At 45.3% G+C, this 71,890-nt stretch overlaps 2 protein-coding genes across 3 annotated transcripts; one reads left to right on the top strand and one right to left on the bottom strand.

The window, feature by feature from the left end:
* The first annotated feature begins 18,104 nt into the window (after positions 1 to 18,104).
* On the top strand, positions 18,105 to 20,834 carry islr2 (immunoglobulin superfamily containing leucine-rich repeat 2). The gene is given in 3 exon segments (XM_078532290.1): positions 18,105 to 18,969; positions 18,972 to 19,174; positions 19,176 to 20,834. Coding segments are annotated over 3 exon segments (1,944 nt in total). The 3' UTR covers positions 20,052 to 20,834.
* Positions 20,835 to 26,525: 5,691 nt separating this feature from the next.
* Positions 26,526 to 70,268, bottom strand: stra6 (signaling receptor and transporter of retinol STRA6). 2 transcript variants are annotated; one of them, XM_078532289.1, is made up of 18 exons: positions 70,019 to 70,268; positions 60,994 to 61,306; positions 60,824 to 60,887; positions 59,402 to 59,487; positions 56,103 to 56,242; positions 54,482 to 54,648; positions 50,844 to 50,969; positions 48,642 to 48,709; positions 48,039 to 48,115; positions 45,971 to 46,032; positions 42,640 to 42,802; positions 41,180 to 41,255; positions 40,585 to 40,718; positions 37,171 to 37,288; positions 35,110 to 35,211; positions 32,460 to 32,623; positions 30,696 to 30,833; positions 26,526 to 29,283 (listed from the first exon to the last, which is right to left on the bottom strand). In XM_078532289.1, the coding sequence occupies exons 2-18, from the start codon at positions 61,095 to 61,097 to the stop codon at positions 29,066 to 29,068; spliced, it is 2,007 nt and encodes a 668-aa protein (XP_078388415.1). In that variant the 5' UTR covers positions 61,098 to 61,306; positions 70,019 to 70,268; the 3' UTR covers positions 26,526 to 29,065. The 2 variants fall into 2 exon arrangements, with proteins under 2 accessions (XP_078388415.1, XP_078388414.1); XM_078532288.1 differs by lacking the exon at positions 70,019 to 70,268 and adding an exon at positions 69,592 to 69,693.
* Between the last annotated feature and the right edge of the window lie 1,622 nt (positions 70,269 to 71,890).

Raw genomic sequence — 71,890 nt, 5'->3', positions numbered from 1 at the left:
TTACTACTGAAGTTTATCTTTTTTGCCATTTGTCTCCTTTTAAACATTTGGGGTTAATGAAGACCCAAAGCTAAAATTTCTCACCATTTCTCACCATGCAGGTGGATCAAATAGGCTCCTTCTGTGCAGTAAATCTTTCTGTGTTTCTGTGTCACCTTTTCAGCTGCTTCTAACCAGGGCGATATCACAAGCCGGGTTCAAAATATAGTTCAGTATCAGCGCAACTAGCGAAAACTCTAATTACGATGAGTCAGTCATTGCATGTTTAAGTTGGTCATTGATAATTAGCCATAGGCCTGAATTTTGCACTCAGCAGACAGGAGAGCAGACGGAAACTGCACCCCTCCCACCCCAATCGGCCTCCAAACACGATTTTACGCTGGCTGGTCAATTGACAGCCAGCCAGGGTGAAACGCACCCGGAGAAAGGCTCAGCACAGGAAGAGGGTGGGCACCAACATCACTGCGGGTGTTGGTGCTTCCACTGAGCTCCCCTGGAGCCAGACAGATGCTTCAGGGAGCTGCAGACCTCCGAATAATGAAAGAAAGCCCCAAAAACTGCTGCGATAAATGCCCATGCAGCAGAGTCCAGCACCTGAAAGCTGACCTGACTTAAAAAAAAAGGTCCCCAGATATTTCTTTTCATTTTAAATCCTAACAGTGGTTTCATCCCGCCCTTGGATGAGGTTTCATCGAACGTGTGAAGCCCGGCTGGCCGATTGGCCCATCTGCCGACCGTAAGGTTGGACGGGCCAATAAAAATTGCTTACAACTGGGCTGTTAATGAGCTTGATTGTCGGCGGGCACTCTTTCAGCCTCTGTGCACGCCCGCTGAGTGAAATATCGCGCGAGTGCGCGAAGACGCTGGGAGCATCGCCTGACATCATCTCACGTATTTTAGGCCCGTTCAGGCTGGGCGCGTATCCACCTACGGGAGGTAAATTTCTGGCCATAGTCCACATCACCTCTCTCCATTAATGAGACCCAGTTGGTTCTATAGCTTGAGAAGCACCACCACTCCACATCAAGCAAGGGGCCAGCCAAGGAGGCAGGTCCCCATGAACCTACCACAGTTGGTATAGGGATTGAACCCGCGCTGTTGGCAACATTCTGCATCACACTCTAGTTATTTAGCCAACTGAGCTAAATATTTAAGTTAGCTGCCATTAATTTGCAAGAAAACCCAATGTAGGGATTTTTCAAGATTCTTATAAAGCTGTGTGAGACTAGATTCATCTCATGTTGGAATCACACTCTTTATTGGTTTGTTCTGGGGGTGTGGGTGATGATTACATTTATTGTTCACCTCTAGTTAAATTGAGAATCTGGCTTGTCACCTTGGGAAGCTGGTGGCAAACCTCCTTCTTGATCTTTGTTAACGATTGTCTTACAACCGAGGCAATAAAGAATTAGACATGTGCTACTGGACTGGGGTTACAGTGGAACAACGCATTGGAGCTACATTAATGATGAATGGTTGCCAGAAGTTCATGTTTGATGTTCTTGTATTAGTAAGTTGCTGACCTCAGTTGTTCCATCAAAATGAGATGCAGCACGATTTGAGGTACACTTTGCTCTCGGTTTCCTGGGAATGTTACCACAGAGAGAGTGGGAATCATAAATGTAAGGGATTGAGGGAAAGTGTTGAGGTAATTAATTGCACATGGGATTGGGATCTGGGTCAGAAGGACTTGTGTTTCTGTAGTGCCTTTCATGATCACTGGACACCCCAAAGCGCTTTACAGCCAATGAAGTATTTTTTTGACATGCAGTCACTGTTGTAATGTAGCAGCCAATTTGCACACAGTAAGCTCCCAAAAACAGTAATGTGATAACAGCCAGATAACCTGTTTTCATGATGTTGATTGAGGGATAACTATTGGCCAGAGCACTGGGGAGAACTCCCCTGCTCTTCTCCAAACTAGTGCAATGGAATCTTTGACACCCACTTGAGAGAGCAGAAGGGGGCCTCAGTTTAACACCTTATCCAAAAGATGGCATGTCTGACAGTGCAGCATTCCCTCAGTACAAAACTGGAATGTTAGCCCAGATTCCTATGCTCAAGTCTCAGAGTGACACGTGAACCCACAAACGTCTGTCTCAGAGGTGATAGTACTACGTACTGAGCCACAACTAACAGGGCTGCCTAGTGTAAAAGCAATAGGCCACACTACTGGATGATCAGCCATGAGTGTCCTAAGGGACTTAAAATTTTTTAGCAGCTTCAAGTCCAGCCCACGATGGTGAGCTAAAAGTCATGAGTTTTAGGTCAGGTAATTTTCACCAGTCTCAATCTCTCGATCCCGTGAACCACCAACTTAAATCTGCCTCTAATTTGGCACTAACTGGCACTTAATTGGCATTGCATTCACAAAGAATGTTAAATGGTACATTCTTTCTTATTAATATCCTGGGCAGCCGTGTTTCTGGCACTTGTGGAAACCATATTTCTACATTACAGCAGTGACTACATTTCAGAAAAACGCCATTGGCTGTGAAGTGTTTTGGGACATCCTGAGGTTGTGAAAGGTGTTGTGTCAATAGATTACATAGAATATAGCCCTGAATCAGGCCATTTGTCCCAATAGCATAGTTGGTACTTATGCTCCACATGAGCCTCCTCCTACCTGCTTCATCTAATCCAACCAGCATATCCTCTGAGTCCCTTTCTCCATATGTTTCTCTAGCTTCACCTTAAATACATCTCAGCTCTTTGCCTCAATGACTCCTTGTAGTAGCAAGCTCCATGTTCTCACTACTCTGGGTAAAGAAGTTTCTCCTCAATTCCCTATTGGTGGCTATCTTCCCTTTATGGTTCCTTACGCTCTCCCTAAAAGTGGAAACAGCTTTTCTAATGTCTACACTAACAAAGCATTTCTGAATCCTCAGCGCAAGTCCCTTTATTATTTAAAAGACTCCAAACCAACCTGTTGAGAAATCTACACAACTAGGATTTCCATTTGCCCAATATGGTACATATGCTCTTTTCCTATAGCGATAGATCTCATTTTCTTAAGTCCAGAGAACATTGGTTGGCAGTGCCAATGTTCAGGGGCTTCCAATGAGTTTAACCAGCTAAGGCCATGCAACTTACCAGTGATGAAGCATTGGTAAGCGTCCTACTGCTTGTCAAACTAGAACCACCCGATACAATGGAGCACCAGCGTGCAGGTTTGACTGGAGCTGAAGAGGAAGAACTCCAACTCCCAGTGATAGCTGTATCCTCCATTCTAAGTTAGGATGTTTGCTGAATCTGCCAGAGTGTTCTGAAGTACTGTGGGCTCTGTCCTTAAGAGTTGTTGCTCCTTTGCCTATGGATATGTTGAAAGGCCTATTGGCAGATTCACGGTTACAATAGTGCCCATTGTACCTTGGTTGCATTCTGGTTTCACTCTATTTAGCAGTGTTAATTGTATGTTAATTGTATGCAAGTGGTGGCAATTAATTGGAGATTCACTTGTGCTGCTGGGAAGGTCTTGCAGCTCAGTGTGATGTGCCTCTGCCTCTGAGTCAGAAACTTTGGGTTCAAGACCCACTCCAGGACCTGTTGGCCATGAAGGAGCATTCCTAGCACAGTGCAACAGGCTGACAATCCTTCAAACACTTCCCCTAAAGTGGGAAAAAAAAACAGGTGCGTGAAGATACCAAACAATCTTGAGCCCCTGCTGAAAATCTTAAAAAGGTGATGCTCGGCCCTAAGGGCACTCAGGGTGGCTCAGGTGCGTGGAGCACTCATGTCTGAGCTGACTCAATTTGGACAGAATTTCACATCAGTGCCAGACCCCGAATCCTCCCTCAGGAGCCTTGGCTCCACGACCTGAGCTGTCTCTCGGAAATCCATTCCATTCTGTATGGAAGGGTTTCCTGCACATCACCCACTTTGTCGGCCGTCTGGACACGCCGTGGCATTCTGTCCTACTGTCCGGAGGAGGCGGGGGGGTTGCCAAGTCGGAGGCTCTCTATGCGAGAGTTTTCCCTCGTACATTGGGGATTTGGTGTGGAGAGTGTTGCGTGTGCAGTCCCGTGCAATAGCGTTTGAGTCAATTCATGGACTCCCAGGCTGCCTGTCCTTTCTGCAGCTTGAAAGAGTCCATGTTTCATATTGATACAGGATGTGTCGTTTCACAGGTGGATGTCCATTTGCTGAATCAGGCAACAGAAGACATTCTGTGAATCACAGCTGTTTTATTCCTAAGCAACAGTCTAGTACAAATACCAGTTTCCACTCTTCCCTCCTGGATCCTTTCCCTGTCCAGAAGAAAGAAAATCCCAACTGGGGAAAAACCCAGCTCTTAATTACAGGCTTCAGTGAGCATCACTGGCTCTCAATTCACACTGAAGCTTGTCCTGGTTTACACTGACAGGGCCCTGCCTTTCTAACATTGTCAGTGTGACAGTGCCGCCTCTCTTCCATTATCTGAAAGGGCCGCTTCTCAGTCGCTGGCTGCATTTCAGTCCCAAAATGTGACCTTTGGCCACCTGGTGTGGAGCCAGAGAAGAGCGGGGCAGACTGGGAGACCTCCTCATGGGACTGCTCCAGGGCCTGGCCAAGGTGGCCATCAACAGGTCCTGGCAGCGAGTGGTCATTCAACCTAACAGCCCTGCTTCTCCTTCGCAGCTAGGTCTGCACCGGGGTGTCCCTGGAAAGGGAGCACGTGGTGTCCCCTGGTACATTTCAGGCCTTCCATGACCGATGGGCAGCAGGGGGACTGGAATGCATCATCACCCCCAGGATATATAGTTTTAATCTGATTAGCTAACTTTCCTTTAAAACTTTATGGTGTTTGTTTTGTTATAGAACATCAATGGTGCTCCTTTCAGGACAGGCACTCTTTATCGGTAACCTTCTGTTTGGATCAAAAGAGATATAAATACATTCAGACTGCAACTGTGGTTGTTGGGTTAGGAGGTAATTGCTTGTAATCTGCAACTGTGTAAATAAATGTTTATCAAAGGAACAGATTGAAACTGTGACTGTTGAGTGGGGGGGTATTTGCTTGTAATGTCTATCTCTGCAAATAAATGCTGATAAAAATGTATAAAGATTGTCCACAGGATTTCTGGATTATTACAAATAGGACAATGTTATTTAATACAGATCAAGAATCAGATTACTTAGTCTGCATCAACAGATTGAATCTAGTTGCATGCCATCTTAATCTCACCACGACCTCAAAGGAAACGTATTTAGCCCCTTCCTCCTCCCTAATAAGGATAGTCATTGTGCCTGAGGTATGTTGGGGCAGGACAGAGGGAGGTTAATTTTATTCACAACCTGGTAGCGACTTATGTTGACACTGGTTGTCTGAATTGGAAAAAATTATCCATTTTGTTAGGAAATAGAGATAGTTTAAGTAAGTTATATTTGTATTTGTGGGTGTTAGGAATGAGTTTTAGCTTTAAAGTTTAAGTTTGATTTGTATTTCTGTATTTGTGTGTTAAGAAAGGTCAAGTTGAGTTTTATTTTCACTTTACAAAGTGCCTGTAATTATAATGAGAGTTTACGACTGTAAGAGAAGTTAAACAAAGAAATAAAAGTTAGGATCTATCAAGCTAGGTTCCACCCAGGGATCAGGCTTGTCCAGTGGTAACCTCAGCTGAGGATCATAACAAAGTGGGGGGCTCTTGCAGGATTTGAAATGTGGGCATCGGTTGATTGGACGCGGAATAATAATTGGTTCAGGATTATCGGTTATAAGGTGGATTTGGAAATCCTTGAACATTGGTGGGGTCTGTGAATCCTTATAAAATGAGTACGTGGAGGTAAAGAGGTACTGGAGATAGGAATTGGAGTTGCTGTGAGGTATTTTATACTAGTTGGAATTCGAAATGGCTTTGGAGGTTGCTAAGGTATTTTTACAGATGGAGGATTTAACCTTGACTGGTTTACAGAAATTAACTCAGAGTAAGCTAATGGAATTGGCGGATAAGTTGGAGTTAGAGGTACCCAAAGGGGCGAGGAAAGCAGGCATAGTTGAAATATTAGAGCAGCAATTGAAACTGGAAGCGATAGCAGAGAGACCACGTTCTCTAGGGGGTGAGTCAATTGAGTCAGCTAAGATCCAGTTGCAAATGAAGCAACTTGAACGAGCAAAGGAACTGAGAACAACTTGAATTAGAGGCAAAGGGAAAAAGAAAAGGAAAGGGCAGAAAAAGAAAAAGAAAGGGCGTTTCAAAAGGGGCAAGCAGAGAGAGAAAGGAAGCTGGAATTGGAATTTGAGGCAAGGGGGAAGGATAAAGAAAGAGCGGCAAGAGAATGAGAGAAGGAATGAAAAAGGGAATACCAGCTTAGAAGGCTGGAAGTTAAAGAAAAAGAGGCCCCAGAGGTTGAGGAAAGTTCTGATGATGAATAAACCTTCAACCCAAAACCTAGTGGTGAGATGTTTAAGTTTGTGCAAGCTCTCCCAAAGTTTGAGGAAAGGGATGTAGAGGCATCCTTTATTTCATTTGAAAAGGTACCTTGGCAAATGAAGTGGCCAAAAGAAATCTGGACATTGTTCTTACAGAGTAGGTTGGTCGGTAGAGCTCATGAGGTTTATACTTCACTTTCAGAAGAGGTATTGGTGGATTATGATGCAGCGTAAAAGGCAATTCTGTGTGCATATGAGTTAGTCCCTGAAGCATACAGTCAGAAATTTCGTAACATAAGGAAACAGCCTAGTCAGACCTATATTGAGTTTGAGAGGGTAAAGCAAAGTAATTTTGACCATTGGATAAGGGCGTTAAAGGTAGAGACAAGGTAAGAAGCTTTTAGAGAAATAAATCTCTTAGAAGAATTTAAAGATTCACTTTCTCTTGTAGTTAGAACCCGCATTGAAGACCGGAAGGTTAAAACAGCTAGGCAGGCAGCGGAGATGGCTGACAATTATGAACTGGTCCGTAAATTGAAACCCTTTTATCATCATCCTCTTAAACCCAAGAAAAATAAAAGATGGGAAGGTGAAAGGAAGGTAAATAGCCAAGGAAGAGAAGGGACCATTGGGAATTCCCAGGAAATTTCTCCTCAGACCAGAAAGGAAGGTGCTGAGGGTGGAAGTCACTTTCAAAAGCCTAAGTGTTTTCATTGTAACAAGGTGGGACATGTTAGGGCAGATTGCTGGAGATTAAGTGATAGACCTATTGCAGTAGTAGGAATGCCAAAGGAATCCTCGGGAAAGGTAGCATCAGAAAAGGAAATGGTTGTTAAAACTGTAGCAGTGGTAACAGGTGAAATGTGTTCCCTCAGAACATACAGGAAAGGGGGATATGGTTCAGGATAGTCCAAAGAATTCTTCTTTGATTATTGGTGAAGGAAGTCAGGTTATTAGAGGGTCTGGATGTTTTGCCTCAAAGGGAGAAGTATTCCCATATTCCTCCAACCAAACAAGGAAACGGATTAAAATTTTGAGAGATACAGGGGCATATCAATCATTGATGGTGGCTGATGATACAATCTGTATTCCAGGCAGTCTTATGAAAGAAAAAGTATTGATAAGAGGTATTAATAGAGTTTATGAACCTGTTTCTTTGTGTAACGTTGACTTACAAAGTCACTTTGTAAATGGAATTGTTACAGTGGGAATTATTCCTAAATCACCTATTGAAGGGGTAGATTTTATTCTGGGTAATGATTTGGCTAGTGGAGCCAGTAATGTGCCAATGACTGTATTGCAGCAGATGGTTGATCATATTGATCTTAACCAACTTCAAGAAATGACGGTGGCCAAAAATGAATCACTTATTGCCGATAACATGAAATTGAAGGAAAACCTAATTAATGTAGAAAACTAATTTTCATGCATGAAAGAGAAGTTTGCTAATGAAAGAAGAGAATTGTTGAGATCAATTGAGAATCAGTCACTGAAAGTAGAATACTTGACTGAGGACTTGAAGTATCTAAATGATAAACTTGTAGAAGCAAATTTAACAAAGGTCAATCTTCAGTTAAAGCTTGGTGAACTTCAAGCATCAGTAGTTGCTATGAGAAATCATGGAAAATTACTTGATCAGGAAAAGGAATTGTTGGTAAAGCAGAATAATTGGTTAAATGCAGAATTAAAAACCAAAACTAATGAACTGTTAGAACTTGGTTGTGGCAAGAGCAATGAGATTCTCGAACATCAATGCAAACTGGAGAAGATGAAAGAGAAGATGTGTTGATATGGAGTGTCACAGTTCCAAAGTTGTTCCTGTGAATAAAAACTCTTTACTGAATTGTGGTCCAGTTGAGCAAAGAAATGATCCAAGTAAAATTACTGATACATCAGCCTCAGTAATGGACAATATGAAAACAACTAAAGTGCCCGCAGAATTGGAAATCAAGAAATCCCAACAAAAAGGACTGAAAGCGCAAAATGATCTCGAAAAGTCAATGAGCAGAGACACTGATTTACGAGTGATTGCCAGTGTTAATACATAAGATAAAGCAGTTGGAATCCAGGCAAGTGGACAGTTTGCGAAATGCCATACAAAACCTGGAAAAGAGTGGAATAACATAGTTCATGGATTATGCAAAAGAATTGAAAGGTTGGAACGAACTATGAAACTCCACAGGGAAAATATATATTGCTCAAAGAGAAGTGGAAAAGACCTGTTCGAAATGAGATTGCGAGAAACAACAAAAAAGTTTAAAGATCAAACCAAGCAGGAATACGAAACCCTTTTGTATGGACATAAGAAGCATCTCAATAACATCCTTTAAATGGCAAAAAGAGGTTTTGACCAGAGAAGAAATGAGATGCTAATGCACAAAAGTGCCATTTTGACTTTGTTAAATGGAAATGAGAATTTACCACATTTGAGTTCAGAAAATGAGCTCGGGGATGGAATTATGCATACAGTTAACAAGAAGGATGATTGGGCTGTGGAATGAAACATTCTTTGCTGAGTTAAAGACTGGGAATAAGAGGAAAAAGAAATATAAGGATTGAATTATGATAATACTATGATATACAAATTCTGCTAATCTTATTGCATTGATTGACTTTGTTTTGCTTAAATCTTTGTAATTGTACGATATAACAGGTAATTGTGATGAGATGCGAAATATATTGGTATAGTAAGTATTAAGCTATTGTTAGAGGTTTATGATGTTAAGTTTGTGTGAGGTGGATGTAAGGCCATTGTAAAGAAACCTTCACTGTTGTGAATCTATCTTTCCTCCAAAGGGGAAGCTATTAGGAAATATAATTTAAATAAGTTATATTTGTATGAGGAATGAGTTTTAGGTTTAAAGTTTAAGTTTGATTTGTATTTCTGTATTTGTGTGTTGAGAAAGGGTCAAGTTGAGTTTTAGTTTCACTTTAAAAGGTGCCTGCACTTCTAATGAGAGTTTACGACTATAAGAGAAGTTAAACAAACAAATGGAAGTTACCATCTATCAAGCTGGGTTTCACCATGGGATCAGGCTTGCCCAGTGATAACCTCACCTGGGGATCATAATAATTTCCCAGGACTTGGATTCCTCACCTTGATCAGTACGAATACATGGATACGGATTGAGCAGGGGGTTGGGGGGTGGGGGGGGGGGGTGGAAACACACACACAAAATGCCTTTAAATAAATAAAATAAATTGCAAATTAAATATGCTTATAAAGAGTCCAGGGATGCATTGATAGTTTTTTTTTAGCAGATCATGCCTGAACTGAAGGGTGATGAAAATTGAGAATATTAAAAAAGCTTGTAGGCAGACATGTCTACAATAGTAAAAGATGAAATAGCTGTATCTGAACTGTATGTGATGTAGTCCCAGCAGAAATGACTAAACACCCATTGCAATAGGAGTGTGACAGTAATTGAAGCACAGCTTCACATGTCTGAAGATAGAAAGTGTGTAAACATAATTTCATTTTTTGCTAGTGACAGCAAGTTCAAAGTATTTCCCTGAAGTTGGCAACAACAAAAAATACACAAGCAGAGACAAATCATATAAGCCTACCCTTGTGTTCTTCTGATGCATAAATGCTGATCCTGTCTCTTTGCATCTTTCAAAACCTTTCAAAACCCACCTCTTTGCAGGGGAGGCAGTGGCATAGTGGTATTATCACTGGACTAGAGACCCAGGGTAATTCTCTAGGGATCTGGTGTTTGAATCCCACCACAGCAGATAGTGAAATTTGAGTTCAGTAAAAAAATCTGGAATTGAGAGTTTGATAATGACCACAAAACCATTGCTGATTGTCATAAAGACCCATCTAATTCACTAATGCCATCCTTACCTGGTCTGGACAACATGGTTGACTCTTGTGAGCCAAAGACATCCCATGATTGAATAAAAAATAACATCTGCAGGACTGTGTGGAAAGGGGAGGAGAATGGGACTAATTGGATTGCCCTTTGAAAGAGCTGGGCACTTGAACGATGGGCTGAGTGGCCTCCTTCTGTGTATTGTATCATTCTAATTTTTTTTGGGTAATGTAGGTATAGCTGAAACATTGTCACTAAATGATAACCGAATGATAACTGATCACTAAATGGTAGCTGAATTTTACTTCAAATTACAAGGGGAAAAACTCAAAAGCGTTTGAAAAGAAATCACAGCGAACGGACGGCAATGGGTTTGTGGTTCACGACGATCAGAACCGTTCGCTTGGAAGCTGCAAAACTGAAAATGTTAGAACTGGATCAAAAACAGAAAAATCTGCCGGCACAGGGTTCTCGCAAGGAGAAACGATGTAATAATAGTTCAGACGTGCAACCGTTAATGAGATTTGAAAATGAGGGTGAAATGAAAAAAGCACTTAAGTGTGATCAAAATGAGACAAGTGGAATTGATAGGAAACTGTACAGAACATTTCACTTCCCTTTCCCATTTTCACAAAGTGAAGGGCACCGAAAAGGGGAACAAAACCCTTACTTAGGAATTATTTGGGGAACTGATTTGGCTGTAATTTTCTTTTTTTTGTCGCGGTTTATTTTTAAATCTCAACGCTGGGGTTTGAGAACACATTTTAAAGTTTTAGATTCCTCCCAAGAGGTTTGGTTAGTGTATCTCCTCCCAAGGGGTTTGGTTAGTGTATCTCTTGTGCCGTCCTTTCATGTGGCATTTTAACGCGGTCCTGAAGCGGCTGATTTGAAACAAGTCAGAATTGAGTTAAAGTGAGGGACAAAGAGGTTTCGTTGGAGACACTGACCACCAAGGAAGACGAGGTTGAAATTGCAATGATGGTAAGAAATAGTTGCGGGACATCCTTTCCGTATTAACAGGGGTACGAGATCAGCTGTGGCTCAGTTCATAGCACCCTCGCCTTTGAATCAGAGGGTTGTGGGTTCGTGTCCCACTCCCGGAAACCAAGAACTGTGATTGTACTCGAAAGAGTTGCAATCTGTGACTGTTGATAACTCGAATGAGTATCATCATATTTATTTTAAACGGTTAAAATAGCGGGCAGGGGAATTCCACATACCGGTCTTTGTCATGTCACACAGCCTCTGCTGCTGTTTTATTTTCATTTCCTACCCTGGTACCGCCATTCAGTTAAAAAAAAACAAACAAAGGGTGTTTCGATTTCTGGGATAAAGTTTGATTTACGCTGCATGTTCCAAGCTGTTGCACCAATACCCACAGCTTCCTTGAACATGACACCAAGGCGGGCTAGATCGCCAGGATCTGATAGCAATATTCTCCCAGCGAATGCAGACGGGGCTTCGAATCCCACCGTTAACCTAAACTGGAACCACCATTTTTACTGGATCGAAAGTCATCAAATTCAGGGTAGGTTGAGTAATGGGTTGAGTCAAGGAATAAAGGTTGAGGCATATAAAAGGCTCTTGTCGTTAACGGAGGATTCCGTTGGCTTGTGAGGTCAGACAGATTTCAAGATTGTCCGTGTAAAGCCCAATTAACCCCAAGAATTTCTAAAAAAAAATATAAAGCACCGTATCCAAACAAGACCAGGCATCATTTTAAACGCGGATTCAGCTGCGAATTCGTTCCGAACTTGAGCTCAGCCGCAGCAACACCTTGCAGTCAATCTCAATGCAAAGATTCAAAAAAATATCCGAACACAACCGACAGCAGACACATGTATTTTGTGAATTTAATAAAATCCACATTTTCTGTTTGATCCTAACTGAGAATATTATTTCCATGGAGTCTCACTCTCGATTTATCTCCACAAAGTTTTTAACATAGAATGTATCGAAACAAAAGCCGAGAATTCCCCAACAGTGACACAACCTAGTATTATAACTGCACTCAGAATGGCTCATCTGTTGTATGTGACACGCTTTGAAGTGTTAAACGCTTCTGTAAGCATAACTGATTATTTTCTCTGAGCACGACTAAGATTTACGACCATATATTGTGTAACTTTGAATGAAGTGTTCAAATATCTCGGAGGGAAGATGGGGAGAATGAGAGCCAGATTTGAACTCAGTCTGAACTGGAGCCAGATTTGAACTCAGTTTGGGTGTGGTCCATGCATAACAGATCACACAGCGCCAGGTGAGGCCGAGATACTGAGCGTTGAGATGGTTCAACATACTGAGATCTCGTCCGGTTGAATCTTTTCGAATTTATCTCACCCCCCCACCCCCCCACACACACCCCACCCCACCCGCTGCATATTTGCCAAGTGCACGGTGCGGTATAACTCTTGGCGAGGCGCTTGCCCTAACACGGTATCGTGTCCATCACTGGCATTGTGTGGAGAGGGAGCGGCGGGATGGGTCACCAGAGTTTCTGCAGGAAATCAGACACTGTCGGTGTGTCTGAGGTGGTGGGTGGGGTTAATTGGGGGAGAGAGAACATTTTGACCCCGTTAAACCGAACCTGAACACTGTATCCCGCTCTAGTATTACAAATATTTTGTGCTGACATATGACCAAATTATCCTATATATACATACATATATATGTTGCGGATAATACATAAATACATATAAAAATTCTATAGCATAATATATATTTCTGTTAATTCATATATTATTTAGACATCTATCTCTCTCTCGCTATGTCTATCTGTCTGTCTCATTGTGTCTGTCTGTCTCTCTCTATTTGTCTGTCTCTATCAATCTGTCTGTCTCTCTATCTATCTGTCTCTTGTTCTGTCTATCTGTTTGTCTCTCTCTATCTATTTGTCTGCCCGTCTGTCTCTCATTCTGTCTGCCTGTCTCTCTATCTGTCTATCTATCTATTTGTCCGTCTGTCTGTCCCTCTGTCTCTCATCCTGTCTATCTTTCTGTGTCTCTATTTGTCTGTCTATTTGTCTGTCTGTCTATCCCTCTGCCTCTCACTCTGCCTATTTGTCTGCCTCTATCTATTTCTGTCTGTCTGTCTGTCTATCTATCTGTCTGTCTCTCATTCTGTCCATCTGTCTGTCTGTCTATCTATTTGTCTGTCTGTCTCTCTATCTATCTGTCTGCCTCTCTATCTGTCTATCCATCCATCCATCCCAATAAGTTGATGTGGACTCCATCTATCACATACACACCGAGTGTGAGATTCCAGGTGCGGTCTGGATCCCCTGTCTTCACGCTTCAGGTGCGGTTGGGCCGGTTCTGCCCGGGTTTGTCCTCAACCCCGCTCCCCACTCCCAAGCACCGGGCTCCCTCTGTCCTTACACATCCCAGTCTCAGCGCCCAGACCGGGACTCTGCTGTCCCGAATGCTCCTTTCCATTCCTGCAGGGGAAAAAAAAAACGTTACAAATAGATTTTACAAATGGTGTTTTGATCTTAAATACATAAGGGACAGATTAGAGGGTCTGGCTAAGACTGGTGACTGTGTCTGTCTATAATTAAAAGTGGGAGTTCTGTTTATCTATCCCAGGGATGGTGGTTTGCCTCTTCCTCTTTCTTTCTCTCTCTCTCACACACACTCTTTCTCTCTCTCTCTCTCACTTTCTCTCTCTCTCACACACACACTCTTTCTCTCTCTCTCCCCCCACCCCCCTTCATTCTTCAGGCTGTCACTCCAAAGAGGAGGCGCAGTACCTGGGAGAGGCTGCGCGCCGCCGGGGCTGGCGGGGGCGCGCTTTTGGAGATTCAAGCCAAAACTGACAGCTCAGGCAACGGGCGTGCTTGCATCAGGAGTGCACCCCCCCCTCCCCAACATTACCCAACCCCAACCTCCCAAAGAAACCAAACCTGCCGTGTAAAAATGCCTATTGGACTCGACGCCCCCCTTGGAAGAGCCGAGCCCGAGACCTAACGCCACAATCTGCGCCCGGAGGGAGCCTCCGCCGCCGTCTCGCCACGTTTACCCCGAAGTGTGTAAATGACAGGGCTCAAATTCCGACGGCACTCGGGCGTGTTTTGACCGACAGAAGCGATCAAATTCCTTCGTCAAACGGTAAGGGATGTGAAATCTATTCCTATTTCAGCCACCTTTTGGATTGTGAAACCGACTCACATTTAGATGCAACAGACATTTCGACAACCTTAAGGATTAAAACACAGTTTCTAACATGAACAACAATGTTCCTATTATCAGAAATAGATCGAAGGTGAAATGTCAGTCGGGCATCAGCGGTGTGAATAACAATTTAATTGCGTCTCCAGCCCATATTTGATCTATTCTCAAAATACAATTTTACAGGACAAAATATTCCTCAGATCGGTGCTCTGGTGAGATGTCCGTTTGTGAAAGGCACATACACGTTGATTATCCTTTAATTAATATTTCATGACACACATAACTCCCACCCCTCAAACAGAAAGCCCCAGTAACGAAATCTCGTGATTATGAAAGGAAATTGATTTAAAGCCGGCGATTGACGAGTCAGAAATGATTCATAAATCCCCCGCTTTAAACGCCAAACGACATTTTTCGATTGCAATCATCCTGAACGCGATACAAGAATCCTTTGATTTACAGACGGGCGCTTCTAATTTGATACAGTGTCAATCTCACACTGATAACACTCCTGTTACCCCATCCTACACGATAGGCTGAATTGTTTGAAATCATATTGTTAGTTAGAAACACAAGCCTCAGTTCCGAAATTCAGTATTTCATAGTTAAAAATGCAAACTGGGGGAATAATCCCAAATATGGACTATGGCTAGAGACGGATTTTACTTCACGACAGAAATTATTTCACAGGTTCTCTTGCTCTTTCGCCCCAATCTTGTACGATGCAGCAGAGTCAATTTAATATTACCCTTTCTAAAATTCCAAACTTTATAACTTGCCAGGATGTTTTTGTCTAATGTGCATTTGGGAAGTTGATGTTGACGGTTGGAGGACAATTTAAAAAGCCGCTGATCCTCCTATATCTATCTCTCTCCTCCCCCAGCCCCCATTCCGGCCAGAGACTGGACATGGCAAATCTCAAAATAAACCAGGGCCACGTTTGAGTCTTAACTCGTCAAATTGCAATCGCTTCCAGTCGGCGGCTTGAATCAGCCCCGGAACAATAAGAATCACCTGTATTTTTGTACACATCAGCGTCAAAATTTGCTTTTTAAGTAACTCTCTCCTCCCCGAGCCTTGATTTTTAAGATCAATCCCAGCAAGCGGAATAAATCCCGTTATTTTAATTGATTGCTTACGGCGTATTTATTACCATCTCTCCCTCTCTCTAAAAAGGACAGGGATTCCTGCACATTTGGAAGTGTGTGTTTGTGTGTGCTGGGGAGGGGACACGAACAGGGTGTTGAGATGCGGGTCGTGTGTGCTTTAATTGGATGTCATGGTGTATTATTGCCGGGCTAATGAGAAGCCGCCTGGGAGCCGGCTTCCTGAATCCTGTGGACAGAGGGGTTGGGAAGACTTTGAGGGGGCGCGTCCCGTGTTGTTGAAAGGTTTTAGAGAGGGTAAATAAGGAGAAACTGTTTCCGCTGTCAGAACGGTCGGGAACCAGAGGGCACGAGTTTCAGGTAATTGGTGAAAAGGAGAGGGAGGGGCAGGGAGAAGGAGGGAGAGGGAGAGGGAGAAGGAGGGGGAGAGGGAGTTAGATGTTCTTTTGAAGACACCGAGTTGTGACCTGAAATGCAGTTTCACCTTCAAAAGCGATCTGGATAAAACTGGAAGGTGAAATATTTGCAGGGCTGTGAGGAGGAGGGGGAGAGAGGGGGGAGGGAGGAGGAGGACAGAGGAGGAGGAGGAGAGAGGGAGGAGGAGGAGAGGGGGAGGGAGGAGGAGGAGAGGGGGAGGGAGGAGGAGGAGAGGGGGAGGGAGGAGGAGGAGGAGAGAGGGAGGGGAGGAGGAGAGAGGGAGGAGGAGGAGAGAGGGGGCGAGAGGAGGAGGAGGGGAGGGAGGAGGAGAGGAGGAGGAGGAGAGAGGGAGGAGGAGGAGGAGAGAGGGAGGAGGAGGAGAGAGGGGGCGAGAGGAGGAGGAGGGGAGGAAGGAGGAGAGGGAAGGAGGAGGAGAGAGGGAGGAGGAGAGAGGGAGGAGGAGGGGAGGAAGGTGGGAGGAGAGAGGGGGAGGGAGGAGGAGGAGGAGGGGAGGAAGGTGGAGGAGAGAGGGGGAGGAGGAGGAGAGAGGGGAGGAGGAGGAGGAGAGAGGGGGAGGGAGGAGGAGGAGAGAGGGGGATGGAGGAGAGAGGAGGGGAGAGGGAGGAGGAGGAGAGAGGGGGAGGGAGGAGGAGGAGAGAGGGGGAGGGAGGAGGAGAGAGGGGGAGGGAGGCAGAGGAGAAGAGAGGGAGAGGGAGGCGGAGGAGGAGAGAGGGGGAGGGAGGAGGAGGAGAGAGAGGGGAGGGAGGAGGAGGAGGAGAGAGGAGGAGGAAGGAGGAGGAGAGAGGGGGAGGGAGGAGGAGGAGGAGAGAGGAGGAGGAAGGAGGAGGAGAGAGGGGGAGGGAGGAGGAGGAGAGAGGGGGAGGGAGGAGGAGAGAGGGAGAGGGAGGCGGAGGAGGAGAGAGGGGGAGGGAGGAGGAGGAGGAGAGAGAGGAGGAAGGAGGAGGAGAGGGGGGGAGGGACTGAGTGCGACTAACCGGATAGCTCTTTCAAAGAGAGGGTACAGGCACGATGGGCCGAGTGGACTCCTTTAAAAAAAAATTCTTTCACGGGGATGTGGGTGTCTCTGGCTGGGCCCAGCATTTATTGCCCTTGAGAAGGTGGTGGTGGTGGTGGTGAGCTGCCCTCTTGAACCGCTGCCCTTGTGCTAGCTCTCCCGGTGGCATTGCCGTGGTACTGGGGGTGGGGGGGAGAGGGGGAGGGGGGTGGAGGGGGGGAGGTGGAGGGGAGAAGGGGGGGAGGGGGAGGGGGGTGGAGGGGGGAGGTGGAGGGGAGAAGGGGGGAGAGGGGGGTGGAGGGGGAGGGGGGAGTAGGGGGGTGAGGGGGAGGTGGGGGTGAGGGGTGGAGGGGAAAGGTGGGGGGAGTGGAGGGGGGAAGTGGGGGTGAGGGGGGAGGTGGGTGTGAGGGGGTGGAGGGGAAAGGTGGGGGGAGTGGAGGGGGGAAGTGGGGGTGAGGGGGGAGGTGGGTGTGAGGGGGTGGAGGGGGAGGGAGGGGGGAGTGGGGGGGAGGGGGCAGTGGAATGGGGGGTGGAGGGGGGAAGGGGTAGGGGGGTGGAATTGGGTGGAGGGTGGGGGGTGGAATGGGGGTGGAATGGGGGGATGGGGAGGGGGGTGGAATGGGGGTGGAATGGGGGGATGGGGAGGGGGGTGGAATGGGGGTGGGGGGTGGAATTGGGTGGGGGGGAGGGGGGTGGAATGGGGGGATGGGGAGGGGGGTGGAATGGGGGGGGGGGTGGAATTGGGTGGGGGGGCAGGGGGTGGAATGGGGGGAGGGGTGGAATGGGGGGATGGGGAGGGGGGTGGAATTGGGTGGGGGGGAGGGGGTGGAATGGGGGGAGGGGGAGGGGGTGGAATGGGGGGATGGGGGAGGGGGGTGGAATGGGGGGGGGGTGGAATTGGGTGGGGGGGAGGGGGTGGAATGGGGGGATGGGGAGGGGGTGGAATGGGGGGGGGTGGAATGGGGGGAGGGGGAGGGGGGTGGAATGGGGGGATGGGGGAGGGGGTGGAATGGGGGGGGTGGAATGGGGGGAGGGGGAGGGGGGTGGAATGGGGGGGATGGGGAGGGGGGTGGAATTGGGTGGAGGGTGGTGGGGTGGAATTGGGTGGGGGGGGAGGGGGTGGAATGGCTGTGTGGCTCTGCCAGGCTCTGTGTGTTTGCCCAATGCTGGAATGTGAGGAATAAGCTGGTGTAACCGGTCTGTGCGTTTCCCTTTCTCCTCAGAGGGGCCGAGATGGTGACTAAGCTGCTGTACCTGAGCGCCTGCTGCCTGGCTGCTGCCCGGGTGGCTCGGGGTTGCCCCATGCCCTGCGTGTGCCAGGACAAGTACTCGCACCAGTTCGCCGACTGCGCCTACAAGAACCTGGCCGCCGTGCCCCGGGGGCTACCGCCCAACGTGACCACCCTCAGCCTGTCGGCCAACAAGATCCAGGCGCTGCGGCGAGACTCCTTCTCCGGGACGGTGCAGGTGACCTCCCTGTGGCTGGCGCACAACGAGATCGGCCGGCTGGAGGCGGGGTGCCTGGCCTCTCTGCAGCAGCTCAAGAACCTGGACCTGAGCCACAACCGGATGGTGGAGTTTCCCTGGGGGGACCTGAGGAACCTGACGGCGCTGCAGCTCCTCAAGATGAACAACAACCTGATGGTCGACCTGCCCGGGGACGCCTTCGACCACCTGAGGGACCTGCGCTCCCTGCGCATCAACAGCAACCGGTTCCACACCCTGTACGAGGGCACCTTCGACTCGCTGGGCTCCCTGTCCCACCTCCAGATCTACAGCAACCCCTTCTCCTGCGGCTGCCGCCTAGAGTGGCTCAGGGGCTGGATCCTCCAGGCTCTCATCTCCATCCCGGAGAGGCAGGACATCGTCTGCTGGGAGCCCCCGGGGCTGAAGGGGACCCCGGTGGTGGAGCTGCCCGACTTGCGCTGCAGGGCTCCGGGGGTTTCTCTCCTCTCCCAGCCCAGCAACCCCCGGGCCGAGTTCCCCGAGGGTTCCAGCCTGGCTTTGCACTGCAACGCCAGCGGGAACCCCCCGCCCCAGCTCCGCTGGAAGATCCGCACGGCCGGCAGGGGAGGTGGAGATGGAGCTGGACCACCCCAAGCAGAGGCGGGGGCCGCTATGTGCTCCTCAAGAACGGCACCCTGGTCATCCCCAGTTTGTCCAAGGCTCAGGAGGGTCGCTACACCTGCCTGGCCAGCAACCCCATGGGAAGCAACGACTCCTCCCTCAATGTGCTGGTGACTCCCTCCCCGAAGCACGACCCCGGTTACAGCAAGGGTCCCCGTCCTGAGCCCCGGCCCCCAGGGGAAGCCCGACCTGACCATGGCCAAGAACAGCGTCCTCAAGCCAGAGGGGAAAGAGCGGTCAGCGGTCGCCCCCACCACCACCGCCGTCCTCCTCCTCCCGGCCGAGGGAGCCACCTCGGCCACACCCGCCGCCCAGGACTGCGCCCAGAAGGAGGGCAGCCACTACATCTCCAACCACGCCTTCAACCAGAGCTCCCAGATGAAGCAACACACCTTCGACTTCGGGGTGATCGCCCTGGACGTGAGGGAGACCGACGCCAGGGTCCAGTTGACCCCATTCCAGAAACCCGCCCGCCACAACCTGCAGATGCTGTACCTGTGCATTGAGGAGGGGGGCAAGGAGGCTGCAGTGGTCCAGTGGTCAACCATTGAAAGCGGCGTCAACTCCTACCGCTTCCAGGGCTTAACCCCGGGCTCCAATTACACCCTGTGCCTCACCTACACCGGGCCAGACTGCCAGGTCCAGGTGGTCTTCACAACCAAGAGGAAGATCCCATCCTTGCTGATAATGATCGTGGTCAGTTGCTTCCTCCTGGGCTTGGCCACCATCCCTCTGCTGGGAGCAACCTGCTGCCACCTCATGTACAAGTACCGGGGCAAGACCTACAAGCTCATCATGAAGACCCAAGTCCCCGGGGAGCTGGGCAAGAACGAGCCCAGCATCTTCGAGGCCAGCGCTTCGTTCCCGGGCTCCGACAAGCTGTACCAAGCCAGCGAACCGGGGGACGAGAGCGCGGCCGCCGACTCCCAGAGCAAAGCCAACCAGGAGGAGTTCGAGGCGGGTTCCGAGTACAGCGACCGGCTGCCCCTGGGCGCAGAGGCTGTCAACATCACCCAGGAAATTAACGGCAACTACAGGCGGCCGGTGCGCTGATTCCCGGCCGGCGGGAGGAGGAAAATCGCGCACTAAACCTTCGAACAAGCCCACCAGACCTGTGGACCTCCCCAGGCGCCGTAACCCCATCATCCCAGGATTTTTGTTATTGATACTTGACAGAAATGACTTCCTGGCATTCCTAAAAGAGAGAGAGAGAGAGACCAATCTAGGCATCCACAGGGAATCTCCCATTCTGCCCACTGGGACCAAAAATGCAATCGAGACCAGCTTTGGAGAAAGCTGCAGAAATATTGTCAAGATATATTGGTGCTTTATCAGTTAAAAAAAACCCATCGCATTGTCTCTCCTTTTGTAGAGTCCCCCCTCCCCGCCCCTGTGCAACATGTCTGTCACCCAGTGCACTGCAAACCTCTCTCCACTCCCCACAGTTTATCTAGTGAACGTGTTTATGTGTTTTCTCTCGGTGTTAACTACAAGTGCAATGTTGTTAAGTTACATTTCACCAGCAGATTCTGCACCTCGCTGCCAGAGCTGAAGCTGTGTTCGTGTTAAGAGATTAGTCCGTTCTATAATGCCGGTGATGTTTTTTTTTAACCTGTGCGCACAAAAGGGTGCATTAGGTGTTAAGAAGGAGGGGGTCGGAGGGATTCTCCGCTGCCTCTGTTGAGCGATCTCGTTGTGGGGTCTGGTGTGTGTGTGTGTGTATGGTGTCTGCTTTAACCTCCAACCAACCCCCGCTCCTCTCCGCCCTTTTTGATATTCATCTGTCTCTGTATTCAATAAAAAGGGGAAAAAATAAATAAACTCATAGCAAAGTGCAGATCCAATTCTTGTTCGCAATCGGTCCCAATTCTTCACCATTGACAGGAGATCCACTTCGCTGGTATGATCATGTCCAATTCACTCCGTCACTGATGGCTGTGCATTCAGCTGCCTGGGCCCTTCCCAGGACTTTCCATCTCCCCGGGTGATCCCCCACCCCCCACTGTAGCCCCCACGCAAGGACCGGGGGGTCCGGAAATTCAAACTTCCGATGGACCCCTGCACTAGGAACCAACCCCATACTCGGAAACTGCCTGTGTTCTGACTCTCTCGTAGCAGAATCGTTACCAGAAAAAGTTAGAAGAATTAAAATCGCTTCCAACTCTTGGGTAATTGTAGTATTGAACCCCCCTCCCCACCCTGAACACGGCCCCTCAACTACTCCCCCACCACCCAAACCCCCTCTTCCCAATGCCCAGACTACGCCCCCCCCCAACTCCCCACTACCCTCTGACTAAGCACCAGAACCTCCCACTGACCACCCAGCCTCCCTGACCCATCCTACTCCACCACTGACCACCCGCACCATCCTCCCCAACCCATCAAACCCCTCCCCCGACCCACTCCCCCCTCCCAGCCACATACATTCTCCATGGCCTCTCAAAGTGGCTGGGACCTTTAAACTTGCCTGCATCAGGGCAGCTAGTGCCATTATAGAGGGGGGGGCTTGTCTTCACTTCCCCCAGTGCTGCTGCACTCGACAAGAGAGGATTCCGGAACAGCTGCACTGCACTATTCTCACCTGGCCCGAGTCTGAAGGTCAGATGAGAAAGGTACAGTTGCATTCTGGTGTAAGCAAAAAGGAACTAGTGGCAATCCGATTCTCCACTCCTCAGAAGCTCTGGGCTCAGAATACCCTCCCCAAGCCTCTCTGCCTCATCACCTTTCTCTCCTCCTTTAAGGCATTCCTTAAAACCTACATCTTTGACCAAACTTTTGGTCACTGGGAATTTTGCTTTTGACCTCCTGCTGAGTGCCTCAGATGTCTTATTACATTAAAGGCACTTGGTAAATACAAATGTTATACAGGTTGAGCTGGAATAAATCAAACACTGTGTGCAGGAAAGGCCACAGAAAACTTATAAGCTATCATTATGAGCCAGCAGAGAGAACTTAGATACAAAATGAAAGAGGTTTTCATCTTTCTTGATCCCAGCCCTCCAGACAAGTACCCCACGGCCTTCTACTGTCTTCTCATGGGGTTTCCCTTGGACCTCAAGTGTCTTCCCATTATAACCCTGCCCACCAACCTAAATAGGCACCGAGTTTAGTTTCCCTTCCAAAAGATGTTATGACTGAAAAGGCAAATCCCCACAGCACTGCAACAACTCAAGAAATGGGAGCAGGAGTAGACCACATGGCCTGCCCACTATTCAATATCATAGCTGACCTTGGTCTTCAACTCCACTTTCCCCGCCTGCCTCCCTGTATCCCTCGGTTCTCCTGAGACCAAAAATCTGTCCATCCCAGCCTTGGATCCATTCAACACCGGAGCATCCACAGCTCCCTGGGACACACAAATCCAAAGATTCACAGTGAAGGAATTTCTCCCCATCCCTGTCCTAAAATGATCGGCCCCTTATCCTGAGACTGTGCCCCCGTGTTTTAGATTCCCCCGGCCAGCGGAAACAATCTCCCAGTGTCCACCCTACCCAGCTCCTTCAGAATATTGCATGTTTCAATGAGAAAATATGCATTATATGGTCAGCCTAGATTACATATTCTAGACAAGCTAGCACCAGGGAGCTAACAGGTTATACGTTCCATTCAGGTTAACATTGACATGAGTCCTCATCTAGCAGAAAGTTGCAGTCAGAAAATAAAGAACTAATAATATTCCCCAGTTGCTGTAAAGAAAGACTTGCATTGATATAACATCTTCCCCAACCCTCAGGATATCCCAAAGCAATTCACAGCCAATGTATATTTGGAAGTGTACTTGTAATTGAAATGTATGAGGCACTATAGCCAATATACACATAGCAAGCTCCCCAAACAGCAGTGTAATAATGACTAGAACAGTTTTCAGTAATGTTGGTTGAGATAAATATTATCCAACTTCGTTGTTCTTCTTTGAAGGTGTGTTTTCAGGGTGCAGCTAAGGAGGCAGACAGGACTTCAGTTTAACATCTCAGCTGAACAATAGCATCCCTGACAGTGTAGCGCTCCCTCAGTACTACACAAGGGAGTCAGCCTCGATTTTATGCAGGAGCGGGAGTCAAAACCACAACCCGCTGAATCAGAGGCAAGAGATATACCATAAAGGTAAGTTAGGTTTTTAAAAAAAAATTTCGGAAAATGCTGAAAACATTCAGCAAGTCAGATAGCGGCTGGGTGTCACTGAAGGTTATACATTTTTTTCTTTATTCTTTCATGGGATGTGGATGTCACTGGCAAGGCCAGCATTTGTTGCCCATCCCTAATTGCCCTTGAGCTGAGTGGCTTGCTAGACCATTTCAGAGGGCAGTTAAGAGTCAACCACATTGCTGTGGGTCTGGAGTCACATGTAGGCCAGACCGGGTAAGGACGGCATATTTCCCTCCCTAAACAATATTAATGAACCAGGTGGGTTTTTACAACAATCATCGATAGCTATCATGATCACCACCATTGAGATTAACGTTAACTTCCAGATTTATTAATTGAATGCCGTGGTGGGATTTGAACCTATGGGAAGAATTTTCCCATCGCCGAGCTGGGGCGGGGCCCGCTCGCCGATGTGTAAAATTACGCGTGGTGACATCGGGCGGGAGTCCCGGTGTCACCTAGATTGTCGGTTCAGTGGGCACGCAGCCACATCAGCTGAGCACCCACCGAACTGTCAAAGGCCTATTAAGGCCATTAAGAAAGTCATTAAAGCTGTTAAGAATGCTGCCCGTGCAACCTTAAGGCTGGCGGTGGTGGGGGGCAGGCAAAGAGCCCAGGCAACCTTCACGTTTTCAATGAAACCTCATCCATGGGCGGGGTGAGGTTTCATGAAGTGTTTTCAAATGTAATAACAATTTATACTTTTATTCTTTGACATGATAGTGTCACATGAGGGGACGTGTTTTAAAGTAGTGTTACAAACCTTCATTTCAAACTTTAGCACTGAAGCCAATCTCCCTGAGGCACCTCCCTGCCTTGGGGAGATCGCTGTGCTCTTTCGTGCGCATGCGTGAAAAAAGCGCAGGGAATTCCCACACCCCTCCAGCCTGCACAGGGAGTGCTCAGCGCTTCCGGGTGTGCGCCACGCTGGGCGGGCCTTAATTGGCCCACCCATGTAAAATGGCAGCACGCACCCGATCGAGAGGTGCCGATCCGGTTTGTGCTCACTCCTGCCCACCCCCACACAACCCCCCCGACGGGGGGAATGTTCTCCCCTATGTCCCCACAGCATCAGTTCAAGGCTCTGGAATACTAATCCATTGACATTACCACTACACCGACATCTCTCCCAATAGAAGATTGTCATAGAAGATGAACATGGGAACTTGTCCACACTTTACGCCCATCTCTAAGGGTTTCTGTTACTTCTGTGAATACAGAGGGCCCAAAGTGACCATCGGATGTACCTCAGTCCTTGCTGGGTATGGTCTTTGTTCTATGTAACCAGGGCAGCATGAATGAAAATCAAATTTCCCTATGGCGAGTCCCCACAATCACAAACATAACCAACAACATGTTTGTACAGTGAGTGGATCTCTACAATACATCCATACAGTGTCAGATTCTTCTATACTGACCCACTGTGCTACAAGTTTATCATGTGTGACTCTACTAAATTACCATACACGACTGTAATGGAAGATTGAGAGTTGTCTATGCAGCAATGTATATTCTGGGCTTTTCTCTGGACTCTTTTGGAAATTCATGTTTTTAACCTCCTGGTAACAATTTGAGGAAATATTGCCTTAAGTCACTAGGTTCATACAGCAAGAGCAACATGTCATTTCCATATAAATGGATTTTGAAAAAAAAAATCCACAATGTTTCAAATGTAGCAGGTCAGATCAATCAGAATTAAATTATTCAAGAAGGACCTTTGGGAGCTGGGGCTACCCCTTGTGACAGGAGGGGGAGGGGCGGAAACAGGAGAATGCAAATGGAAGCCCCCATTTCATCACCAGAATACATCTTCCTCCAAATAGGTTAAAGGGATACTTAACACTGGAGGTTTAAAACTAACTCAACAGGGCTGATCAGTACCAGTGTCCTGGTTTTTGCAGCCAGTGCTGTTGGGTACAGGCCAATCCCATCACAACACCTAACACTAAAACCAAAAATCAATAGCTGGTAGCTTCAAACAATGCCTGTGAAATGCCAGTTGCTGGTACTATTAAGCCCATGTGTGGTGCTAACTTTATTGCCATGAAATGACAGACGGGCACCATGACCTGTAGCAGGTGCCTTCACTAATGCCACCTCCTCTGAAGGTTGCCAATGTTTTAGGATGGCTTCTCAAATCCTAGTTGCTGGGTGAGCACTTGCCATAGGATGGCTGCCTATTTCATTACAGGCACAATAATTTATCTGGAGGGTAATTTGATAATTACCATTTACATACTGCAGTTCACCGAGGCAGTCCTGCTTCCTACAATTCACCCTGTGTTCCCCTCACTATTGCATCTGCCCTCAGTAGCTGTGCCTTCAACCAGCGGAGTCCTAGGGCAGAAGTTTTCCGTTGGCGTGCGGGGGGCAAGGCCTGCTCACCGATGCGGGATGATGTCGGGTGGAACTCCCGATGTCACCCAGCGTCATTTACATTTTCAGGTTGGCAGGGGCACAGTCGAGTCGGATGCGCTCCCGCCGACCTGTCAACGGCCTATTAAGGCCACTAAGGAACCAATTCAGCTCATTAATGGACCTGCCTGTCCAACATTAAAAGGTTGGCGGGCAGGTTGGGAGCCCAGGCAGGCTTGTGAAAAAAAACATGAAACATCATCCACTGGCGAGATGAGGTTTCATGAGGGTTTTTAAATTTTAATGAAAGGTTGCAATAAAAGTTATGGATGTGTCCCAGCTCATGTGAGACATTTTAAACATTTTTATTAAAAGTTTTAAATCGGAGCTGATCTACCTGAGGCAGCACTTAGCCTCAGGGAGATCTGTGCGCTCTTTTGCGCACTTGCGTGAAAGAGCGCATTCCCGGCTGAGGGAATCCACATCCCCCCCACCCCGAACAGGGAGTGCATAGCACTTCCTGGCGGACATCATGCTGGGCGGCCCTTAATTGGCCCGCCCACATAAAATGGCGGCACGCTCCCGACTGGGGGCGCCGATCGGGAGCTCGCCCGCTCGTGCCCACTCCCGCTCTTCCGACAGGGGGAAGATTTTTCCCCTAAGCTACAAAATTCCGTCCTCAAACCTCTTCACCTCTCTCACCCTTCCTTTAAGAAACTCCCTAAAACCTATTCCTACGGGCAAGTGTCCTGATGTTTCCTTTGACTCAGTATCAATTTATTTTTGTCTGACAATACTCCTGTGAAGTGCCTTGGGGAATTTTACTAATTTAAAGAAGGCACTGTATAAATGCAAGTTGAAATCCTATCTCAGTGTGAAGGATTGTATAGGTACTTGACTGCACCTAGCAACAGATAGTGTAATTTGAAAACAAAAGGAGCAAGCATTCAGATACCAGAAAGTGTGCGAATCCTTGTTGGAGATGAAAAAAAGACCCCTCAAATTTATAGAAAAGTCTGAAATCAGTTTAAGCTTCATCATAATGATTGTATTTTATTTTATAAACAGTGAAAGTTAAAACAACAGCACAGTAAAATACATGTCTGCCATGTCAAAGAAAGGTCACACATCTCACAAGGTAAAGTGATAAGTCAGTGCTATGCATTAAAGGCACCTTTGGATATTTTGACTCATTGGAAACAAAGGCAAAAAATATTTTTAAAAAAACACTCCGGAACGATTGAGTCCACAGTCCAACGTTAATCCTGCAAGAACTTCAAATGTTTTTGAGGGCAGGAATAGGGGCAGCAGGCACGAGGGTATACATTAAAAAGGAATCATAATCTTACAAACCTTTACAAAGTTTTAAAGGCATTTAACCCCTTCTATATCAGTGATGTGTGCTGAATTAACAGACCAAGGCATTATCAACATCAAATGGTGGTTCCAAAAAAACTTAAAGATAGCCAAGCTGCCCCATCTTTTATATGGCAAATAAATCAACAGGTAACAGGCAAAACCTTTCCACACTTACCATCATAGAGCCTGGCATCAAACTCTACAATACTGGAATCTCATGGATACAAGTATTCTCGGCTTCTAACTTTTATCATTACTTGCTCAAATGTCAATGTCATTTTGAACGTGCAGGACAGAATGAACCAGATTCCCCTTCATTCACTTACTGTAGGGCTTTATATTTCAATATTACCGAGCAAAAAAGCTCCTTGAAGTGACACAGTCCTGTAAGGAACATGCCAGTTACTTCAATACCATTGGCTTTATGTTGCACACCACAACAACTCTCAGGTCAAACCCCATTCAACAGGAAACTGCAAAATATTTTCGCTTTAGTTCACCAGAGTGAATGACCAAACATAGCGTGTATGTGATCACAGCAGAGGGCTCTCAAGCTAACTGAAGATCATGCAATAAATTACACTAGTCATGGATCAGACAGGCTTTAAATTGCGCCTGATCTTACAAGTGGTCACCCATATTTGCAGAGCTTCATAATTTTACCACCATCTGGATTCGAGGAAAGGACACTGGTTTCAGACCAGTCACTTAGCTGTATGGACTTGAGTATTGCTGAAAAAAGAGACATGTTGTTGAAGCTTTTTGTCTTGCACTCATCAGGACATATGCAAGAATGCCAAATTTCAAAGGAAGCAACTATTTATACTGCATGAGAAAAGGGTGCTGATTGGTTGGCAAGTTGACTCTCCATGGTGACACCTCGGCCAGAGTCGACTTGCCAACCAATCAGCACCCTTTTTTCATGCAGTATAAATTGATGCTTCCTTTGAAATTTGTCATTCTTGTACCTGTCCTAATGAGAGCAAGACAAAAAGCTTCAACAACATGTTATTTTATCCAGCAATGCCACAAGACTCTGCAGCTCCTAGTTTAATCAGATAACCTGTGGTTTTGCCTTGATTTTCACATGGTTGTGCAGGATTTGATGGGTCTACATGGACCTAAAGGGGTTTCATCAATTGCCGTAAAGCCAGGACCCTCAAATTAGCTTGAAACACTGGAGGCAGAGAATTTGGTGGGTTTGGCAACCTCTTAGCACCAAGCTCCCTTTCAAGCAAAGGTAAGTTATCTATCAAATCTCAAATGGCCAATGACACTCTGGCATGTGTAAATTTAATAGCAACATTTTAACCCTCAGATCAGTTTTGAATCATCTCAGCAAGGGACAGCTGGCTGAGATCATTCCCAATTTTACCTAGTGATGGGTTTTGGTGTATGCTATGCCAGAATGCAAGAAGTCAGACTTTTGATCAGCAATCACACTCGGTGATGAGCTATAGGAGTGCCTGGCTTCATTTCCAAATTAAAACTCATTTCCAATTCCCTCGGCATAAGAGTAGGACATTCCTGCCATTATATTCTGTGCATTGAGCTGCAATTACATTGCGGGAGCAGTAATCACAGGCAATAAAGCTGCAAAGAAAGAAAGGTTACCGATATAAATTATGCAGGAGAGAGGTTAAACTTTTCTATAATTCTTGGCATTTTAGAAATGCCAAGATTTCAAAACTTTGCATGTTATTTTAACAATTCCTAAACTAGTAAACCCAGATACTTACAACTGCAGAACAGAATAGCTTTCATTTTAAAAATATTTATGACACATAATAATTGATGACACTTGGGGAGATTTGCTATAGCTGTTTAAAGTGCAAACTGCACCCTAAGACATAGCGTAAGCTCTCTATAGTGACTCGTTATCTCAGTGGTTGTTTGTAAAAATTCAAAACGAGTCCACTTAACCATTAGTAACAAAGTCCAATAGTTAGAAAAGCAAGTAAACCATGTTACAAATACACAACCACTAAAAAAGTGACCATAGAGCTACCTACTGGCCAACTCTAACTATACTGTGACCGTTGTCATGGCAAATGCTAATGGGGAAATATGACCAATCATTGCAACAGGAAGTAATGTGTAGACATGGTGTATGCAACCAATGCAAGGTGTTTTTTTTTTCAAACTGTATAGATACATGATTGGCCTCCTGGACTGCATCAATGAGGAACACTGATTTATACAGGATCTTATGCCTTTTCACACAGTTCAGATTTAACAAAAATATTTGTGCTGAGTTTGGAAGAACTTTTCAGCTCCCCATTTGTAATTACATTAGTAGCTGTGGACCTCCTGCAGTTAACCAACGAAGGATTGTTTAGGAGGGTGTACGTCAAGCTCCATCTTGCCAGAGCTCGTTTGGATTTTGTCATCTTCGTACATTTCTGATCGGGCACCAACTGAATTCCTGCTGTCAAAAAAACCACACACACATAACACACATCACAATAGTTCATGGATGCTTGAAAGCCATCATGTACAACATGTAGCAAAACGTACAGCGATATAGGAAGTAGCGTTAGGTGAAGCCGAGGAGTTTCTCTGCAGTACAGGTAGAACAGCAGGCCAATGCAAAATTGTGGCTCTGCAGCACCATGAGTGATGGGGGGTTGCAATTATGACAAGTTTACATAGGCAGTTTACATTATAACATAGGACCCAGGAACTTACAATGGAGTGGGTGTAGGTGCAAGACTGAGAACCTAGAGATACAGGTGGGCATACAATGATAAATTTGTAGCATTTTATAGTACTATAGATTAAAATAGCCACTGGACAAATTTACAATTAGTGCTGGGAGATGGAAGCCTTACAGTGACAAGACTGTAATAATGTTCATACTGGCATTGGATATCTGAAAGCCCATTAACTGCTGTGCAGCTCCAAACTGCATTACTTTGATTACTCACCTATCACTGAGTCTGGAACAGTTTTATTTGGGTAGATTTCCTCAGTACCTGGCAATGTTAGACCCTGATCTGGGAAGTCTTGATATCGATCCCTCACTTTGATGATTTAAATTTGGAGGCTTTCTCATGTCTAGTGTCATAGGAGGCAGACAAAGCTCATGTCTGTTTCAATGGCTAGTCTTACCTGGAACAGGTCCCTAGCCTGTGGCCGGGGGCTATAGTTTGAAGGGTACCACTCCACATCAAGCATGGCTGAAAGGGGACTCTCCCACTGGTGTATGGGAAGGATTTACAGATTGATACTCAACCTGTTTGGCCATGTTATAAATGCACCTTTGCAAAGAAAGTCTGGAGAGAGATGCAGTGGTTGCTGTCGAGGTTCATCCCGAGCAGTTCTGTGACACAGGACTCTGTGCTCTACGGGCTGTTCCCAGGGACACACACCGAGACAAACATCGACTGCAGCTGGAGGATCATCAACTCGGTGAAAGACGCGCTTTGGTCTGCCCGAAACTTGTTGGTCTTCCAGCACAAAGAGTTGTCCCCGACCGATTGTTGCGGACTGGCACAATCCAAAGTCCAGGACTACGTGCTGAGGGACGCACTAAAGCTTGGGGCAGCTGCCGCAAAGGCGCAATGGGGAAGGGTCGCTGTCTAAGACCTTTCTAATTTTTTTTTTTTTTATGTTATAAATGCACCTTCCATGGCCATCAAGTCCCAGAGTAGGACTCAAACCCAGAACTTCTGGCTCAGAGACAGGGTCACTGCCCACTGCACCACACTTTGATGAACATCAGAAAAAGAAGAAACACATATGTGTATCTGATTTCTCCATCAAATTCTAAACATTCAAAAATAAATCACCCAATTACTTTTCCAACATCTCCCCTTCCATTGTACAATCACTGACCTTCTTCAACAGATTTGCCTTTATCATTGCAGCTTCTCCCAGAACTTTGGGATTGGAGTAGGAGGAAGCAAAAAGCTTTCATCACTGGGTGGGACTGACTGGCCTCCACCTCCAGGAAGCTAGAGTAACAGCGATAGCCTTCAGAAAGAAAAAGACAATGATTCTCAATGCAGCATTCAATGGCTCTCGCTGCTATTGGTTCCTAGCTATTCAATAAATCACACTTGCATAGATGTAAGGGATTCTTTATTCTTTCACGGGATGTAGCTGTCGCTGGCAAGGCCCCCATTTGTTACCCAAGCCTAATTGCCCTTGAACTAAGTGGTTTGCTAGGCCATTTCAGAGGGCAGTTAAGAGTCAACCACATTGCCATGGGTCTGGAGTCACATGTAGGCCAGACCAGGTAAGGACGGCAGATTTCCTTCCCTAAAGGACATTAGTGAACCAGACAGGTTTTTTTAAAAAACAACAATTGATGATAGTTGCCATGGTCACCATTACTAATGACTAGCTTTATATTCCAGACCTGTTAATTGAATTTCTGCCATATTGGGAACCACGTTCCCAGAATATCCCTGGATTATTGGTCAAGTGACATTAACGCTGCCCCATCATCTCCTAGGGATGGCAATGCAAGTAATATAGTTGGGAATGTTTTCTGGAGCTTTTCCCATCTCCTAATGGTCATTACTAGGAGCAAGTCACTCACTGGATAGAAGAAGAAGAAGTAGTAAAGGGGCGAGGGGCTAAAAAAGGCACAATACCAGAATTCATATGACAGTCATATATGGAATTAGCCCAGGTTATGTGAATTCCCATGTTCAGCCCACTTGTGGGATTGACATAATAATCACTGCTTTCCCATCCCTGTACAAATGACATTGTTGGTGAATGTGTTGCCTCGTGTGGTGCTGAGGCGAAAAGACCAGGAAGACCCACCCCACAATTTGAGTGGACCGCTCACATGTAAATAAGATCATTTGGACAAGCGAAAGAAAGCGGTTAGAATCTGTGGAACAACGCAACAGCCACTACCTTCCAAAACTGGGGAAAATCAGAAATGATCTCAGAAATGTTAGCCAATCTCCTATGACGTTGCACATGGACTGTATTCATGTGAAGTAGGGTTAAAAGGGAAGGGGGTAATTGGATCAGGAAGCACAAACATTATTCAATCCCTATTATAAAGTCATACATTTAGTCCTGGTTATTATTTTGACCTTACATTGTTTATTATTAAATTGCAAAATGCACAGTTTGGAAGTCGGGGAACAGAGTTGCTTGGAGCCCGGAGCGGGACAGGCAGCAGAGTTCGGAGATGCAAAATTGTATTCGTACAAGGTTCTAGGATAATTGCAGTGATCGGTCACCAGCATTTTGCAATATAAATACAATGTTTCACTTCTAAACAAAAGGACAGAATGATAATATGAAAAACAATAGAACCACAGTCTCATTTATATCATTATTCGGTGTTCAATTGCAATGGAGACAGAAACTAAGAAACAAGAAATTTGGAATGATAAAGTTATGCTGTTGGTCTGTGTTGCATCAGGAATTTGACAAGAACATTTAATCAAATTGTTTGCAGGCAAACGCTTCAAGACCAGTTTTGGTTTAAGCTAAAATCGCAAACCTTCGTGTACAGCTTTGAAATTAAAGGCAATACACGCAGAGTTCTATGGTACAGTAGAGAGATACTAATGGAGGTTAAACCAAACAATGATACTAGAGAACATGAAGGAAGCAGCTCAAGAGAATTACCTGGGTCAAGAAACTCCGCCCCACGATTTATAAGGCCAAGGTCTAATCGACAAAAATGAACAATGTTGTACAGAGCTGTAAAGACCACTCTCCACACACCAGCAATGACCCCGATCAGGACATTGTAAGTGAAAAGCAGATACGTGAAGATGTACAGGCTTCGTCTACAGAGGAAGAGGAAGATAAGACATTAAAGGCATGTTGCACACACACACACACACACACACACACGTTCTCTCTAGGTACGGATTCCTTTCCCAGCTTTTACATCCAGACTGGGCGTTCATGAATGAAAAAGGTTCAATCAGCAAAGTCCCAACCCATCAGGAATGACTGCACCTGTGGACTGATCAAACAGGTGGGTCCCTTTGTTCCAAGGTTGAAGTACTGGTGATGGGCTGGCTGATGGCGTCTCATAGCCTTGTTTGGAATGTAGAGAGTGAACAAAAAGAAATATATGTGAGGACTGCCTGGGTTGGATCAGAGTGCTGGTTTTGGAAGGTCCCGAACTTCGGGAGTTAGCTTTCGATACCTTATAGCTTGAGCTGTTTGAACGAATTCAACTCAAGTTGGAGCTTGGGCAGGATTTGCAGCCTTCAGCTAGTCAAGTTAACTGGTCAAGTCTTGTGTTCTCTTTACTCCTCCTTCTAGCAGTGCCACCCAGTGCCAGGTCATTCCAATTAAACCATTCCGGACGAGGGACCAATTTTCCGACTAGTGATCTTCCTTTCCAAACAAACATTCAGCGCACACCCACTGTGTTCACAAGACATAATCAGCCATTCATAAAACAGCCCAGGGGGATTTAGCATTGAACACGGCCAGGATTTTCTGGTCCCACCAGAGGCGGGCAGGGTCATGGGCGGGATGGCAAAATTTGGAGAGGGGCCAAAAGTCAAGGCCGCAATGTCACACAACAGCACTGGCTGGAGAGCATGTCCACCTATTGCTCTCCTGGTTACCACTTATCCCTTCACCCAGAAGAGCAAAAACAAATTAACTGGTCACTTGTTTTACTGCCAGTTGTGGGACCTTGCTGTGTACAAATTGGCTGCCATGTTTCCTTGCGTCACAACATAGACAAAAAGAATCTCATTGACTACAAAGAGCTTTCGGGCATATGGACAGATGTACTTAAAATAAAAGTTCTTGCTTTCCAATGTCCCGGGTACTACCAACAGAAATTGGCAGCAAACTCCTTATCTGAAGGGACAGGAGAGCAAAATCATCTTTGTAACATGAGGCTATTCTAAATTGTAAATTTGTCAACAATTCTCTCCCCCCCTAAACCTCCTAGAACTCCAAGGCTAATGAATAGATTTTAATCTTACATCATAGGAAACCATTTGCCCTATTGTGCCTGTGCTGGCTGTTTGAAAGAATTAGCCAATTAATCCGCTTCCCCCTCCCCTTCCACCCTCCCCCCTACACCAGTTTCCCTCATTGCAAAGCACTGCTGATTTTCCCTATACAAATATTTACCTAATTTCTGTTTGAAAGTTACTATTGAATCTGCTTCCACCAGCCTCTTGGGCAGTGCATTCCAGATTATAACAAGGCAATAGCAAACATATCCAATTTCTATTTATTCCTGTCAGCTAGGAAAGAGGAGAGGGAAGCAAGAAATATGTTGAGCACTGGGGAGGAGTGTCTAGTGTCCATAGGGCTCCCTATTGTACAACAATGCTCAAATACAGAAATCCCTATTTGCCATTGAACAGAGGGACTTGCTAGGCCATTTCAGAGTCAACCACATTGTTGTGGGTCTGGGGTCACATGTAGGCCAGACCGGGTAAGGATGGCAGATTTCCCTCCCTAAAGGGGGTTTTACAAACCAGATGGGTTTTTACAACAATCAGTGATGGTCTCATGGTTACCATTAACTTTTCAATTCCAGATTTTTCTTATATATTGAATTTCCACCAGCTGCCATGGTGGGATTTGATCCCATGTCCCCAGATCCTGGGTCTCTGGATTACTACTCCAGTGACATTACTACCCCACAACCATCTCCCCCTTGCATTTACCTTACCAAAACCTCATGACATTCCAAAAAAGCTTTACCGCGCTTTACAGCCAATGACGTACTTTTTGAAGTGTAGTCACTGTTCTAATGTAGGAAGTGCATTAGCCAATTTGCACACAGCAAGCTCCCGCAAACAGCAATGTGATAATGACCAGATAATCTGTGTTTGTAATTCTGATTGAGGGATACATATTGGCCAGATCCCCTCGGGGGACACTTACAATCTTCTTCAAATAGTGCCGTGGGATCATTTATGTTCATCCAAGTTGGCAGACGGTTTAACGTCTCATCCAAAAGATGGCACCTCCGACAGTGCAGCTTTCCATCAGTATTGCACCAGGTTATCAACCTGGATTTTTTTTGCTCACGGACAAAATTTTATGGCCCCTACAGCTGGCGAGATCTTCCGTTCCTGCCGAAGTCAATGGAGTTTTGAACGGCTCACCGTATTTTACAGCCCTGCCTTCGCTGCGATGAGGCCATACAATTCTGCCCCATGTCTGAGGAGTTGGACTGGAACCCGCAACCTTGTGACTCAGAGACAAAGGTGACAAATGCAGCTAACACAACGCCAATTAACCATGAATTTGTAGAGCACTCCCACAATTATCAAACTTCCTGTACCTATTAGTGATGCTTAATTGCTTCCCATCCTTCTGAAGGAACAGTAATCGAGCTGTTAAGTTTTGAATCAACACGACCAGGATCAATGTTAACCAGAAGGGCCTTCGACAGAGACAGAGAGAGAGAGAGAAAAATGAAAGAAGCAGACAGAGATCATTACACGTACAAATCATCATCATCCTTATTAAAAGATTCATTCAAAACACAACCAGAGATGAAGCAATAATCCCGAACCTGGTGGGGTGGGTGTGGGGAAGTATGTTGGCGATTTATGGAATTGATGAAAGGCCAAATTTATACACCAATAAAATTTAAAACCAAAAACCAGATTAGCAAAGAAGGTGCTGCCTATAATTAGCCTCAACAGATCCTTCAGAATCATGGGCAGGCTGAATGAAGGTCTCATCCAGATTCATTGTCATGTTTGGACAGTTAGTGGACTCAGTTTATAATTTTCTACATTTTGGTGCTAAATTTAGTGCTCGGTTGTCCAGAAAGGCCTGAACATCAGGAGCAAATGCAATGCCTGCTTTGGAGGAGGTTCATCCCAAGCTGGGTGGGCGGGAGTTGATGTGCAGCATCTTTTGGGAGATCCACTGATAATTAAACCCTTCCGGTAGGCTCAGCGGAGGTCTTGTGGCGCAGTGGGTAGCATCCCTACCTCTGAGCCAGACATTCCGGGTTCAAGTCCCACTCCAGGATGACCAAGGAAAGTGTGTTCATGATGCAGCCCAACAGATTGACGCAAATATTTCCGACAGGCGGTAAGAGCGGCAGAGTTTGCTGGTCAGCCATGTGATGAGAAGAAAATAGGAGCCTCTACCATCAATATTCATAGCCCCAGACTACAACGTGATGTGTGTTGCCATAGCAACTTGGGTGAACTGTAACACACCACCACCAGCAAACTCTAGTCTGAGGACAAGTTGCAGAAAGTATAAAAGATTAAGAGGGGTGATCTAATGGAGGCCTTCATGATGATTAAAGAACAAGAGTTCATAACCTGACAATTAGAGCTGGGCAGTTTGGAGGTGATGTCAGGGAACACTTCTCCACACAAAAGTTAGTGGAAATCTGGAACTCTCTTCCCCAAAATGCTGTTGAGGATGAGGGGGCTAATTAAAATTTTAACATGGAGATTGATAGGTTTGTAAGGTATTCAGGGTTATAGAACTAAAGTGGGTAAATGGGGATAAGTTGCAGATCAACCGTGATCTAATTGAATAGTGGATCTGGCTCAAAAACCTGAATTGTCTTTTTTAAAAAAATTTATTTGCGTGCAGGATGTGGGCATCACTGGCCAGGCCTGCATTTATTGTCCATCCCTAATTGCCCTTGGTCAGAGGGCATTTAAGAGTCAACCACATTGCTGTAGGTCTGAAGCCACATGTAGGCCAGGCTTCCTTCCCTAAAAGACACATGAGTGAACCAGATGGGTTTTTATGACAATCAGCAATGATTTTGTGGTCATCATCAGACTTAATTCCAGATTTTTATTGAATTCAAACTTCGCCATCTGCTGTAGTGGGATTCGAACCCAGGTCTCCAGAGATTAACCCTAGATTACTAATCTAGTGACAATACCACTGTGCCACTGCCTTCGCCTAGGTCTACTCCTATAGGTGTGGTGAAAGTAAAGGGCAATTTGATAATCCAGGAGTTATACTGACAGGAATCATAGGTCAGGAAACTGCGGGGACATAGCTCAGGATGCTTTCTGTCAAATGATACTCCGTGTGGATCAGAGCACGGAATTTCACACTTAAAAACTGAAATGCTCAACGCACATGTAAGGCAGGCAACTATGTTTCATGCTGGCGAGTATTTGGTGTCCAGTGCTTCGATTAGGAAAGTTTACAAGCGAGTCCCACAGCCTCAGCGAGCTTCACCTTTTGGGTGGGGAGGTGGGACCCCGACAGCAAAATCAAAATAAGGCTAGATTTTAGCCAGCGACGTAGTCAGGAGCAAAACCCAAATACTTGGAGCCGCGTGTTATTTTAAAGACTTTGTGACTTATTTAACAGCAAGGTGGTGAGAAAGTTTCGGAATATTTACACTCACCACATGTTCTCCAGGACCCTGAAGATGATCAGTTTTTGTCCGTGGAGGATGGGGACAACGACAAGAAAGGCAAACAGTAGGAAACAGATGAAGAATACCAGCTGCTGAATGAGGAGGCCTAAATGGGGGAAATCACAAGAATTGAGATGGCAAGATTTTTTTTTACAAAACATATATTAAGAGATAAAATATTCAAGTCCTCCTTTGGCGGAAGGAGCCAGTCAGACAAGCTCAGTATCCGTGCTACTCCTCTGCCAGCTACTCATGTACTGAATAGGATCTCTACTTTCGGTAGTTTACCCTCAGACACACAAAGAGCTTACAATCCTCTCAACTGCAGAAAATCCTCAGTGTGTCAATGATGCCCCAGTCCTAAGAACGAATTAAAAATAGTTTAGAAATAGGGGATTACAGTTTTAGCAAATAACATTTAACATATTGAGTAGCAGTCCGAGGGTTAAAAAAAAGTGTTTTAAAAAAGAACCAAATTAATTGATAGCATGTTCAGTCCAATGATATCAACAATGTACTGAGTGAGGTTAAACAATTGTCTCCACTCTGGAGTAATTTTAAACACCCCAAATAAATAGACTTGAAGTTACCCAGTGTACAGATTAATGTGTAATTCCTGTGTCTGCTATTGTAATGGGGATCATTTTTGATCAGGTTAAACCTTTCACTAAAAAGCGAAGACATTATACACAGAGGTTGGGAATCCTGTGGCGAGTAACTCACCTCCTGACTCCCCAAAGCTTGTCCACCATCTACAAGGCACAAGTCAGGAGTATGATGGAATACCCTCCACTTGCCTTGGTGAGTGCAGCTCCCACAACACTCTAGAAGCTTAATACCATCCAGGACAAAGCAGCCCACTTGATTAGCTCCCCATCCACAAACATTCACTCCCTCACCACAACACACAGCGTCAGCAGTGTGTACCAACTACAAGATGCACTGCAGCAACTCACCTAGGCTCCTTAGACACCACCTTCCAAATTCATATAGAAGGACAAGGGCAGTAGACACCTGGGAACACTACTGCCTAGAGTTCTTTGAGGATATAACATACAGAGTTGATAAAGGGGAACCAGTAGATGTAGTGTATTGGATTTACAGAAGGCATTTGATAAGGTGCCACTTAAAAGGTCATTGCATAAGATAAGAGCTCATGGTATTGGGGATAATGTATTAGCATGGATTGAGGATTGGTTAACACACAGAAGACAGGGAGTCAGGATTAATGGGTCTTATTCAGGTTGGAAAGACGTAACTAATGGAGTGCCACAAGGATCATTCCTAGGACCTCAATTATTTACTATCTATATTAATGACTTGGAGGAGGGGGCAGAGTGTAATGTATCCAAATTTGCTGATGATACAAAAATAGGTGGGAGGGCATGTTGTGAAGAGGACATAAGGAATCTGCAAGGGGATATAGACAGGTTGAGTGAGTGGGTAAAAACTTGGCAGATGGAGTTTAATGTAGGAAAGTGTGAGGTCATGCACTTTGGTAGGGAAAATCAAAAGGCAGACTATTATTTAAATAGAGAGATACTCCAAAAAAGTGCAGCACAGAGGGATCTGGGTGTTCTTGTGCATGAAACGCAAAAAGTTAGCATGTAGGTGCAGCAAGTAATTAAGAAGGCAAATGGAATTTTGGCCTGTATTGCTTGGGGTTGGAGTTTAAAAATAGGGAAGTCATGTTACAACTGTACAGGGTGTTGGTGAGGCTGCACCTGGAGTACTGTGTACAGTTTTGTTTCCCGTATTTAAGAAAGGATATACTGGCATTGGAGGCAGTTCATAACAGATTCACTAGGCTGATTCCTGGGATGAAGGGGTTGACTTATCAAGAACAGCTAAACAGGTTAGGCCTTTATTCATTAGAGTTTAGAAGAATGAGGGGTGATCTTATTGAAATGTACAAGATTCTGAGGGGGCTTGACAGGGTAGATGTTGAGAAGATGGGGGAATCTCGAACTAGGGGACGTAGTTACAGAATAAGGGGACATTTATTTGAAACTGAGATGCGAAGGAATTTCTTCTCTCAGAGGGTAGTGAATGTCTGGAATTCTCTACCTCAGAGTTGTAGGGGCTAGATCACTGAAAGCATTTAAAGGAGGTAGGTAGATTTTGGAAATATTGGGGAGTTGAAGGCTATGAGGAGCTGGCACAAAAGAGGAGTTGAGGCCTGGGACAGATCAGCCTTGATCTTATTGAATGGTGGGGCAGGTTGGAGGGGCCGAATGGACTACCCCTGCTCCTATTTCTTATGTTCTTATGTTCCCTTCCAAGTCACTCACCATCCTGACTTGGAAATATATCGCCGTTCCTTCACTGTCGCTGGGTCAAAATCCTGGAACTCCCTTCCTAACAGCACTGTGGGTGTACCTACACCACAAGGACTGCAGCGGTTAAAGAAGGCAGCTCACCACCACCTTGGCAAGGGTAATTAGGGATGGGCAGTAAAATGTTGGCTTAGCCAGTGATGCCCACATCCCATGAGTGAAGGAAAAAAAACAGAGGCTAATCTGTGCACTGCACAATTGCCAGGAATTTTAAACAGTGCCTCATTTGAAGCAAGATTTTAAATAATTTAAATCCTCCAAATACTTATATGTAAGAAAAGGAATGCGGTAAATAGGAAGTTAGGAAGGATATGAGGCAGAAAGGAATAGAAGGATATTTTAATAGGGTGAGATGAAGTAGGGTGGAAAATAAAACTAGCATAGACCAGTCGGGCCAAATGGCCTGTTTCTGTATTGTAACATTCTATGTAAATTTATGTACATAGGGGAGATGGTTGCATCATGGCAATGTTGCTGGACTACTAAAACAGAGGCCCAGGCTAATGCTTTGGGGCCTTAGGTTCAAATCCCAACACAGTGGCTGGTAGAATTTAAATTCAGTTAGTTAATAAAATCTGGAATTGAAAGCTAGTCTCAGTAATGGTGATTATGAAACTATCATCGATTGCTGTGAAAACCCATCTGGTTCACTAATGCCCTGTAGGGAAGGAAATCCACTGCCCTTACCCGGCCTGGCCTACATATGACTCCAGACCCACAGCAATGGGGTTGACTCTCAACTGCCCTCTGAAATGGCCCAGCAAGACACTCAGTTTTCAAGGGCAATCAGAGAAGGGAAACAAATGCTGGCCTTGCCAGTGATGCCCACATGCCATGAAAAAATTAAGTACAGACAATGGTATTATTTGAAGGAAGAGGAGGGAAATTGCAAGCCTTCAGTGGGTTTTCCACTTCCTGAAATAAGGTGAGAAGTGAAATTACCAGGATTATAAATATGTATCCATTCTATCTTGGCACTCGCCTCCCTCCCAGAATCTCTACAGGCAAACAAACGCCACATTCAAACCAAAATCAAAACCATTATAAATGGTCCACAACCAGTTACCTAAACAGACGAATGCGGCCTGGTAACTGGTGAAGCTCATCCAACAAACGATGGCAGACTGCGAGGGTCTGATGTACCTCTTCTCGTTGAAGACCTTTTGTGTGTCACCTCTATGAAGAGCCTGAAGGTTGTCCCTATGATAGAGCAAAGACAAAGTGTGCAGGAAGTTAGATTTAATCATGTTTTAACTGCCAACATGCACAGATACTCAATAACAAGTAAATAAAAAATACAATTGGACAGTCATTTGTCCTTTATATAGCCCCTTTAACTAGTAAGTTGTTGAAAATATACATCCATTAAACCACCAAATGAATAAAAAAACCCATGAGGCACACGTCTCAATCAGGAAATAAAAATTAAAACTGATCCACAATTAGAAGGGGATGGTGGGGGTGGTAGAATCTACTAGATTCTCTCAAAAATCATCTTCTTCAAATCTACTTAAAAAAAGTAAATTGAAATATCGTTGAGCACAGAATGGTCTATTAAGATATATTGGGCTGATTTTCCTGTTCACCAGTTACAAATGGAGAGAAAGCCTGTATCATCGGGCTGGTCGACAGAATCTGAAGTCTTTTATTTTTGAAGTTACCTGTGTAAAACCATTGACCTCATTAAAGTGGAAAGTGTGAAGAAACAGGACACGCTCACTGCAGACACGTAACACACTGTTGGGGGGAGAACAAAAGGGAACAAATTATTTCCCCAATTGCACCGTTCTGATATTATACAAACAAAACTTCAACTTTCTCTTCCAAAAATTCCAAGTGCAGGGAGAAAAACATGGATTGTGATTAGGTTCAATGGGCTTTACTTTATGTGGCTTTCTGAGGGGGGCGGAGGTGGGTGGGGGCATGTAAAATAGGCATGGGGGTGCCCAGCCCACCGCCTTCCCATCCCCCCACCCCCCCCCCACCGAGCTCACCCACATAACATGGCAGGTGGGCAGGTGCCTAAGTCAGCAGCCTGCCCGCCATATCTAAATAAATAATTAACGGTCAACTGAGCTTGTTAACAAGCTAATTAACTCTGAAAATACGCTGCTCACGCCATAATACGGTCGGTGTAGGCAGGTGAGTGAGAGTGGGTAACCCGTTTCTTTAAAAAGGTTTTCAAAAGGGCGGGAAGGTAGTGGGGGTACTCGCTTCTGGGGGTACCTTTTGCACATCGAGGGCAGACCCCCAAATATTTCACCCTCCCCACTTCCTTCTTACCTGTATGTCCCCCAAAACCCTCCACTCCACTCCTTCCCCGTTCCTCCTTGCCTCAAGTGGGCCAAATTCTCCCTGCCCAATGTCCCGGACTTGCCTCGCTCCAGGATTCACTGGCCTCTTTCTTGGGACTGGCTGCAGTCCCGGGAATGCCCGCGACTGAGCGCTTGGCACTGCCTGGACTGCTGGAGCTGTCAGCCAAGCAGTGAGTGGGGTGGAAGTCCCACTGTCGGCCAATTTAGCTTGTCCGCAGCGTATTATAGCTGCAGAGCGGGCTTGCATGGAGCGAGTTGGCTTCCAGCCGATTTTCCTTCTGGGGGTGGGGTGGGGGTTGAACCATCCACCCCCTCCCCTAAAATGCATGTCCATTGCCCAAGCTGTAGTGATCCCAACGAGGAAAGTCAAAATAGTGACAAATTGGTATGTTGATGACCTTGCTGTAAGCATTAGAAACTCTCAAAGCCCAATACTCAAATCCACCACCTCAATCAGTTTTTCATGACCTTCTGTGCAATTTAAGCTCAGTCAGTTTCACTTCTGGGCAGGTGAAGGTATTTTTGTCCAGACGATTCTGAAAGCTCAGAATGTCAGAGGCCTCCCTTCACCCCTAGTGAGTGGCTCCTCACTGTTACAGCCAGTCAGATCCAAACTCAAGGGAGTCAGCCTGAACGATCTGGGAGCTGAATATTAATCATTACAAAATCAAATTTTTTCGTTCAGTGGATGCCAGATGGTTAGGAACTTGTACTTTTGCTAGCTGCAAGACCACACAAATTGTACTGGTGTTGAGGGGATTGTGGCGGGGAATGGGGAGTCATCTTTTTTCTAAAATAGAGCAAACCTTCCACGGTCCAAATGTAATATTTGACAATATTGAGAACTTCACTCCTATCTTCTGAAAGATTGACGCCAAATCCTTCGAGTGTATAGGATATCTGCTCTTGGACTCCAGCCCGCATCTTCTGTAGAGTGGGGACAACATATACCACGAGCAGAAGGGCAAACTGTAGAGGAGAAACACTGGTCAGGAATATTTAAAATGCAGTCCAAACAGAAAAAAAAAAATCCCTGGGAATCAGAAGCGAGAAATAGATTAACTGGATCGAACAAGAAGTCAAAAAGAAACAAGCCCAGGTTTAAGTTAATATTTGAATAATTGTAATATATTTGAATCTTGCTATAATCTTAATCTACCACATGGTGACTGATGTATTGCACCTTCCCAGGAATGTGTGTTCATGGCTGTATTTAATAACAACTTTTGTTTAGTGCCTCTCAGTGCCAACACTGGGATGTCATGTAGAAAATGCAGCAGCCAATTTGTGTGCAGCAAGCTCCCACAAATAGCAACATAATAATGATCAGGCAATCGGTTTTAGGGATTAAATATTGGCAGAGCTGCCCTGCTCCTCTTTGAACACCATTGGATCTTGAATGCCCACCTGAGGGTGTCCAGGATTCAACAGCTCCAGCTGAAACACAGCACTTCCAACAGAGCAGCACTCGGGAGTACCAGGCTGCATTTCTGGGCTCAAGACTCTAAGAGTCACCCGAATTCTTCTCCTCCCCAACCACCAACAAATTCTCACAACCCCGCTAAAAGACAGGTTCAAATGATGAAGGCCCTTCTGCCCATTCGATCTCATCCTGCCACAACATCAACTGTACCATCTTCCCATTACAGCACTTAATTGTTCAAAAGTCTAGAGTGACGGTTCTAAATGTCAGGGTTGGAGAGACGCTTACGCAAGTAGAATGAATGAATAAATGAGTTTCCTTTTGTCAAAGTGAATGTATTGTCCAAACCACGCACGGAACAAACACTCCTTACGCCACACTCAAATATCAAGGCCGGGATTTCCCATTCGTCGGGTGGGCTTGGCGGGAGCAGGTGGTTGCCAAGCCGACCGCCACCCACGATGGGCTCTGCAAGGTGGATTTCACGTGGGTGGGCCAATTAAGGCCTGCCCTGTGTGGATGGCGAGCGGCAGCGCTGAGCGCTACCTGTGTGGGCGGGGGAGTGGGGGGCAGAGGAGGGAGAGCCAGGCCTAGCGCGCAGTTTGCACATGTGCGTGAAAGAGCGCTTCACTCTCCCCGAGGCAGGGAGCTGCCTCAGGGAGAGTGAAGCATTTTAAAAAAATATATAATAATAATAAAAAGCAGAAAAATTCAATGAAACATGTCCCCTGATGTGACTGTGTCACACGAGATGGGACATGTTTTTAAGTTCAAATGAAACTTTTTATTTAATTTGTAAAAGCTTCAGGAAACCACATCCCGTTCGTGGATGAGGTTTCCTAAAAAATGCAAAGGCCGCTTGGCCTTCTCGCCTGCCCCGCTGACCGTTAGGTTAGACGGGCAGCGTGAAATTCAGGTTAATTACCTGGTTAATGGCCCTAATAGGCCTCTCGATTATCGGCGGGCGCTCAGCCAAATGTGGCGCGCGCCCGCCGAGAGAAACATCGCGCGACTTCGCGATGACCTCGGGACGCATGCCCGACATTATCCCGCGTCATTTTATGGTCCGGCGTGTTGGGCGCGCTGCCCCCACACGCCGAGTGTAAAATTCTGCCCCAAGTATAAAACAGACCAGGTCCCGGTGTGACCCCATTCTAATGCCCCAGAGGTTGCATGACCCCAGTTGGGGGGGGTATGACAGTTAAGGGCCAGGGTGGGCTTCAATTGTTGAACGGGGGCGCGGAGGTGACATGATGTTGAGCGTGGTGGCAAGTGTTTAAACTGTAGGGCGCTTTCTTTAAAAAATAGCCTACCTTTTTCGGTCTGTCCGCAAGAAAGACCCAAACCTCCCTGTCGCTTGCCATTTTAACACTCCACCCTGTTCTCTTGCCCACATGTCTGTCCTTGGCTTGCTGCATTGTTCCAGCGAAACCCAACGCAAACTGGAGGAATAGCACCTCATCTTCCGACTAGGCACTTTACAGCCTTCCGGGCTGAATATTGAATTCAACAACTTTAGATCTTAAACTCCCCCTCCCCCCATCCCCACCCCGTTTCTACCCCCCCCACCCCGCTTTTTTTTCAATAATTTATATAGATTCTTCTTTCCCCACCTATTTCCATTATTTTTAAATCTAAAACTAAAACCTTGTGAGTCTTTCCACCCCACCCCCACTAGAGCTGTACTTTGAATATCCTGTCTTCCATTCTTAATTAGCACTTTTCTTAGACAAATATCACCACCTTCAACACCTCTTTGACCCTTTTGTCTGTGACATCTTTTGATTATCTGCTCATCTCCACAATCACCACACCCTCAATGTCTCTCTCCCCACCCCCCGCCCCACCCACCTTAAACCAGTTTATATTTCTCCCTTCTTCTAACTATGCTTCAGTTCTGCCGAAGGGCCATGAAGGCTCGAAACGTTAACTGATTTCTTCTCCGCCGATGCTGCCAGACCTGCTGAGTTTTTCCAGGTAATTCTGTTTTTGTTTTACCTTTTTTACAGCTCATTTTGCAGCAAGAATAGGGCCTCAATGATCTGTCCTTTACCCCATGTCCACCATTAGAAAACAAATACAAATATTTAAAGGAGCCTTGTAGCTATTCATATTTAGTCAGAGTTCCACGGCAGCTGTTGCTGCTTTGGAGTTCAGGACCTCTAAATTCAATCTCGTGACCCCACTGGAGGTCACGACCCAGAGTTTGGGAAGCCCTGAAATGGACTGTTGACATAAACACCTCACACTTTCCTTACAATGGCAGGAAAGGCTCTACTGCTTTTGAATGTCACCTCCTGTGGCATTGGAGTTAAGCAGAGACCAAACTGCTTCAAAGTTAGTGAAGTATTCGTCATTTCTGGATCCACAGCAGAGAAACTGGAAGAAGTATGACAGATAAACGTGGAGTTGGTGATATAGGAATGGGAACACCGCCACCTGGAAATTCCCCTCCAAGCCACTCACCACCCTGACTTGGAAATATATCGCCGTTCCTTCACTGTCGCTGGGTCAGAATCCTGGAACTCCCTCCCTAACAGCACTGGGTGTACCTACACCACAGGGACTGCAGCGGTTCAAGAAGACAGCTCACCACCACCTTCTCAAGGGCAACTAGGGATGGACAATAAATGCTGGCCCAGCCAGTGATGCCCACATCCAATGAATAAAAAAAAATATATAGATTCAAGACTCACTTTTGAACCAATAATTACCTGATAGACAGAAACAATTGCCACAGTCATTGCTACAACCAGTTTCGTTGGAATTCTGAACCCTGCATAAGATATAAATGGATGGTTTTGAGAAGGAAAATAAAACAAGCAAGGAGCACCTTTCTGTAGGCTTCCCCCCCACCGCAACCCCCAACAACATTCTTCAGGAGAATGAGCGCTCAACCTGCTTCCGCTAATTCAGGGGAATTCAAATACCCCACGCGTAGTGAGAGGGATCCCTGCGTTATCAATACTCATCCACGCTCCTTGTTCTGGGATTTCCCAATGGTCAGGGCTAGTAATCTAGAGTTAGACAGTGCTACCCCTGGAGAACATGACTCATTATTACTGGCACCGAGAAACAAATCGACCTGGAAATCAGGGGCAACGAGAGAACACCAAGATTTTGCATGATAACACCACAGATTTCCCGGGGAAGTAAATCAGGGCATGTCTAGGAGTCTTAAGCTTTAAAATGAATATAATTCTTCAGTCATCCAGCTTAGACCTCTTCAAAAAGGAAACTCAAAAAGCTACCCTTACTTTTCCCCCAACCCCTTGAAGAATCCTGCTTCAGAAACCATGGCTTCAAGTCTTGAGTATATTAATAGCAAGTCTTTATTAACAACTCATAACTATGTTCATATTTACAGTAGAGGGTACAGGTATGGAGCTGTCTCCATTTTAGGTCTTTACCCAACTCTGTCCATCTCTAGACTGACCCTAGCTCTGGGTCATGTGCCTTCTTACATCATTATGTGGGTGGCACTGTACTCAGTCCCACATTAACGCTTTATGTACCAGACCCTACTACTACACCCCTTCTCCAAGGGAGAGATTTTTTGAAAATGATAATACTCCTAGGCTCTTTAGACAGCACCTTACAGACCCACGACCACTACCATCTAGAATGACAAGGGCAGCAGATACATGGGAACACTATCACCTGGAAGTTCCCCTCCAAGCCGCTCACCATCCTGACTTGGAAATATATCGCCGTTCCTTCACCGTCGCTGGGTCAAAATCCTGGAACTCCCTCCCTAACAGCACTGTGGGTGTACCTACACCACATGGACTGCAGCGGCTCAAGAAGGCAGCTCACCACCACCTCCTCAAGGGCAATTAGGGATGGGCAATAAATGCTGGCCCAGCCAGCGAAGCCCACATCCCGTAAATGAATAAAAGAAATTAAGGGGTCTTAATTAGTTGTTTGAAGCTATAAAGGGGTTTGATGACTCAAATAAAAGAGAAATTTATTTCACTGAATGTCAGTAACTAAAGGACGCAAATTTAAGATAATTGGCAAAAAGAACTAGGGAGGGGAGAATTTTTAAAAAATTAACACAGCAGTTGTGCTGATCCAGAATATATTTCCTGAAAGGGAAGCAGATTCAACAGCAAGTTTGGGTAAAGGAAGAATTTCCTGGGCTTTGGGACCAATTAGATAGCTCTTTCAAAGAGCTGACACAGGCACAATGGAGGCTGAATGGCCTCCTGCTTTGCTGAATGTTCCTAGGAGATGAAGGAGAGAAACAAGTTCATCATCTGTGTCCATGTGGCAGCAGAGATTGAGCTGCTGCAGTCTAACCCAGATAGTGTTGGGAGTTGGGAAATGGTTTTAATACACCATCGGGTTCGCTGGTGGCACGCTTACACATGCTAGAAGCTATTAATACACAGAGCCGTGTTCTTTGCAGACAGGGAAAAAAAAATGTACATGCATTGTGCCTGTTACAACTAAACAAAATAGGTGTGACAGCCATTCTCTGGTTCATTCCCCAGGGCAATGCCTTGACTAATCAGAGTCAACCTGCCTGGCTTGAATTTAAACAAAGCTTGGTAGTTAACTGTCAGTCATCAGTTAACTGATGCATTCTCCATGGCAATGCCTCTACCAATCAAAGTCCACTTGCCAATCAGCACTCTCTTCTCATGAAGTATAAATTGTTGCTAACATTACATTTGCTATTCTTGAGAATGTCCTGATGAGTGCAAGATGAAAAGCTTGAACATGTCTCTTTTTTCAGCAATACTCAAGTTCTGTACTACCAAACCGCTATTTGTTTACCTTCCATTGGCACATAGATGTACGATCGCATCAATGTCTTTATCCTGGGCCAGAGGCTTAGCTGACCAGTGCTGACACTAAAGAGGGGATGGGAGAAAGAGATGAAAATGTACATAAAGCTCTTAGAGCTCCATTTCTTACAGCCACAAAATACCATCATATCCAAAGAGTTATTAAACATAGGCTCCAACAGTAGGGTCAATGTTTACTATTTTACAGAGCTACATAAGCCCATTTTAAGTTAACTGATCCCAAGATATTGCAATGGGCTTCAGTGGTATTTGGCCTAGAGAGACAAAGATTCTGATGCCAGTTGACTCTTGTTGGGGGGTGCACGAGTGTGGGGATTGGACTATAGTTGCAACTGAGACAAGGTGGCAACTATGAGTGGCAACGGTCTAGAGAAACTGCAGCCAGTTAAAAGTCAAGCACTGTATGGCAGGGAGAGGTAGAGAGAGAGAGAGAGATAGAGAGAGAGAGAGGGGGGCGGTAGAGAGAGGGTTTAGAGAGAGGGGGTAGAGAAAAGAGAGGTAGAGAGAGATAAAAGAGAGATAGAGAGAGAGAGACACACACACACATTAAAGTAATTCACTATTCACCAACCTGTTTCTGGGTGGTTTCTTCCTCAGTAGGAACTTTAGGTAATCAGTGTAATATTTATTAGCTGGACACTGAGGAGGAAACCAGAGTTTAATAAGGGATAACCACACAAGTGTAGGAGCAGCACATCCCCAACATTCGCAACCGGGTAACAGCAGTAATCAGCATTTGATGTCAAGTGAACTTAAATTCCAGTTATACTGCCGGCTGTGTTATACCTTTAACAGTGATATGAGCAGGCAGTGGAACCACTGGTTGTTTTCTTAGCCTGGAGTGAGGCAAGGGAGTAAAAAGTAAAGACAAGAGGATGGCAGATCAGCCCCATGGTGCACGGACTCTCAATAAGCTGATTTATTGGAATCTAGCCCATTGGTGTCGGAGCCTGCACTGGTGCCTTTTTTAGAAAAAAGTGTCAAGATGACAACGTAGCCTATAACCAGAAAAACTTGCATTTATATAGCACCTTGCATGACTTCTGAAATTCTCAAAGCACTTTATAGCCAATGAAGTACTTCTTGAAGTGTGGGAGATGTAGCAGTGATGGCGAGAGTGCTACCCATTGAGCCACAGTGGACAGTATACCAGTCAGGCGGTTTCCCTTCTAAATATAGTCAGTGGGGAATTCAACATTCTTGATTCTTTGCCCTAAAGGACCATTCTTTGAATGGTGTATATTTGGTCCACTTTCGTCAAAGGTTGTGATGGAGGTAAGTGGAGTAAGGAGCTTTTTGTTAGGTCTGGGACCTAGCCTCCAGGCCAGGCTGATGGAGTTGAAGTTATCTGGTCAAAACCTACTTCATGCTCCTCCCTTGCAGGCCAGACTCAATCCAACTCAGGGTACCGGAGACAATATGGCTCCAGCTGGTAGTCCTACCTGAGAAAACTATGTGGCAAGTGGTTAAAAAAAAATGCCACATTACATCCCCAGAGGCAAAACCATGAACTAAAATAAAGCATGCCATCGGATGTGTCGCACATGTTCAATTTGCTATGGCGAGTCTATCCTGAAAATTAAAACACTAAGGGACCTGGGTCATGGTGCACAATTGCTTCCTATAGAACATCAATAGGGTAGCTCTGTATCCAACAGTGCTATGCCTGATCTATAGGTGCAGGGTGGCTAGAATGAAGTGTTTTAATCACCAACATACATCAGTTTGTTGAGTGAATGAGCATCATTTGGCTACATTAGTAGCCAATATAACGAGTCAGGAATGCAAATTGATCCTGCCCTTGCCAGATAAGACAACACAACGACAAATCAAGTCTTACAGAAAAAAATACACTCGGGTTTAATACAACACTGGGATTTAAGCATACAGACAGCTCTGACTGTGAAAAAAATCCCTATTTTTGAAAGGTACAAAAAAAAATCCAAGCACCAGCTCCTCTCTATTGACATGCGATCTGCATTTCAAAGCAGAAGACACCAGCTGTTCTGTCAATTTCAACCTTTGGAGTTGGGTAGCTAATGTTTTGACAGCTGTGGCCATTATGAATGCTTATCTGAGTTGCAAAAGCTTTTCAGCAGAATGACTGACAGTTTTGCAAAGTTGCAATAACATACTCTGCCTTTTGATTTTTTTGCAGTACCAGTGGCAGTGTGTTTGAATGAATTTTTTAAAAATTAGATTGTCACAGGCTTAATTTTTTTCAACTGCATTTAAAAGAATTCCCATAGCTCTTGTATAGTTCCTGAGAACTCTTTCATAGTGAATACTGTGTGAGTGGCTATGGGGTGACATGGAGGGTGGGTGGGCAGGGGGTGAAGGGTGAGGCTTAAGGGGACCTGAAATGATGTTGGGAGCTCGGCTGCTGTCTCCGAGAACAGAGGCGGCTTCCTCCGCACCCATGTTCCTCCTGCACTCCATTGCGGCTTGCAAAATGCAGTGCAAACTCAAACCCTGTGTGTGAAAAGACAAAATCCCGGACTAAAGCTGCACATTGGGTTGGGTTTCCAATTCGGAAAGTGGAAGAGAGTGAGTAGGCTGGTGTCTCAGGGAACAAGCGGGAAAATGGAGTTGAAGCCCAAGATCGGCCATGATCATATTGAATGGCAGACCAGGCTTGATGGGCTGAATGGTCTACTCCTGCTCCTATTTCTTGTGTTCTTGAATTGCCCAATATCTACCTCCATAAAAGAACACTTCATGTCGGTGTGAAGTCTATGACCTCACATCGCCCATTGTTAAATCTGACACTTACCCGATGCCAGGGCAGATTTCGTGATGTCTTGCCGCTCCTCACCAGCAACAAAGGATAAACGAGGCTTAGAAATGCCAGACACAAAAGCTGGGGCAGACTTCTCAGCAGCGAATAGTATTTGTACAACTGGTCAACCAAACAAAAAATAAGTAGGAAATGTTAAATACTGAATGCTTACAGAAGGAGGCCATTCGGCCTGTTACGCTCATGCCGACCCTCTGCAAGAGCAGCTTCAGCTAGTCCTACTCCCCTGGCCCATTCCCCTTAGCCCTGCAAATGTTTTCTCTTCAAATAATAATCCAATTCCCTTTTGCATAACTTAATTGAATCTGCCTCCGTCATACTCTCAGGCAGTGCATTTCAGGTCCTAACCACTTGCTGTGCAAAAATGGTTTTCCTCATGTCACTTTTAGTTCTTTTGTCAATCACCTTGAATTAAATTGTTGCAATATTATGTGAAAAGCTTGCTTCACCCTTGGATTTTGTTCCCTCCAGTGAACTACTCAACTTCCATTTGTTATCCTTGTCCACCTCCCAACCCAAAAAGACTTGCATTTAGATAGTGTCTTTCACAAACTCTAAGTGCTTTACAACCAATTAAAGACCTTAGAAGTGTAGCCAATATTGGAATGTCTCTGCACAGTTAATAATTTTACAATATGTGTAAGACTGTTACATTTTGGAACTGTTTCTTTAGTCTGGGATAAAATGGAGGCATGAAGATGAGGGTCATGTGATCTATTGTGAATACTGCCCAATGACAAGTTTGATGGCTTGGTTATTAAAGGAGGGCCCAGGTTGTCTTCCCTTCCCAGGGAAGAAGATGTGAGACATTCACACTTGTGAAAAATGACCAGGGCAGCTGTGCTGACAGTGGATAGACTGTTAGTCTCCAAGTCTCACAGGGAGGTGTTAGGAATGTCAGGTTTTGCAAATGGTTATACTTTAAACTGTTAGTTTCAAGATAAAATGGAGTTGGGGGGTCTACCCAGATACAAGGCTCACATGATTCACTTTGCCATGGAGATGGGGTTTGGTGAAGGGAGAAGCCCAAGGGAAGCCATTGTAGGATCGGGTTTGCATGTCTTTCCTAAAAGACCCCTGAACCTCGAAGACACAAGTCAGTCTGAGAGAGCGAGAGAGAGATAGGAGGCAGAGAAAATGCTAGAATAAAAGCAAAATACTGTGGATGCTGGAAATCTGAAATAAAAACAGATAACACTGGAAAAACAGGTCTGGTAGCATCTGTGGAGAGAGAAACAGGATTAATGTTTTGAGTCCATATGGCTCTAAAGTAAAGTAGAAATCTGATAGAATTTATACTGTTTAAGTAGGGGGGTGGGGGTGCGATGGAGCGGGTGAAGCAAGATAGAAGGTCAGGGATAGGTTAGAGCTAAGGAGAGACCAACAAAGATGTCATGGACATAAGACAAAGGGAGTGTTAATGGTAGTGGTGAAGACTAAAGGAGGTGTTAATAGTGGCATAAAGGTAGGAAAGCAGAATGTGGTAATCGCAAAACAAGGGTCAGCATTCTGTGAAAGAACAGCATAGAAACAAGTGGCAGATGGCCCTGTGGAGGGGCAGGGGATGTTCTGCTAGTCCCCATGCAAAACATGGGTGGGAGCTCACACTCAGACTGAGGAGAGCCAGTTGCTGAGGATTTAATTGAGACTGGAAGATTTGCCTCACTTGACTGGAGAGGAGAATCTCCAATTCGTCCCTCACTGTGAAAGTCAGTTCCAGGTTTAGGAATTGCCCAGATGGGAAAGGGAAAGAAAGGATGCAAGGCCATGGGGGCTAAGAATCACTTTGGACTGGTTCCTGGAGAATGAAGTGTTCATTTAAGGAAAAGAGTAAAGTTTAACCATGGAGGGGGTGTTCTGTTGGTTGAAAAGTTAAATGGGGGATTGTTTCTGTAGTTTAGAGTATAAGTTGCCTACTGAATAATGTTTAGACAATGTTGCTTTAGTCTGATGCAGTACAAAAGACTTAAAACTTGAAATCTTGTTGTGTGGTCCTCCCATTCAGCCACCAGAAATTCAAATATCTTTCCAAAAAACTTATCGGTCTCTAAGGGGATCATAACACACAGTAAGCTCCCACAAAGACAACAATGAAATAAATAACCAGATGTTGGTTACGGGATAAATACTGAACAGGCCAACTGGGAGAACTCAAGAGCAAAAAACCGCGGATGCTGAAAATCCAAAATAAAAAACAGAAAATGCTGGAAATGCTCAGCTGGTCTGGCGGCAGAGTTAACCTTGCCTCGGAACTCCCCTGTTCTTCTTCAAAAATAGTGCTGTTAGACCTTTCACACCCATTTGAGGGGCCTTGGTTTGATGGCAACTCAGCCAGTTCCGCATTCCCTCAGTCCTGCACAGGGAATGTCAGCCTAGATTTCTTGCTCAAGCCTCTGGAGTGGGACGTGAACCTGAGACTTTCTGACACACGGGTGAGAATGTCAAGGACTGAGCCACAGCTGACAGTCAACTAGGCATCTTGTGAAAGCTCACGGCCGAATACAGCTGAGTCAGAGGGAAGAGCTGATCAAAGATTTCACCTCCTGAATTTGGGCCACTACAGCAGTGACAACGTAATAACAAATTAAACGGAGGGCAGTGTATGTTAGTCCCATGGCCTTGCATCACATTGACTGGTCAGTGTTTCCAGTATCAAGGAACAGCATCTAGATGGCTGGCTTTGTGACAAGCATAGCATTCCACAATTAAGTACAAATGACAGGGAACTTTAAACTGATCAAATAGCAGCATTGATCACCTTGCAGTGATAATCAGACTAGGCTAATTAGTGGGAGCTATAAATTGGGTTGCCAAGTCTTCAGGATTCTGCTATAAGCAAAATACCAGGAGAAAATTAAGAATCAAAAAAAAAACCTGACTTTATTGGAGACAATTATCATCCAGTTTGTAATTAAGAACCTTGCTTGCCTTTCAATTGGCTTGGGAAGACATACAAATATGGGATTTAGGGAGCAGGAGTAAGCCACTTAGCCCTTCAAGCATGCTCCGCCATTCAATACGATCAGGACATCGGATTGTAACCCCAACTCCACATTCCTGCCTTACCCCAATAACCTTTCGCCCTCTTGCTTATCAGGAACCTATCTACCTCTGCCTTAAAAATATTCGAAGACTCTGCTCGATGTGCCACAAGGATGGACATGTTGGGTAACCAATGGTGGTTGTGGCAGAGGGGTGGGGGAGGGGGAGTGAAGTGGAATGCCATGTGATGAAACCTCATGGATTACAGCCAGAGCTGGTATCCTGAACAACAACAGGCTCCTTGAGAGTTAAACAATCTCAGGACATATGCCGAAATGGACGGACTCCCGCGACGTTTGGAGAGCTAACATTTGAGAAATAGTTAAAAAGTTTGTTTTGTAATAAGGGCCAAAGCAGATTGAGAGAGATTTTCCGGCAGTTCCCAGTATTCAGGAGCAGCTTTTTCCCCAGATACAGGAGAAAAGGATCATTGTACTGGGTTCCCACAGGTCATTGCAAGTTGCAACAATAGTGATACTGTCAGGGCAGTAATTGGAGTTAGAACAAATCTCTGATTAAAACTTAAGACACTTGCATAAGCAAAATAAATAAATAAATAAATAAATAAGTACCTCGGGTGATAAAGGACATTCAACTTTCTGGCAAAGGAGAATGCTAAAGTGTAGCCAAGATAGGAGGCTGCCAGGCAGGTAACCCAATTTCCCCTTGACTGTTGCACATGCAAGTAGAGGATAGTATAAGGCTGGGTAGTAAAGCAAGGCAGTGATCTTCCAGTACTCTTTCGAAAAAAGGGACAAACAATACAAGTTTGGTTAGAGCAAAATACCAATTCACGAATTCCTCCTCTACACATTATTTACTGTCCATAGATGCCACAATTTTTGATCCTTTTAACATTGACATTGTTTAACTGTAATAAACCAGAGTCCAACAAAAACATCTAATATTTAATGTTCATGAAAAAACTGCGAGTATACCCATTACAAATTGTCCAGTGCATTGATGGAGGTTTACCCCTTGCATTGAACTAGATTTGGGTGCATAACTTAAATGTAAAATTGCTCGTTAAGGAGAAAGTCCCTTTCTAAAATTTATTATAAAACACAACTTGTTTTTCCAAAATTGGAGTGCAGGTCCCCATTCTCCATTAACCAGCCATCTTACAAACTGGAATTAATCTCTTGCGGCAAATTAACACTTGTAGGGTGTTGAAAGTCCTTTTCTAACACAAGGCTCGACACCACCTTCTCAAGGGCAATTAGGGACGGGCAATAAATGCTGGCCTAGCCCACGTCCCATGAAAGAATAAAAAAAACAAATTGACCTAAGGCAAAAGTTACTTTAATGCATTTTCTATCTAGGTACTGAAATCGTCCCAATTAAAAACCAGGGCAGGATTTATTGCTTGGCATGTGGGTGCGGGCCTGACACGCCCGAGCGTGAAATAGTGGCTAATGATGTCAGGGGAGCGTCCCGACGTCATCGCACACTCATGCGATATTTCGGTTGGCGGGCACACGGGAGAGTCAGCAACACGCCCTCGGACAATTAGGGAGCCTATTAAGGCCATTAATGTATTAATTAAGTGCGATTTTTCGCTGCCCGTCCAATGTTACGGTGGGCGGGCAGGCGAATCGGCCCAGGCGGCCTTTGGATTTTTCATGAAACCTCGTCCACGGGCGGGATGAGGTTTCCGATATTGATTTAAAAAAGAATTTTTTATAATCTATATGTTCACGTGAAGGACTCTGATGTGTGGGCATATCTTCCTGCATTTCCAAATCGTTATTTCATGGTTTAAAATTTGTCAGCTCCCTGAGGCAGCTCTCTGGGCAGCTCCCCCCAACCCCCCGCGCACTGACTTCAGCGCTCGCCCTTCTCCCGCCCCCTCACCCCGGCAGCGCTGAGCCTTGGCGAGTGTGAGATGACGTCGGGACGCTCCCCTGACGTCGTTGCGCGCTCCCTCACGCTCGGGCCCGCACGCCAAGCCGATAAATCCAGCCCTGGGTTTTAATCGGGGAGATTCCGGTTTTTGAAATTCGTCGGGGGGCTGTTTTCCTGGCTTCTCCCAGACCGGACCCGCCGTGCCCACCCGACGGCCTCAAAATCCTGCCCCAGGAAATGGAAAGGGTCCCAGGAATCTCACAGGGCTATTGATGTCCAGTCTTTGCTTTTGTCTCCTTGCTCTGGAGAAGTTTCTCACCACCGTTAAAAGCAATTTTGTCCATTTACCTTTGGTCTCCTGTGGGGATTTTGTGATGAAGGGCAAGGGATTGTCATCAAGAACCACCATACATAGGGAACAAAAGAGCACTCCAAACACAGCTGCAGCAATTCCTCTATGGTAGTCACATTCAAGGAAACCGACCGGACTGCAAGTACAAAGCATTGTGTTGTGTTAAGATAAAATGCTAAAGGTAAATTATTACTGAGTGCGGCTTTAAGTTGGTTTAAGCTATCCTGATCAATCATTTTGATACCAGTATGACACTGATCAGTTCATGAGGTAGAAAGCAAGAGAAAGATTGTTGAAAGGGAGGAGATGTTAATGGGAGCGGGATATATGAGGGAGAGAGAATTAATTGTGATCTATTCATAAATACTTCCTAATCCATTACAAGCACCTTGGGCCGAATTTTACACCTTGTGGGCGGGCGCAAGCCTGACCTGAATGGACACATTCAGATGTTGCGAGATGGCGTTGGGCGAGCGTCCCGACCTCATCCCACAGGCAAGCAATCTTCAGGTCGGCGGGGGCGCGCAGCAGCCGGCAGCACACCTGCCGACACCGAAGTGGCAACTGAGCCCGTTAAGGAGGCAAATTGAAAACGATTTTTCGTGGCCCGCCCACTTTTACAGTTGGCGGACGGGCCAATCGGCCAATCAGCCTTTACATTCTTGCTCAAACCTCGATCCAGGGCGGGATGAAGTCTCTGTGGCGAAATAAAATAAAAGGAGAGATATCCGGGGACCGGTTTTACACCGGATCTGCTTTCAGGTGCTCGATTGTGCTGCGTGGACATATTTTGCAGCATTTTATGTTGTTTCGTTTATTCTGTAGGGGTCTGCAGCTCCCTGGGACAGCTGTCTGCCTCGAAGCGCTCACCAGCACCCGCGGTGACGTTGGCATCCACCCTCTTCCCACTCCCACGGGCAGTGCTGAGCCTTTCTCAGCGCGCGTTTCATGCTGGCTGCTCGTTAATTAATAGGGGGCGGATCGCAGTCAGGGGCCCGTGTTCCATCTGCTCCCAGGCCCGCCAATTGCGCGCGCCCAACGAGTGAAAAATTCAGGCCCTTGTCAGGGGGCTAAGACCTCAAACTCTATAAAACAAATACATGTCCTCATGGCTAATTTCTAAAACTCAAAAAATCTGGGCAATGGCCTTTTAAAATGAAGCTGTGTCTGTCTGTGACCCTGACCCAAAAGTGCTATTTGGCAGAATCGAAGAAATTTGCAACTTGTTATCTCTGAAGAGACCCCAATGACTCCCTGTGGGCTGCAGAGGCCAAATTCAAAGGGAACCATACAAAGGCCATCTACATTTCATTAGCCTGGTTTGGCCAACCAGAGCCGATTCATCTGCTAGGACAAAAGACTCCACAATCGCCCTTTAAGACTTAATGGTTGGAATATTAACAATCTCAAGGACCCAGACAAAGGGATACACAACCTTTGTCAAAGCCAAAGTGGGAGTCATGTGACATGAACTGGTGGAACCAGTAATATTGTCTTGTGGTACTAAGAAACCTCAGTCTGCAATTTTTCCAACTACCTAACAGCAACACAGATAAAGAGGCTCTAAGCAGGTTAGAATGCCTGGCCCTATCTACACTGTTTCAACTGGAACTTCCATACCATCGCCTATAAGATGGATTCATCTCTGTGTGCTTATCTCATCGTGGATGTCAACTCTACTGGAAAAGTGAATTATCCAGCACCAGTTTTCCGCCTGCCAACCTCTTAAGGAATATACCTTTGGGCTTTGATTCTGGACTCTGGATTCATGTGAAACAATAATTCTTCTTGCTTTAGTCTTTTCCCTATAAATCTTTCTTTCTCTACTCTTTTATTGTACAAAAGCACAGGGGGCTATGCTGCAACCCCCTTCTCACATTTGTGTGTGTACAAATAAACTAACCCTCTGAGTTTTCCCTATTTCGAGTCTGCTGTGGGGTTATTAATTATTGGATCATGCCAAAATGGAGGGGTTGGGAAATACGCCACCGCTTATAAAGGGGAAAATCAAAATCAGAAAACTTTTCTGTTTATGGACGGGTGGCAAGAGGAGAAATCAGGGCTGTTTAAATTAGCCCCGCCCCTCCTGAGCCAACACTGAGCCACATGAGGGCAGAGAAACAGAGTTAAGGTCACAGACACAGAACTCTAGTTCTCCCTGTACAGATGCTGCCAGGCCTGATGAATATTTCCAGCATTTCCTGTTCTATTGACAATAATGAGATTTTTACTTTTTAATGCACTTGTTGAAAAGATTAGCCATGGCTATTTTTCCCTGCAGGAGTTAGTCTGCATATCTCTGCATTCTGGACTGTTCCAGATTGGGATCGATGGGATGAGATAACACTGCAGCACTGATGCAAAACTAACAAGTCCTGCTCAGGTGAAAAACGGAAAGCAGGACTGGATACACGCATGTTCACGGCTTTCTCTCAATAGTTAGAAATAGAAGAGGGCAGGATTCCGCCCTTTAAGCATTAACAGATAGACTGCAAAAAGTGCTCAAGTGCGTTTCCACCAGCCCCAAACCCTTTGCAAAGAGGGTTTGATCCCTCACTGGATTTGGATCCAATGAGTCACACTCTGCTTCACTCCAGGTTCAGCTTGGCAACTGGATTAGCAGCCAAGTTTGATACTGCAGCTTTTCCAACAGTCGGAACTCTTAATGAGGTTTAGTTGTGGGGATCACTACAGAATAGTGTTACACATACATAAAGTGGGGATTAACCTACTTTTTTTTTTCTTGGAAACAAACCATCAGGTTTCAAATCCCACTTTAATGAGCATCCACTGGCTGCTTCACCGAGCGAGACATGGGGCATTTCATGAAAGGACAGAGGTCGAAGGGGAAAGAAAATGAATCGGTCCGAACCTTTTGCTCAAAAGGGATAATAAAAACACATTGCGTAATGAGCTCAGTGCCTTAGCGGGGGAAGCTAAACAAGGGAGTTTGTACATTTTCCAGCTTATGATGAATGTTGGAGGGGCTAAAGCATGTTCAAAAGAAAACTTTGGTGCTTTTAACAGGGTCTGTGTGTACTAATGTTGAGACTGCCTAGTAACCCGATCCATTTTATGGACAGCAATATCCAGGTTGAGAGGTGCAGCAAGGCACAGACAGACATACTTGAATAAACATTACTAAGTAGGTGAGCTTTTGGCACTCCCAGCGCACTTAATGCAGTGATGTATATTTACCCAACGTCATGGCTTGACCCCAGAAAGCCCAGAGTTTAGTTCATCCAGGGTTCAAGCATTGACCCCCGGGGGAACTGAAGGAGAGAAGACACTTAACTGCAACAAGCCGGGGGCTCCACCACAGCAGTCCTTGCACAATCGTCTCCGCTTCACCAGGAAGGACAGGAGCACCAGCACCGCAAACTGAAAGAGAACGAGGGAGAACTCACACACAATGTCCAGGTACAGCGAGCGTCCAGCCACCTCCTGAAGAAGCCCTTTGCATTCTTGTGCCTGAACAGATTGCGGAACATAGGGAACAGGAGTTGGCTATTTAACCCCTCAAGCCTTTCCCACCACTCAGCGAGATCATGGCTGATCTGCAACCTAAGGCATTTTGCCCCACATCACAGAATCACAGTGCAGAAGAGATCCCTTAATATCTTTGGTTAACAAAAACCTATCAATCTTAGATTTAAAATTAACAATTGATCTAACATTGATTGCTGTTAGTTCCAAATTTCTGTCATCCTTTGTGTGTAGGAGTGTTCCCTCATTTCATTTTTGAAGGGTCTGGCTCTAATTTTTAAGACTAAGCCTCCTATTTCTAAACTCATTACCAGCAGAAAGAGGGCAGATCGTTAACGGTCTGTTCCCATGTCACTCTTTCAAGCAAAGAAATGCCTTTCAATATAAGTTCCCCCCCACCCCACCCCCACTGCCCAGACGCTAATTTAAACCCTTTGCTGCTGGGGACACTGTGGGTTAATCTTAATAAAGCCCCATTAACCCACAGTGAGGTGTCCCATACTCTGAATGCTCCCCCCCAGCTATAACTTCGAATCAGGTGGGGTAAAGGGGACAAAAGGAAGTCAGTGAAAGATTCACACTATTTGTTATTCATTGTGTAAACATAGCAGAGGGTGAGGGAAGTAAGAAAAGCACGTTTTAAAAAAAATAACATCTTTCACATCTTCAAGTCAATTATCTCCTTTTGCAGGCATAGTTACTTTTTTTTTTAAAAAAAAGGAAACAAAACAATTCAGTCAACCACAGCAAGGTCCCACAAATAGCAATGAGATAAGTTTGTGTGGTGGGGGGATATGAAAATTGGCAAGGGCACCAGGCAGAATGATCCTGCTACTCTTTTCAAATAGTACCACAGGCTCCTCTACTACTACCCGAGACCACAGGGGGATCACTGGGGGTAAAATAGTAAATGGGGTTCTATTAAAGGCCTCTGATTAACATCCCATTCAGGAGATGGCACCTGCGGCAGTGCGGCACTCCCAAAGTGGTGTGCTGGGGGGAGTGTATACAGCAATGACATTTGGACAAATTGGAAAGCGATCGAAACCACCCTGCAATAACCGGTGGCAGTAGTTCACCATTTTTTCCTAAAATGTGTAAATTACTTGATGTTTCATCTCACTCCTAACCCCTGGCTCACTTGAAGCTAGACAAGATGACTTGAGAATAAAAGACATTTGTCCAAATCACATGTTAAAAGCTGAACTGAGTAAAAAGGCAGCAAACTTACAGATGCACCTGCTGCACACATATGATACAAATCAACTGGGATGGTGGGATCACAGGATGTTACACTACAGAACAAAGCAAAACAAAGCAAAACGAAGTTAGGTATGCATGGCACACATTTAAGGAAAAAACAAATTGAAATTAACAGTAGAATCAGAATGATAAACGTACTCTGCAGGGGGGGAGGTGGGATCCAAACCGTCATCTATGTACCAGTCAGAATATTCCAGAAAGTCGGGTTCGTCAATGTCCAAAGATTCATTTCCGAAATCCATTCTTTGTGCTGCTTCTCACTTGGTCAACAATGTTGTTCTGATCCTTGGACTGTTGTCTGTTAGTGTGGGAGTGCCTTGCTGCTCAAAGTGCCTTGCAAGGGTGACCTGGATTAATGACCGGAGCTGTAAACTGCACCAGCTTGCTCCTTCTTGTCCAAGTTGTGTTGTTGTTCTTAACACTTCTGGGGCCAACTTCAAACGGTGTCACACTGGGATACACACACAGTTAAATAGCCAGTCAGCTTCCTCGTCCAAGCAATCAGAGCTGCAGAAGTAAAAGGTTTCTCTCAAACACACACACACACAAACAGGCACACACACACATGCACACAGACACACAAGGACACACAAACAGACACACACACACACGCACAAAGACAGACACACACAGACACACAAACAGATAGACACACACATGCGCACACACACACACACTCTCTGCTTAATGTTTCACCATATTCAAACACAGAACTAAATATCAGTGCATCAATAAAATGCTCTAATAAAGTCAACATGACCTGATTTGTGAAAATAACAAGGGGATTTGTTACTTTTAAGGGCATCAGATTCAAAAGATTTTGCAATAAGGTGATATTTTTTAAAAATGGCATTTAAGTTCAGTAATTATATATTAGGCTAAAATTAAAATTTTCACTAATGTGGAATTAACTTCAACACAAAAAAAAATGAAATACGAGCTCAAATGTTTTAATAGTTTTGGCATTTGGCAAGATGATTGCCACAGTTAGAGATAGATTCACTCTCAGTTTAATTGAGGAATTGGTCGATCAGAGTTTTGAGATATTGAAACAGATGAGCAAGAGAGATTGAGTTCATGTCCCATGATGTTAGCTTCACAAATGGAGAAGGGCCACAAGTCACTGAACACAGATCTAACATCAACACAACAGAAAGAGAGAAAACTTTCACATCCAACTTTGGGTAGAAGCAGCCAATCTAAGGCTGACTCAAAACTTTGGCTAAGAGATGCCACTTTTGATCAGTGGAGCCACTTGTTTGTGGGGGTCTTGTGCACAAGTTGATGGCCACATTTACATTATAAGTGGCTATGCTTCAAATTGGCTGGAAAGTACTTTGGGATATCCAGAGGTCATAAAAGGCACTATGTAAATGTAAGTTCCTTCTTTTTTTTGTTGACACTTTATCAACATTATAAACTTCTCAGTAAGGATTTGTGGGGATGGCCAGGATTTTACAGTCCCTCCCACCCGGCAGGATATTGTGGTCCTGCCGAACTGAACGGAGATTTAAATGGCTCACCGCAACCGGCGGGCGGGGGAAAGACTCAAAATGCCGATCTCAAAAATCCATGCATCAAGCTTTGCGTGATGCAAGTGCGGAAGCAGTGGTATAACTCCACACTGCTAACTCATCCATTAATTCCGCCATTGGTGTTAATAAAAAATAGTGCACAGAATGAGTAAGTCTTTTGATCTGAATGAATGGGTGGATTGGCACAGTAACGCCAGGTCACAGTAACACAGAGTGGGATAAAAGGGCTATTTTCGACAAAGGGAGAGGGACAGCATATTCAGGATTGCTGGCCTTGTATTTGGTAGAATGTTAAATTAATTGGCCTGTTAACAGGGGAGGGGGGGGGAAGATGTGTTGCTGTGAGCACAGATTTCATCCACTTAACCAAAAGGAGTAAAAGACCAACAGTTATGCATTGCTTGAAACAAAATTCACACTGTTTCCTACATTACATTGGATCTGGAGCAGAGAAACTGGCCCATTCTAGCACTTACCCTCCACACGAACCACCTCCCACTCCATTAGCCCACCATCCTATTTTCTTCTCCTGCATGTGCTGCCCCGCTTGAACACACACAGTCTTTGCTAACATTCCGCTGCACTACCGGGGGATGAGAAATTAAGCAGAAGACCTGTTCCCCCCCACCCCATCTCTAAGGTGGATGTAAAAAAAAATCCCATGGCACTCTTTTGAAGAAGCCAATATTTATCCCCAAACCAACCTCACTAAAAACAGATTAACCCATTGCTGACACAATGTGTAAAATACTTTATTGACTTTAAAACGCTTTGGGGTCATGAAAGGCATTGTATAAATGCCAGTCTTTGAAGCAGGGCAAGACCACTTTCACAAAAGATTCTCTCTCTCCTGAAGAATCCTGAAACAATAAATATCTTGTCACCAGAGACAAATGTCCATTTGCGAGGACGCCCTTCAGATCCTTGTGTGAATATTTGTATTTGACTCCGATTACACACCCTTACTGCTATGGAGCCAAGCTGGGCTACAAACTGTTACACTTCTTCTGCACAGATTGATCCGAACGTTTGCCCCATTGGTTTACAGTTGCCCCTTCCACAAACACTAGTTGCGTCCTCCCCAACATACAAATAATAAACACCGTGCAGAACTTTTGGGAAGATCGCTAAAATCCAGAGGGATTATGATGCCAGAGATGTTTTCGCCTTGTGACCTCCGATGATCAAAGAAGCCGAGTGTTACATTTTCAAAAGTGCATAACCTTAACAATTAGCCAAAGGAAAAAAAAGTTTGCAGCTAAACACTCGCTGTTTTGCCACCCCAGCCATGACGAATGGATTAATCATGCAGAACTGGGCTGATCAGCAAAGGAACATTGCAGGCAAGGTCACGAGCCCACTGCACAGTTCCCAGATTTCTTCAAAATATCTCCAGTCAGTTGCGCCAATTTCCTCTCACCAGCCCTTGTCCACACGTACCAAGAATTCACACCCAATCTGAATTTTTTAAAAATTCCCCTAACCCACATTATTTCTCCCTAATTCGAAATTTGGATGCTGAGAGGATGTTTCCCCTCGTGGGAGAGACTAGAACTAGGGGGACACAGTTTAAGAATAAGGGGTCTCCCATTTAAGACACAGACGAGGAGGATTTTTTTTCTCTGAGGGTTGTGAGTCTTTGGAACTCTCTCCCCCGGAGAGCAGTGGTGGCTGGGTCAGTGAATATTTTTTAACGCAGATGTAGATTGATTCCCTTGTTAGCCCAGAATCTAAGGATATTGGGTGGGGGGTGCAGAATGTAGAGTTAAGGCCACAATCAGATCAGCCATTATCTAATTGAATGGCGGAGCAGATTCAAGGGGCTGAATGGCTCCAAATGCATATGTTTGTGTTTAGAGAAAGGAGGTCTCGTGACACCATGGTAACATCTGTATCTCTTACAGGCCAGAAGCTCAGAGTTCTAATCCCACACCAGGACTTGTTGGCCATGGAAGGAGCTGTCATGACATGGATCAACAGGCTGATAACCAGCATGGGAGTCCTTCCACTACCTCCCCAGTAGTGTGTGGGTGAAGATAGCTTCCAAGATAATTCAGAAAACTGAGCAGTTGCCAGAACCCCAACACAGCACAGCCCAAGGATTAAACTTTGGGACCACTGGTTTGTATGGCGTTACACTCCAGCTATTATTTTCTGGTACAGTGTTGTCCAATAGAGGATAGGAACCCAAGTTGGCCATTTAGCCTCTAGAGCTCCTTACGCCATTCTGTGAGATCCTAGTTGGCCTGTGACCTAACTCCATATACCCAGCTTTGCTTCCTATTACTTAATATCTTTGGTTAACAAAAATCTATCAACTGCAGTTTTATAATTAACCGATCTAGCATTAGTAGACATTTGAGGAAGAGTTCCACTTTTCCACCACCCTCTATGTGGAGAAGCCTTTCCTAAAAGGTCTGGCTTTAATTTTCAAACATGCCCCCTGGTTGTAGGCTCCCCAACCAGTGGAAATGGTTTCTCTCTGTCTAGCTTAGCTGTTCCCCCTGATAGCTTGGAAACATTGATCAAATCACCCCTTAGCCTTTTAAATTCCAAGGAATACAACCCTAGTTTGTGTAACTGCTGACTGGCTACAGTTTTAGTTACATGAAAACACCTCATGTGCTCAAAATACAGGGTAAATGTACTTCGCATGTGGATATGGTGTTAAATATTTACCCTCGCCTCCCCATTCAGTACCCAAAGGAACAAATGACTTAAAGCACTCAAACACTCTCACTTTCTGCTTTCCATCTTCCCATTTTACAAGCAAGCACACCAAAAGGTTAAAGTTCATTTGCTGTGCGAATAAGAACGTCAAGATCAGATGCTCAACAGCAGCCCATTACTCACTTTTTATTTACTGATCGGTTAGCCACATCTGGTTTCCCTATTAGCCGCATGTGGCTAATGTCTTGCACAACAGCGGTTTAAACTTGCCAGGTCACGAGGGCCACCGACATCATCTTCCTCAAGGCCTTTGATTTGCGCTGTGGCTTATCTGCTCACACGATCTATAGCCCAGCCTACCACTCTCACCTCTAGGTTAGAAGGCTGTGAGTAGAGGGCCCACTTCAGTACAGTCCCTCACTTTCGTCTGGTACTTGGGGCAGGACCCCGATATTGGGGTCAAACTGGGGTCACAATGTCTGGCTGTGTGGGAAACAGTCACCAGGCAGTCACTTCCCCCTGTTTACACAATTAGTGGCAAGAGGGCGCTCTCGCCATCATATTAAGGACGGCGGGTTGACTCTTGAAGCTGGAGGGCCCTCCTCTTCAGTAGAAGCAGCAGCCTGCAATTCTGGTGAGAGAGAGAGAGAGAGAGAGAGCACATCCATTGAGGCACCCTCTCAGAAACTTTATTTTAAAAGAAAAAGGTTTTAAAATTAAAATGTCTTCAACAGCTGGGCCACCATTGTGAAGGGAAACCCTGAGGCCAGACAGCTGAAGGCTTCTTCCTGTTGCATTGTTTAATACAAAGCCCTGCCTGACTATTCAATGGAGGCGGAAGTTTCCAGAGCACTCTGAGGAAGAGTAAGGGGGCAGGGGGGCTCCCAGTGGCTTGGCCAACGCTGCTTCCTCAAGTCTCAAAACCAAATAAATTACCTCTGGAATTTCCTCCCCAAATCTCATTTTCCTCTGTTCAAGAAGCCCCTTAAGTTTTTCCTCATTTGGTCACCTGTCCCAATATCTCTAGGTGGCTTGGTGTCAACTTCTGTTTGAAAAAACTCCTGTGAAGTGCCTTGGGACGAATTACTATATTAAAATGCACACGCAGGCAGACATGCACTGTTAGCAGTCCAAGCCCATCATTTGGTTGGCACCGTACAAATACCAATAATTTAGATGTGACAACTTGTATTTATACAACTTTAATTGTCCCAAACCAATTCACTGGAGCATAATCAGACAGCTGGACACTAAGCCACATAAGCAGCACAGGCGACCAAATGCTTAGCCAAAGAGGGAGGTTTTTAGGAGCAGCTTAAAAAGGAAGAGAGATTTAAGAAGAGAACTCCAGAGCTTGGGGTTGAGGCAGCTGAAGGCACAACCGTCAATGGTGGAGCAATAGAAATTGGAGTTGCTCACTCAGTGCTGAAGGACATTCTTGAGTTGCCATTTTAGGGCAGTGTCGAGGGAGCTTTACTCTGCATCCAATCTGTGCTGCCCATGAGCTGTTAGGTCCAAAAAGTAGGAAAATATTTACTTACACACACCCTTCCCCCACAAAACACAAACTTTGTTTGAAGAGCAAAAGTTTCTTCAAAATAGAATTCGAATTTTAAAATATTTTATTAAATGCAATGCACTTTTATTGCATTAATAAAAACATTGCTTTCAATGTTGCATCCTGCTATATTACTACATAAAGCACTGGAGACTGAAGTTACTACATAAAAATGTGCTTATTGTCTAACAAACATCTGAGGACAGTCTCAGTGTTTGATCAACATACCTGTTTCTAATCATGAAACATTCTTTAATCAGAATTATTTGAAGAACACATTTAAGATTAATCATCAGATCATCACAACAAGTTTAAAAAAAATGTTTCTGCACTAAATTAGGTCTTCCAGATATTTGATTTCGAGTTCTGTAATATTCAGCATGCAAATTGTTTTTACCATGGAGTTAATATGTAATCATTAAGAGACTGAATAAGATTCAAGTTTCATCAATGAACAGAATTTAAAGTGCTTAAGTAGTACAGTTTCTTCCCCCCTAAAGAAAGGAACTTGCATTTCTATAGCACCTTCCACAACCTCAGGCTGTCTCAAAGTGCTTCACAGCCAATGAGGTACTTTGTGAAGTGTAGTCACAGTGGTAATGCAGGAAATGCAACAGGCAATTTGCACACAGCAAGATCCCAAACTAACTTTCTTTAGTCTTACCGCCACCAGTAACACTCCCTATGTCTTGTGTCCATGACATCTTTATCAATCTCTCCTGAGCTCCCACCTATCCCTGTCCTTCTATTTTGCTTTACCTGCCCCATCACCTCTTACACAGTATAAAATCCATCACATTTCTACCTCTCTTTAGCTCTGAAGAAGTCATACGGACTCGAAATGTTAACTCTGTTTCTCTCTCCACAGATGTTGCCAGACTTGCTGAGTTTTTCCAGCATTTTCTGTTTTTATTTCAGATTTCCAGCATCTGCGGTATTTTGCTTTTATACCAAAATAACTGTTTGGGATCTGTTTTAGGGCTTTGGTATCAAGGGATAGATATTGGACAGGACATCAAGGAGATCTGCCCTAGCCCTTCTTTCGGATAGTGCCAATGGGATCTTTTACACCTCACCTGAGAAAGCAGACTAATGCCTAACATCAGTCTAACATCTCATCTGAAAGGTGGCACTCATGACAGCCCAACACTCCCTCAGTACTGCATTAGGCATGTCAGCCTAGATTTTGTGGTCAAGTCTCCAGTATGGTATATGAAACCATAACCATCTAACTCAGAGGAGGGAGTTCTGAATCGGTTGATAAATTATTGTGAACAGTCTATAAACCTGGAGTTCCAGGATCTCTGCTCAATGTGTGCTGTGAAATTGCACCCAGAAACCAAATAGGATTCTTGACTCTGTAGGCCAGACAATTCATAACAACATTGTAAACTTTGGCAGAAAACTTACTTTTGAAAATGTTCCATGATAAATATTGCACAGCACAAAACAGAATCCATAGATGGACTGATGCCAGGATGATAGTGCAAGCAAATAACACATGGCACTCAGGAGTATCTCCGTATTTTGAAACGATACAGGAGCACTGGAGAAAGTGCAATAAAGATTAGCAGGACTGAGAGGTTAGAACACTCTTTACCTCTAGAAAAGACCTCATGGCTTTAGGATGAAAGGGGAAAGGTTTAGGGAGAACATCTTCACTCAGAGAGTGGTGAGAGTGTGGAACGAGCTACCATCTGACGTGGTAAATGCGGGCTCACTCTTAAGTTTTAAGAATAAATTAGATAGATACATGGATGGGAGGGGTCTGGAGGGTTATGGACTAGGTGCAGGTCAATGGGACTAGTGGAATAATATTTTGGCACAGACTAGAAGGGCCGAATGGCCTGTTTTCTGTGCTGTAGTGTTCTATGGTTCTAGGTTCTAAACCAGGAGGGTCGCCCAATAGTCAATAGTAAATTCTGCAGAGGTTCCGATACAGAGAAGATGTTAGGACTTGTGGGAAAGTACAAACCAGGGGACAAAAATACAAGATAGTCATTAATAGATCTAATAAGGAATTCCAGAAGAACCTCCTTACCCAGTGAATAGGACTGGCTACCAAAAGGAATAGTTAAAGCAAATAACATAGACATATTTAGGGGATGGCTAGATAGACACACGAGGGAGAAGGGAATAGGAAATTCTGGCCACAGGGCTGGGCGAATGAATGCAGTGGGGTGGAATGTGGAGCACAAATACTAGCATCGATCTGTTGGGCCGAATGGCTGTATATATGTGACGTCCTGCGCACTGGGTAATGTTAGTGTAAGCCAAATGCCACGAGACCCTCAGAAGAGACTGAGTCATAAAACAAGTGAAATGCTTAACGTTTGCAGCAAATTTCACCAAACATATTTCATATTCCACCCCCACCACCAAACGCCCCGAGTCACGACAAATCTCCCAGTCTGTTTACCAACACGCATTCCGTTTAGAATACCAGATTACACGTTGTGATCTTAATTATCTAGTGCGGTTGGTTCACAGTCTCTCCCATCTGGGAGGGAGGACGAGAAAGTTAAATCTAAGTGAAGATGATATCCCGATTCCCATTGGAATCCCAGTTCCTTCCAACCTGTTATTCCCACTCCAACTTCCACAATCAAAAATGGCACTTAAAACAAAAACCAAATTCAGTCTCCGCGCAACTTCCTGCGGAGTTTAAGCAGCTCAATCGCTGTGAAACCTGAGAACTGATTTATTTAAGGGAAACCAGTAAAAAAAAAAGAGGGGGGAGAAAAATCAGCAAAAGTTTAAAAAATACAAACTTAATGAAGAACCAGAAGCTTGTTCACATACACACAGAACTTCTTAATGTACTCGAAAGAGTTACACACAGAATTTCTTCTGGCGCTATGGTCAGAAATAGCAGATCAGGCTCAATTCTAGTATAAACTCCTGAACGATGCAGTGCAAAGTATTAGTCGCATCTTTACTTCATTAGCAATGGTAATTAACTATGTTGTTTACCTGTCCCTTGAGGCGAGCACAGAAATAGTCAGTTCTCAATCTTGCGCCTGTGGGATTCGTAAAACAAACTACTATCTCCTTAAGCAACAAATGCTTAATGCTGGCGTCCAGCCAACCTCGCACAATTTAAAGAGAAACTTCGACCATTGTCACCCAGCCTCCTCGTTACATAACTGGTGGTGGGGCGAGGGCACTTTAAATGGGTCAGTTTCACTGCCCAGGTACACGGGCTGCAGCGGGCTGGGCAAGGTGCAGCTCCTGTGCCCGTTCGCCAGCCTGGCTTGTGAAACCCTCAACAGACCACAGGGTCGGACAAACCCTTTATTTTAATCGGGTGGACGTGCCCTCCCGCGCTATTTTCACCCAGCTGCCTTGGTGCAACTTCCAAGAGGGAATAGCTTCAAAGGGAAACTAGAACTCGTCCTACCTGCTCAGCGGCTTCAGGTGGCTTTATGTCCTCCTGCTGGTGAAAAGGGCGGCCACTGTTAACCTCGCCCTCACATGCAAACAAAATTAAATCAAAGGGCAGAGTTAAAAAAAAAACAAAAAAAAAGTTGGTTGAATTCCTGATCCTACAGGATTCCTGATCTTTCAGCTCCGCGTTCCCAATTGAAGACTTTTGGTCGTCTCTTTGAGTTAGAAACCGCAAACTTTTCTGGCTGCAGGCGGTACATGAACATATCATCATCATCGACATCATCATCATCAAAGTGAAAGTTTTTTAACTACATGCGTGGGCGGGCCAGCCCGCTAAAAGACCCCGCTGACTTTCTGTGCCTTGCTCTCAAACCTCTTTTGTTGGGCATTTTATCCTCAGATTTGGCTGCCTGGCATCTCTTGTGCCGAATGGCCATAGAATCATAGAACCATAGAACACTACAGCACAGGAAACAGGCCATTCGGCCCTTCTAGTCTGTGCCGAAATATTATTCCGCTAGTCCCATTGACCTGCACCTAGTCCATAACCCTCCAGACCTCTCCCATCCATGTATCTATCCAATTTATTCTTAAAACTTAAGAGTGAGCCCGCATTTACCACGTCAGATGGTAGCTCGTTCCACACTCCCACCACTCTCTGAGTGAAGAAGTTCCCCCTAAACCTTTCCCCTTTCACCCTAAAGCCATGTCCCCTCGTGTTTATTTCTCCTAATCTAAGTGGAAAGAGCCTACTCGCATTTACTCTGTCTCTACCCCTCACAATTTTGTAAACTTCTATCAAATCTCCCCTCATTCTTCTACGCTCCAAGGAATAAAGTCCTAACCTGTTTAATCTTTCCCTGTAACTCAACTCCTTAAGACCCGGCAACATCCTAGTAAATCTTCTCTGCACTCTCTCAATCTTACTGATATCCTTCCTGTAGTTAGGCGACCAGAACTGCACACAATGCTCCAAAGTTGGCCTCACCAACTGGCCCTGGAGAGAGAACATTTGATGGTCTACTGGTATGCTCAATGCCATATGGGTGCCACAGGGTATAAAGTATTTTAGAGACACTAGTAATAACATTCTAACTTCATTGGTTTTGGTGCATTACTTCAGGGACTGCAGCGGTTCAAGTAGGCAGCTCTCCACCACCTTCTCAAGGGCAACTAGGGGTGGTCCCAGCCAGCAATGCCCACATTCCATAACTTAAAATGTATTAGTTATGGGGAGATAAACTTCTGTTGAAGGGTCATGAGGACTCGAAACGTCAACTGTGCTCTCCTCCGCCGATGCTGCCAGACCTGCTGAGTTTTTCCAGGTATCTCTGTCTCTGTTTTTGTTTTAGTTATGGGGAGAATGGGTAACGCCACTAGACTAGAAGTTCTGGGGTTCAAACCCCACTGGTGGAATTTAAATTCAATTTTGAAAATCTGAAATTGAAAGCTAGTCTCAATGATGGTGACCATGAAACCCATCTGGTTCACTAATGTCCCTTTAGGGAAGGAAATCTGCCATCCTTACCCGGTCTGGCCTACATGTGACTCCAGACCCACAGCAATGTGGTTGATCTTAACTGCCCTCTGAAATGGCCTCACAGGCCACTCAGTTCAAGGGCAGTTAGGGATGGGCAACAAATGCTGGCCTTGCCAGCGACTCCCACATCCCAGGAAAGAATAAATATGGAGACTTTCTGCCTATCTGTAAGGCTACACCCAGAAAATTCACAGCCAAGGCCTGAGCTCACTGGCTGTGCAGAGGAGACACTGAATCACCCAAACCCTCCAGTTTACCTACACAGTGCACTGTCAAGCACACTTACCACTGGTTAGGATACCCTGCCCCTTGAGTTCCAGGATCAGCCCCTTGTGATAGGCT

This window comes from Cetorhinus maximus, chromosome 30 (assembly GCF_964194155.1).
Source record: "Cetorhinus maximus chromosome 30, sCetMax3.hap1.1, whole genome shotgun sequence".
Taxonomy (NCBI): domain Eukaryota; kingdom Metazoa; phylum Chordata; class Chondrichthyes; order Lamniformes; family Cetorhinidae; genus Cetorhinus; species Cetorhinus maximus.
This window is presented reverse-complemented; position numbering and strand designations above follow the sequence as displayed.

What these genes read in the sequence shown, in the direction of transcription:
- stra6 (XM_078532289.1), bottom strand. Translation starts at nt 61,097, where the DNA reads ATGGATTTCGGAAATGAATCTTTGGACATTGACGAACCCGACTTTCTG. An exon ending in CCCACCTCCCCCCCTGCAGA is followed by an intron (nt 60,888 to 60,993) that starts GTACGTTTATCA and finishes TTTGTTCTGTAG; the next exon opens with TGTAACATCCTGTGATCCCA. An exon ending in CAATTGTTTCTGTCTATCAG is followed by an intron (nt 42,803 to 45,970) that starts GTAATTATTGGT and finishes TCTCCTCTACAG; the next exon opens with TTTGCCCTTCTGCTCGTGGT.